Genomic DNA, 72,089 nt, shown 5'->3' on the forward strand with positions numbered 1-72,089 from the left:
GGGAGACTGGTCTGAAATACGGGATACTCCCATGAAAATGGAAGAGTTGGCAGGTATTGCTTACCAGTTTAATAATGATTTGATCCGCTATAGTTAGAAATCAGACTGTTGTAAGCTTCTAAGTGTAAGGGCTTATTATGCGGTTCTGTCGCCATCTTGTGGATAGAAAGCGTCAATCGTCTTGGGTCTACACTATGGTGGTCGACGAGCTCTCTCAGAAATTGCAAATATTTTAAAATAGGCACTATTCTTGCAAATAAACTGGATAGTTGCAATCTTAAAAACTACATTCTCGACTAAAAAGCCTCAAAAGTACATTTTGTTGTCTAACAGCAGTAATATTTGTCAAACTGTAGTGTCTCTGCTTGTTGCTGGCTGTATGTGGGCGGAGTAATACGCAAAAGGTATGGAGGCTGTATGGGTGCGGATATTACTTAAATATATCATGGCTATCAGCCAATCAGATACGAGAACCAGACAGAACTGTTGTATAAATATATATATATACTTATATTTTTATATAAACATATGCCTCTTATGTTTATATTGGCATGGTAGAATTTATTGGCATCCATGTAAATATGTGAAAACCTCTTACATATATTACTATTACATAACATTATTATTTACTTGAACATAATGCTTTGAATGGAATATGGTCAATACTCACATTCCTCATCTTATATTTAAACCCTTTCTCTCTACGTAATTGCATCCATCTGTGTGTTTGACATACATTTAAATAAGATCTTGTTAAATCCGTTATGTTGCTTCTGTTTCAAGTAAATATCAAGTTAAGCTCCACATGGCAGGTTTTTTCCAAGAACCAGTCAAGGATGTTCAGGGTGCTTGAGCTAAAAAAAAAAAAAAAAAAACCCAGCATTAAATCAGAAAAAAAACAGGAGTGATACATTTATATTTTAGTGGAAATATCCCGTCCGTTGTGTGATGGATTTTATTTATTTATTTTTTCGCTCAGTCTCTGGTGTGCTTTTATTTGATGTAGGAACAGACTGGTGACTAATGATCTTACTGAAATCCCCTATATTGAAGAGATTAACTTTACACATCTGTGATACCAGATACACACAGTGGAAAGTGTCTGTATTTTTAAATAAATTGTGTATGATCGTGACTTCACACAATTTATTTTACACTATCATTTCAGAGCTCCCAGGGTGTGTTAAAATCCTGTGGGGTTTTGACTGGGGATCAGAAGTCTGTTCGGAGACCAGCACTATATAAGTCTAGCAGGACATCAAGCAGATGGCTGAAAGATTACAGTGAAACGTCAGGTGGGACAAACTCTAAGCATCAGCACAAAGATACAGCAGTTTGAAGAAGACAACATTCAAGGATAACCACTGCAGCAGCAATGCATCTAAAATAATTCGCAACTGAGAAGAATTTCAATAATCACTTTACGGCTGACTCCGGTAAGGCACATGATTTCATACTTCTATATTCTGTGAAAATTATGGCTATTACGGTTCAGTTAGTTAATGTATTCACTAACACGAGCAAACAATTTACAATATAATGAATACAATATCTATTTTAAGAATTCAGATGCAAAAAACTGTAAGTACCATCTCGAATTTCATTTATGTTTATGTTCAGTTATTTCATGTTAAAATTTAATCACGTTACTGTATCACGACATAGAAGCCTGAGAAAAATGCTAGTTTTAGAAGAAGGTTAGTAGAGGTTTTTGCATCTGATCTTTTTATTTATCTTTACCTAAAAAGGATGTTCACTGTTTGTTCAAACTACTTATTTAAAATGAGCTGAAACAACACAATTGTTTTATGTTCTGAAAAACTCAATTGTTTTATGTTCAATCCACTTAAATTTGTAAAAAATAATAAGTTAATTTAATACCTTCATATTGTCCAAACATAAATAACTTGTGTGGAACCTGCATTTTTATTGTGTTTGTTAGTCAGTATTATCAGTGCATTAACTAATGTTAACAAGCACAACCTTAGATTTTAATAATGCATTATAGTCAATGTTGAACTATATCTTAAATAAATCCTGTACATGGATTGTTCACTCTTAGTTTCCTGTTAGTATGAAATGAACTATATATAATATAAGTGTGACTGAATTATGTTTAATATAGTGGCACTTTAGACTGCATGTTCTGTGATCTAAAGAGGACATGTGATTCAGAACGGATGGATACAGTATATGTAAAACATTTTATTTATGCATGAGCAAGATCAGCTATAACTTTTATGCCTAACATGTTAAATATATATTTAAAATCTGTATTTTTTTAAATTGGGTCCTACTTAGCAGTTAAGTCAAGCATTAAATGTATTAAAAGCCAATTTAAAGTTAATAATCTAAAATCACTGATTAAAAAGGATCAATATGATATTAGTTTCTCTTAAGTCTTTTTTTGGACCTAAAATTGGACTAAACTTTTAACCTTTTCAGACTCCAGATATCATTTCTGATTTGTTTTAATATTGAATGCAGGACACTACACATTTCATTTAATGTAAGTGAGGATAACAAAATAAAGTAAACTATGATATATAATCAAAATATTATATATAGTGGACTGAAACCAACAGGAAGTAAAGAAGCTGCTGAAGTGAGTCTGGGAAAATATTGAATTTCTGGTTGACAGCAGTGACTGCAGGCTATTGAGACTATTGGTGAATCAACAAAGTATTGATAGTTGTGTAAATATTGTCATATAATTTTGCTTTGCTCATATCCATTACGAAAACATTGCTGTATCATTCTAGCAAAGTTATCTGACTTTATCAACGTGAATTTGTTTAGACACTGTTAAACTATGAGTTCTTGTCATGCTTTAAACTCACTAATGTGAGAAATGTTGAAGATGTCAGATTAGGTTTTGGTTTGACTGAGTGTGTATTTAATATTAAATGTATTATTGTTATTAAATGTATATATACTGCTATGGAAAAAAATAAGAGAGGAAAATTTTTTTTGAGTGAAATTTATATATATATTTGTTTTTGTAAACATTTATTCAAAAATCTAAAATACAATTATTGTCATTTAGTGCGGTGGTTCTAAAACTTTTTTGTCAAGTACCACCTCAGAAAAAATGGTCTCTCCAAATACCACCATAATGATGAGGCAGATGAATTCTTATTATTAGGAATATTTGTTGTTGTCAGCCTCTTTAAATATTATAAATAGTTTAAACACTGTACTGTGCTTAGATAAAGGTCAACATTTAAATTGTGCTTTTAAAGGTAGGCTACTTCTTAAAGTAAAAAGAAAAACTGCTGTACTTAAATGTAAAGTATTAACAAATAGTAACCTATTTATCAAAACCTGGAATGTTGCCTGAACCTCAATAGATATAGGCTATACGTGATCATATAAACCATTTTTAATCAATTTTGAATTATGTGGCATGTAGACATTCACTATTTGTATATCTTTGAAATTAAAACATTAACTTTTTTTTTTAAATAAATTATTTGGAATTACATTTTTAAATTAGAAATTAGATCTGCTTACTGCGCGTCCTTTACAGTACAAGTGTCTGAATAATGAGTGATTACATGCATAAACACTGATGACCAATTCATACATGCACTGTGTTAACCACACTGAGACTAACTTTAATCAGGCTATATAGCTTCAAGCTTCAAGCAAGGCAAAGTTGCTTGAGTTTATGTTCTGTGTTCCGGCATCCCGCGACATTTAAATCACATCCAGATTAATTAACCTAAATCTAAGGTAACAAATTAATCGAAAGACGTGCTTCTTTACAAAACAAATAACTTTATATATTGAAAACGCGCATTGTTTTACACAACTATGAACACATATAATACATTTGTGATCATTATTTTGTGTGCATTATTATTAATTTTTCTTTCATTATTCAGTATTCCTCTGCGTACCACTAGAAGTACCAACACAGTCTCACGGCAATTCGTAACTTTTTGATTTAGTGGCTAGTTCGTATGAATTTGTACAATCTAATTCGTACTATTTAGTACGATTTGCTCATCCCCCAATGACAGTTGGGTTTAGGGGTGGGGTTAGGTGCCATGCCTCCTTTTTAAAACCGTACAATTTCATATGACTGAACAATTTAGTGAATTAGCCACTAAATTGGCAAAACGTAAAATACGTACGTTTTCTCGTGAGATCAGGCTGGTAGTACATGTACCACAGTTTCAGAAACACTGAAATAGTGCATTTATTATTATTGTTGTTGTTGTTGTTGCTGCTATTATTATTATAGCACATTTCTTTTGTTGTTTTATGTAAAAAGTTAAATAAAAAAAATAAAAACCAGTAGTTGACCGAGTTAAACAAAATTTTTTTCACATGTTATGTTGTACATGACCAAAACTGAGAAATATTTCCATAGCTGAAAATGTTATACAATCATTTATTTTATTATTATCAATTTCACAATTGTTATTTTTAAAAGTACATTAAATCCTGCTTTTTTTTCATCATTCAGGCACCATTTTTGGCACTAACAAAATGGCTTGGCTCCACACGCTGGCATTAGCACTGTCTCTTCTCCAGCAAGCTGTCACGTCCCATGACTCTAACTCAACAACACAACTCTTAAGCCACAACAACCTGAGCAATCAGGCACTTGATGAGCTTCTGAAAACTCTACGCACATCACATCACACAGGACTGATTGTGGAAAGAGTGGACAACAGATTGTCTAAAGATTTGCTTTTACCCCTTTTGCCCGACTTTAGCATAAACGAGGGCTCTGGGGAGGGAAGTGGACTTCAGCAAAGCCTTGAGATTATAATGCCCTCTACTGGTCCACTGGAAATGGACATGTTAATTCCAGACAGACCAGAGAAACAAGATTTGGAGAAGCAAGAATCAGGTGCTCACCCTTCCCCTCCAGTTGCAGAAAAACTAACTCAACATATTGATGATGAGGAGGAGGATATAATTTTAGAAGGCAATAACAGTGCTCCTGATCAAGCCACGCCTACAGTGACTACACACACCTACATAAATAACAATGAGAGAATGGACAAAGACCAAGCATTGTTGACGACCACCAAACCAACAACAGGAACAAATACTACAAGGAACTTTACTGCTAATTTAGATTTGCAGACATATGATACAAAAGTACAGAGGAACAATAATGAAGATATGAAGACTTTGCAGGATACAAAGTATGTTGCATCCACACAGAATTTACAGAGCTCTATAACAAAGCCTGAAACCTCAGGAAACAATGGCACTGTTGTGATGCAGCCTTACACCATCCAAGAGCCCCTTCAGAATCTCTTAGTGGGAAAGGAACGTTATGTCACCAACCACCCGCCTGCTGCCACACCCACATTACAGGCTGGTTAGTGTTCATCAGCGATGTGCTAAAGTTTTGAAATAACTTTAAATAATTTGCAATCCCTTATGAAATAGAAGAGCAAGAATACGTAGCATATCGATTTTGTCATAGGCCTTAGTTAATTTAGGGCATTTAAACAGCTTTTATTTAAAAAAATGACATTATGACACTAATGACACTAATGTATTTTAAGATTGATCACTGCAAGTTATTTTAGGTTTACACTGCTCAAACATGCAGTTTATTCTTAGAATATCTCTGAAACTGGGACAGTATATAATATTATGTGAAAAATATATTTAATAAGTCAGTCAATCAAAAGAGTAAAAACGAAAGTATAGAGTAAAAAAAGAGTATATTTAGAAGACGTAATCATACTTTTAAGTAAATGTCAATGGGGTATATGCACACAGACTTTTAATTTCAACCAGCCAGCCTCAGCGCTTCCGGTGAACTATCCTTTTATTATAAAATATAAAATTGGCAAGTTTAAGGTCTGATTTCTTTAAAAATCTGGGATTTTTACTGCCTGATAGATATACGATATGAAGTGGGTCTCAGACCTGACAAGAAGCACTGTATTAAAATAAATTTCCTCCCGCCATGTTTTTAAAATATGACAGTTTATTTTACTCTAGTATTTTCAATGGAGTTTCTGGGCTCGTTGATCCTGATGGAGCTTCCGGTCATGGCTGTTCATATCATTTTACACTTGAACAACTAAATTACTGCACAAGTATCTGAATGTACCAACATCGATGCTGTAAAAGGAACCTTATGAAATTGAAAATAGACACATTAAGCTTTCACCAGAAGTTTATCATTGGCTGAAAAGCACTAGCTGTGCATATACACTGTAAAAAAATCCATAATTTTACGGTTTATTTTCAGCAGCTGGGGTGCCTGTAAATAAACGTAAAATAAGGCTATTAAATTACAGAAATGTACCGTAAAATAACAAACCTTAAATTACAGAAATTTCCTTGCATTTAAATTTCTGGTAAATTTATGTCTGGTCTTCAACCTCTGTTATTTTACAGTACATTTCTGTAATTTAATAGCCATGATTTAATTTCTTTTAATTAAAAATTAAGTAAAATTACGTTGTTTTTTTTTTTTGTTTTTTTTTAGTGTAGCCTATTAACAAGTACAGGCTGAATATACTAAAAGTTTTCTGTCAGTATAAGTCATGTAAGACAAGGATTGCATATAAATATATTTAATTTATTAGTTTAAAAGACGTATAATAATACACTTGAATAAATGACTTTTTCGTAAAGAAAGAACATTTTAGAGTAGTACATAAAAAGTAGACTGATAGTACATTTTCTTTCTTTTTCGTTTGTTTGTTTGTTTATTTAAAATAAGTACACTTAAACAAACTTCTTTTTCCTAAAGATTAATGAGAAAAAACAAACAAACAAACGAACAAGAAAGTCAGCAGGGAAAGAAACTGATTATACTTTTCGAATTTCAGGTAAGGACACGCATGAGGAGACTACATCTGGTTTACCTGTGGGGTCATCATCTACAGCTTCATCTCTTTTGCAAACAAGAAACATAGCCGTAGATAGAGATGACCCCAAAAACAAAGGTAATCATAAATAGTCAGTTTAAATCTTTCATAACTTTTGTATTACTCATATTAAGTGTTCTAACCAAAATCCTCTCCATTTTAGATGTTGAAAAATGGTTTAGAAGTTTGTTTGGATTGCTATCAGAAAAAGACTTGTCTGGATACATAGGCACATGCATACTAGGCCCATGTGTAGTCTCCACCAGTGGGAATGTGACCCGGCTACAGTGGGAGGACTTGAAACGGACATTATCCTTTGCTTGGGAGCTCCATGTGTTTGGTTCAGCTGTGCTATTTCTGTTGATGGCGGTTGCTGCAACTTTCGGATTGATCGGCGGATTTAAAATGCTCCATCCCTTTCGCCAGGCCTTTACCCTTGCAAATGCTCTTCTACTGCTAGCTGGTTTTCTTCGATTTGCCCAGCTCATAATTGACCCATACGGTACCAGAAACATTCTGCCTAGACCTACCCTCACTGCTTTGTATAACCTACCTGTTCCGTTATTGCTCTGGGCCCAGGCCACGTTGGCTCTTCTTGCTCAGAGAGAAGAAACATCTTCTCATCGACTCTCGGCGACTGGGGGACTGGCAGCACTTCACTGTACCTCGCTCCTGTTAGCTGACCTCCTAACTAAAACTTTGTCTCCATCATTGCCGTTAATGCTCCAGACGCTTACTGTCTGCTGGGGGCTACCACTTTGTTTAGGAATTTTCTTCCAGTCTCTAAAGAAACTCTGCACTTCCCACAGGACCCCATTTCCAGGGTGGAGTGCCCCCAAGCGCTTAGAAAACAGCGTTAGGCGTGTACTGTTGCTCTGCACTATCCTCGGAGTCCTCTCCTGTGTTCTGCAAACCTACAGTTTCCTCTGGCTGTATGGGTTACTTGGTGATTGGCGCAGATTTGGATGGGGCTGGTGGCTCGGGCAACTCTCAGCACGACTGTTTGAGTTGGCCTGGAGCTTTTCTCTTCTACTGCTGGGATCTCGAGTGTTCTGGAAACCACAAGCAAGTAAGCAGACAGTTAAGAGAATGAAGAAGGGGAAAAGGGGGTCAAGTTGGAACAGGCTGTTGGACAGGTTACCAATGGGGCCTTGGAGAAGACCAGATAGAAGCTGGGCTAAACTGTTGCCAAATAACTGGAAAGGTCGTAAGCAGTTTAGTGCAGATGTCAGCCAGTCAGCGATCCAAAACCCTGCAACTCCAACAACCTCAGTCATGTCTGGGTATGACAATTCTGAAGTTATTGGCGGAGGAGTCATGTACAGCAGCAGTTACGACTATCATGCCTCTCCACTGTGGACAAATGGTATAGAATGGCAAGACCATGAGTGCTTTCTCTCACTTATTGAATTTGACCTTCACCCTCCTTCTCCTGTCAACCTCCATCACAGCATTGATAGTGCCCTCCATCATGCTCACTTGCTTGGTGTAGGTACTATTTTCACACCTTCAGCAGCCACCTGGACTCAGAACGAGGGGTTAGGTGGACCATGTTGCGATGATGTTGACTCACCCACCACCACACCTAACAAAGCCTATAGGTGGGCTTTAGATGCTGGCTCAAGTCCTAATTCTCCAGAACATCTTGGGACTACATTACAGCAGGCTCAAGTGTCTGTGATTGAACCCGTGGCTTCTTTTACTCCAGAGACCATTAGAAAAGTGTGGGAGAGAGATACAGCCATCCCGAGGGTCACTGTAGATGACTGCACCAGCATAGCAAGTGGAGATGACATCACTAGTCTTTGAGCTACTAACAAGTTTAGCACTTTAGCACTTTCCACCTGCAAAATAGCAGAATTTTAAACAGACACAGGAATCTTTCTACTTAAGTAATTTGAGACCTATATTTTTTATTAACTAGATTGTAATGGATAAGGTAAAAAGGAGGGGGTGTTCATATTTTAGACCCCAGTTAAAAATAATGACATTTTGCTCATTGTCATGGCATTAGTCATACATCAAGAACATGGACAAAAACCTCTTAAGACTAAAAGTACCTCCTAACTTGACGATTTAGGAAAAATTCTTATGTCTTATGTCCAAAAATAATGTCCATACTTACTCCCAGGACCATTTATATCAAAGTTGATATTTAGCCACACCATGTTGGTGTTTTGTAACATAAAATTTTTACAAAATGGGTTGTTAGCCTGACTCTCAACCGCAAACCTGGAGGACCAGAAGATACACACATACACTGCGGACAATTTAGCTTAACCAATTCACCTAAAGAGCATGTCCTTTGACTTGTGGGGTAAACCGGAGCACCCAGAAGAAACCCACACAAACACAGGAAGAACAGGCAAACTCCAAACAGAAATGCCACTTGACCCAGCCGGGGCTCAAACCAGTGACCTTCCTGCTGTGAGGCAATAATGACCAAAAAACCAAATAATAATTTTTGCTGTAAGGGTTTTTTACTTGAAACCTATAAGGGTAACTGGTGTAGATATTTGGGTATGCACACATCAACAAAGCATCATTTTTGTGACACTGTACAACAATAACTATTCTTATGTTACTGTGAGGGCTAAGTTTAGCATTATGTTAGACGTTAATAAAATGTAATGAGTAATTTAAAACCTATCGAAAATACTTAGTAAAAGTTTGTTTCAGCAGCTTTGTGAACAGAAAAAAACTCTTAGCTAAAAACTTTCGCTCTTTAGCAGATATTTTAAAGACTTGAACAATGTTTCTTTACTCTTGATATCAGCAATATGTTCTCCTGCACCTACTGAAAAGCTGAATAATAAAACACCAACTATTAAACTTACCATAATTTATTTCTTAATAGTCAAAAACAGTTCTTAATGATAAAATATACATTATATTTTTAAAAACCTAGTAATAAGCAAATTTAATCTCGCTCTCGCTCTCTCTCTCTCTCCCTCGCTCTCTCTCTCTCTCTCTCTCTCTCTCTCTCTCTCTCTCTGTTTGTATGTACATTATTGATCTGTTATATCAACTTACTCCTGTTTGTCCTAAGAAGCCTGTGAAATCCTGTTTTTTACAATCTGTACTACAATAAATAAAAGTGAATATTACAATTTATTATAACTTACTGAGTCTTTTTATTGAAGGAACTGATGCCTGTGTCACAGTCACTGCTTAGAATAAGACAGTTTTAAGGCAGTTAGTTTCAATATGACATATACTGTAAGTAAATTTTATAAATGTGCCTAAAGTATTATTGGTGTCCACACTGAGACAAAACAAAAATAATGATATATTTTAAGATCGACTGGTGCAAGTTTCTCCCATTTAAAACATCTCACATTTACATTTTAGTCTGGTACTATTCTTAAGCCTTGACTGTGGAAAATGCCTTTGCTTTAATGCAAAGTTAGTGTCCTGCACCTCTCTGGTATGATCGTCTCACTTGGTATCAAAGCAGATGATGTTCTTGTTAAGGGTAAGTTGCTTGAAATCTTTGTATTAACCAAGTTGAAGATTTTTTTTTGACTTGTGACTGAATCATGAATGCCTCTGCCTCTGACATCCTCCATGTGCTCAGTTACCCTGGATAATGTTGGTGGCTCAATCGTGTTGACTGCATCATTTACAGGAAGCTGCTAGGAGAATCAAGTAAGCATTGTAATTTAATTTCTAGTGTATTAAAAGAAATGGTCATCCAGTTGATTGTTGACCTCTTCCTCCAGGATACTGAGTGGAACTTGAGTTTGATGTTTGGGGACCGAGAAGTGATTCTTTCCTGCCTAATGGTATCAGCACCAACCATTCCTCCAGCTCCCCCTACTGCACCCATTCCACAAGGGTATCCAGTTTTCCACTATGAAGTGATCTGGTGGAATTCTTATTTAAACCAGGCTACTCCCACTGTGCCACCCACTACAATTGCTGCTCCTGTAGTTCCAAAATTTCCCATGTTTTACCCTTCCTACTCTAAAGGTTTCCCTTCACTACAAGCACCCCAACCATTTTGCTACACTACAGCACCAATAAAGCCTCAGTCCTGGTACCCCGTGGCACCGTACGCCCTGGGACCACCAAATTGTCAGTCGTGGTACCCTTCTGCACCACCAAAGCCTTAGTTCTGGGACCCTGCGGTACCACCAAAGTTTCAGTCTTGGTACCCTGGGGCACCACCAAAGCCTCAGTCCTAGTACTTTGTGGCACCATCAAAGCCTCAATTCTAGTACCCTGCAGCACCACCAAAACTTCAGACCTGATACCCTGCGGCACCACCAAAGCCTCAGTCCTGGTTTAAAACCCCCTTCTGGCTATAGTTCCCTCAAAAGTTCATCTCCAATCCCCATAGTATTAATTCTGCTTGGAAAGATTTTTTCTACATGTCTGGTACCTTGTCTTCAGTTTCACTTTAAGCCTAATAAAATGTGAACTGTTTTTCAGGCTGCTTATGGTGGTGGTTATGCTTTGGTTAAGCAATACCACATGAGGTGTTTTATTATTATTATTATTATTATTATTATTATTAGGGACCGAGCACCGAAACGGTGCGTAGGCCCTATTGGAATTGCTCCGTTTTTTATTATTATTATTAGGGACCGAGCACCGAACGGTGCAAGGCCCTATTGGAATTGCTCCGTTTATTAGGGACCGAGCACCGAAACGGTGCGTAGGCCCTATTGGAATTGCTCCGTTTTTTATTATTATTATTAGGGACCGAGCACCGAACGGTGCAAGGCCCTATTGGAATTGCTCCGTTTATTAGGGACCGAGCACCGAACGGTGCAAGGCCCTATTGGAATTGCTCCGTTTATTATTATTATTATTCTTCTCTCCAATGAATCGCGATTTTGAGGGGCTAAACAAGCCCGAAAACTCACGCAACTTTGCACACGCCTCAGAAGTGGCGAAAATTTACCTTTTTTATGGTCTTCTGAAGTGGGCGTGGCAAAATGACTCGACAGCGCCACCTAGAAAAATTAAACGGACAAGCCCCCGATCCACGAATCACGCACATGCACAAAAATTGGCACACACCTCAAACATGCCAAAACATACAAAAAAGTCTCTTGGAGCCATATCTCAAACCCAACAGGAAGTTGGATATTTTTGACTTCCTGCGACGAAAAAGTGGCGTTTTTGCCATTTCCAGGCGTTGTATTTTAACGAACTCCTCCTAGGGATTTTATCCGATCGACACCAAAATTGGGTTTTGTCATCTAAAGGCCTTGGCGATGTTAAATTGCGAAGCTTTAGAGTTTTCATCGATGGGCGTGTCCGTGGCGGCCTCGCAAACTTTGACGATTCGCCACAAAACAGGAAGTCGTTATAACTCAGTCATGCATTATCCGATCCGCCTCAAAATTCACACGTTTGATAAGAGTCCTGACCTGAACAAGTTTACATGCCAATATCCAGATACAGTTATAGCGCCACCTGCTGGCCACAGGAAATGACATGTTTTACATCGTAACAAACTCCTCCCACAAATTTTTTTGTATCAGCACCAAATTTGGGTTGTGTTATCTGAAAGCCCTAGCGATGATATATTGTGAAGATCTAGAGTTTTCGCAGAGGGGCGTGTCCGTGGCGGCATGACAAACCTCAACGCTTCGCCATGGAACAGGAAGTCCTTATAACTCAAGCACACAATGTCCGATCTGCCTGAAACTTAACATGGTGGATAAAAGTCCTCTCCTGAACACATCCTCATAACAATAATGAAGTGGGCGTGGCAAAATGACTCGACAGCGCCACCTATAAAAATTAAACGGAAGAGCCCCTGATCTACGAATCACGCACATGCACGAAAATTGGCACACACCTTAAACAAGCCAAAACATACGAAAAAGTCTCTTGGAGCCATAACTCAAACCCAACAGGAAGTTGGATATTTTTGACTTCCTGCGACGAAAAAGTGGCGTTTTTGCCATTTCCAGGCGTTGTATTTTAACGAACTCCTCCTAGGGATTTTATCCGATCGACACCAAAATTGGGTTTTGTCATCTAAAGGCCTTGGCGATGTTAAATTGCGAAGCTTTAGAGTTTTCATCGATGGGCGTGTCCGTGGCGGCCTCGCAAACTTTGACGATTCGCCACAAAACAGGAAGTCGTTATAACTCAGTCATGCATTATCCGATCCGCCTCAAAATTCACACGTTTGATAAGAGTCCTGACCTGAACAAGTTTACATGCCAATATCCAGATACAGTTATAGCGCCACCTGCTGGCCACAGGAAATGACATGTTTTACATCGTAACAAACTCCTCCCACAAATTTTTTTGTATCAGCACCAAATTTGGGTTGTGTTATCTGAAAGCCCTAGCGATGATATATTGTGAAGATCTAGAGTTTTCGCAGAGGGGCGTGTCCGTGGCGGCATGACAAACCTCAACGCTTCGCCATGGAACAGGAAGTCCTTATAACTCAAGCACACAATGTCCGATCTGCCTGAAACTTAACATGGTGGATAAAAGTCCTCTCCTGAACACATCCTCATAACAATAATGAAGTGGGCGTGGCAAAATGACTCGACAGCGCCACCTATAAAAATTAAACGGAAGAGCCCCTGATCTACGAATCACGCACATGCACGAAAATTGGCACACACCTTAAACAAGCCAAAACATACGAAAAAGTCTCTTGGAGCCATAACTCAAACCCAACAGGAAGTCGGATATTTTTAACTTCCTGCGGCAAATAAGTGGCATTTTTGCCATTTCCAGGCTTTGTATCTTAACGAACTCCTCCTAGGGATTTTATGCTATCGACACCAAAATTGGGTTTTGTCATCTAAAGGCCTTGGCGATGTTAAATTGCGAAGCTTTAGAGGTTTTGTCGATGGGCGTGTCCGTGGCGGCCTCACAAACTTTAACGATTCGCCACAAAACCGGAAGTCATTATAACTCAGGCATGCATTATACGATCTGCCTCAAAATTCACATGTTTAATAAGAGTCCAGACCAGAACAAGTTTACATGCCGATATCCAGATACAGTTATAGCGCCACCTGCTGACCACAGAAAATGTCATGATTTACAAAGTAATAAACTCATCCCACAAATGTTTTCATATCAGCACCAAATTTGGTTGGTTGTGTATCTGAAAGCTCAAGCGATGATATATTGTGAAGATCTAGAGTTTTCGTAGAGGGGCGTGTATGTGGTGGCATGACAAACCTCAACGCTTCGCCATGAAAAAGGAAGTGCTTATAACTCAGGCACACAATGTCTGATCTGCCTGAAACTTCACATGGTTGATTAAATTCCTCTCCTGAAGACATCTAAATGCCAATATTGAGTCAGTCATAGCGCCACCTAGTGACAGAAGGTAGTTTTGCTTATAACTCAGCCACACAATGTCCAATCAGCCTGAAACTTCACAGGGTTGATAAAAGTCCTCTCCTGAAGACATCTACGTGCCAATATTGAGTCACAGTCAAAGCGCCACCTGCTGGCAACAGGTAGTTTGGCTTATAACTCAGCCACACAATGTCCGATCTGCCTGAAACTTCACATGGTTGATTAAATTCCATTACTGAAGGCATCTACATGCCAATCTTAAGTCACAGTTATAGCGCCACCTGCTGGCAGTTGGTAGTTTGCATTATAACTCAACCACACAAAGTCCGATCTGCCTGAAAGTTCACATGGTTGATAAAAGTCCTCTCCTGAACACATCTCCATAACAACATTGAGTCTGTCGTAGCGCCACCTGCTGACAAAAGGCAGTTTGGCTTATAACTCAGCTAAACAATGTTCGATCTGCCTGAAACTTCACATGGTTGATAAGATTCCTCTCCTGGTGACATCTACATGCCAATCTTGAGTCACAGTCATAGCGCCACCTGCTGAGAGGAGGAGGTTTGGCATAAATCAGTGATTTTCTCAGATTTTTTAAATATATCAGCTTAAATTATTACTGTTCGCTGTTCTCTGTCATCCTGAGGCCACCGGGCGGCGGTGAGCCCGGGTGCGAGGTCCCTATCATCGCTGCTTGCAGCTTTAATTATTATTATTATTCTTCTCTCCAATGAATCGCGATTTTGAGGGGCTAAACAAGCCCGAAAACTCACGCAACTTTGCACACGCCTTAGAAGTGGCGAAAATTTACGTTTTTTATGGTCTTCGGAAGTGGGCGTGGCAAAATGACTCGACAGCGCCACCTGGAAAAATTAAACAGACAAGCCCCCGATCCACGAATCACGCACATGCACGAAAATTGGCACACACCTCAAACATGCCAAAACATACAAAAAAGTCTCTTGGAGCCATATCTCAAACCCAACAGGAAGTTGGATATTTTTGACTTCCTGCGACGAAAAAGTGGCGTTTTTGCCATTTCCAGGCGTTGTATTTTAACGAACTCCTCCTAGGGATTTTATGCTATCGACACCAAAATTGGGTTTTGTCATCTAAAGGCCTTGTCGATGTTAAATTGCGAAGCTTTAGAGTTTTCGTCGATGGGCGTGTCTGTGGCGGCCTCGCAAACTTTGACGATTCGCCACAAAACAGGAAGTCGTTATAACTAAGGCATGCATTATCAGATCTGCCTCAAAATTCACACGTTTGATAAAAGTCCTGACCTGAACAAGTTTACATGCCAATATCCAAATACAGTTATAGCGCCACCTGCTGGCCACAGGAAATGACATGTTTTACATCGTAACAAACTCCTCCCACAAATTTTTTTTGTATCAGCACCAAATTTGGGTTGTGTTATCTAAAAGCCCTAGCGATGATATATTGTGAAGATCTAGAGTTTTTGCAGAGGGGCGTGTCCGTGGCGGCATGACAAACCTCAACGCTTCGCCAAGGAACAGGAAGTCCTTATAACTCAAGCACACAATGTCCGATCTGCCTGAAACTTCACATGGTGGATAAAAGTCCTCTCCTGAACACATCCTCATAACAATAATGAAGCGGGCGTGGCAAAATGACTCGACAGCGCCACCTATAAAAATTAAATGGACGAGCCCCTAATCTACGAATCACGCACATGCACGAAAATTGGCACACACCTCAAACATGCCAAAACATACGAAAAAGTCTCTTGGAGCCATATCTCAAACCCAACAGGAAGTCGGATATTTTTAACTTCCTGCGGCAAATAAGTGGCATTTTTGCCATTTCCAGGCTTTGTATCTTAACGAACTCCTCCAAGGGATTTTATGCTATCGACACCAAAATTGGGTTTTGTCATCTAAAGGCCTTGGCGATGTTAAATTGCGAAGCTTTAGAGGTTTTGTCGATGGGCGTGTCCGTGGCGGCCTCACAAACTTTAACGATTCGCCACAAAACCGGAAGTCATTATAACTCAGGCATGCATTATCCGATCTGCCTCAAAATTTACATGTTTAATAAGAGTCCAGACCAGAACAAGTTTACATGCCGATATCCAGATACAGTTATAGCGCCACCTGCTGACCACAGGAAATGTCATGATTTACAAAGTAATAAACTCATCCCACAAATGTTTTCATATCAGCACCAAATTTGGTTGGTTGTGTATCTGAAAGCTCAAGCGATGATATATTGTGAAGATCTAGAGTTTTTGCAGAGGGGCGTGTCCGTGGCGGCATGACAAACCTCAACGCTTCGCCATGAAAAAGGAAGTCCTTATAACTCAACCACACAATGTCTGATCTGCCTGAAACTTCACACGGTTGATTAAATTCCTCTCCTGAAGACATCTAAATGCCAATATTGAGTCAGTCATAGCGCCACCTAGTGACAGAAGGTAGTTTTGCTTATAACTCAGCCACACAATGTCCAATCAGCCTGAAACTTCACAGGGTTGATAAAAGTCCTCTCCTGAAGACATCTACATGCCAATATTGAGTCACAGTCATAGCGCCACCTGCTGGCAACAGGTAGTTTGGCTTTTAACTCAGCCACACAATGTCCGATCTGCCTGAAACTTCACATGGTTGATAAAAGTCTTCTCCTGAAGACATCTACATGACAATACTGTCACAGTCATAGCGCCACCTGCTGACAGGAGGAAGTTTGGCATAAATCTGTGGATTTCTCAGGTTTTTTTATATTTATCGGCTTAAATTGTTATTGTTCACTGTTCTCTGTCGTCCTGAGGCCACCGGGCGGCGGTGAGCCCGGGTGCGAGGTCCCTATCATCGCTGCTTGCAGCTTTAATTATTATTATTATTATTCCGCCCCCTATCGGGGCACTTTTGAGGGTCTAAACATGCCCGAAAACTCACAAAAATTTGCACACACACCAAACGCGGTGTAAATAGCAGGTTGATATGGGTCTCGGAAGTGGGCGTGGCAAAATGACTCGACAGCGCCACCTAGAAAAATTAAACGGACGAGCCCCCGATACACGAATCACGCACATGCACGAAAATTGGCACACACCTCAAACATGCCAAACCATACGAAAAAGTCTCTTGGAGCCATATCTCAAACCCAACAGGAAGTCGGATATTTTTAACTTCCTGCGGCGAAAAAGTGGCGTTTTTGCCATTTCCAGGCGTTGTATTTTAACGAACTCCTCCTAGGGATTTTATCCGATCGACACCAAAATTGGGTTTTGTCTTCTAAAGGCCTTGGTGATATTAAATTGCGAAGCTTTAGAGTTTTCGTCGATGGGCGTGTCCTTGGCGGCCTCGCAAACTTTGATGATTCGCCACAAAACAGGAAGTCGTTATAACTCAGGCATGCATTATCCGATCTGCCTCAAAATTCACACGCTTGATAAGCGTCCTGACCTGAACACGTTTACATGCCGATATCCAGATACAGTTATAGCGCCACCTGCTGGCCACAGGAAATGACATGATTTACGGAGTAATAAACTCCTCCCACAAATTTTTTTCGTATCAGCACCAAAATTGGGTGGTGTTATCTGAAAGCTCTACCGATGATATATTGTGAAGATCTAGAGTTTTCGCAGAGGGGCGTGTCCGTGGCGGTATGACAAACTTCAACGCTTCGCCATGGAACAGGAAGTCCTTATAACTCAACCACACAATGTCCGATCTGCCTGAAACTTCACATGGTTGATAAACGTCATCTCTTGAACACATCCACATAACAATATTGAAGTGGGCGTGGCAAAATGACTCGACAGCGCCACCTAGAAAAATTAAACGGACGAGCCCCCGAGCTACGAATCACGCACATGCACGAAAATTGGCACACACCTTAAACATGCCAAAACATACGAAAAAGTCTCTTGGAGCCATATCTCAAACCCAACAGGAAGTCAGATATTATTAACTTCCTGCGGCGAAAAAGTGGCATTTTTGCCATTTCCAGGCGTTGTAATTTATCGAACTCCTCCTAGGGATTTTATCCGATCGACACCAAAATTGGGTTTTATCATCTAAAGGCCTTGGCGATGTTAAATTGCGAAGCTTTAGAGTTTTTGTCGATGGGCGTGTCCGTGGCGGCCTCGCAAACTTTGATGATTCGCCACAAAACAGTAAGTCGTTATAACTCAGGCATGCATTATCAGATCTGCCTCAAAATTCATACATTTAATAACAGTCCTGACCTGAACAGGTTTACGTGCCGATATCCAGTTACAGTTATAGCGCCACCTGCTGGCCACAGGAAATTACATGTTTGACACTATAACAAACTCCTACCACAAACTTTCCCGTATCAGCCCCAAAATAGAGTGGTGTCATCTGAAAGCTCTAGCGATGATATATTGTGAAGATCTAGAGTTTTCGCCGAGGGGCGTGTCCGTGGCGCCATGACAAACCTCAACGCTTCGCCATGGAACAGGAAGTCCTTATAACTCTACCACATAATGTCCGATCTGCCTGAAACTTCACATGATTGATAAAAGTCCTCGCTTGAACACATCTACATAACAATATTGAGTCAGTCATAGCGCCATCTGCTGGCAGAATGTAGTTTGGCTTGTAACTCGGCCACACAATGTCCGATCTGTCTAAAATGTCACATGGTTGATGAAAGTCCTCTCCTGAGCACATCTACATAATAATATTGAGTTTTTAATACCGCCACCTGCTGGCAGAATGTAAATTGTCTTATAACACAATCTCCACACAATCTCTGATCTGCCTGAAACTTCACATGTTTTATAAAAGTCCACTCCTGAACACATCCACATAACAATATTGAGTCAGTCATAACGCCACCTGCTGGCAAAAGGTAGTTTGGCTTATAACTCAGCCACAAAATGTCCCATGTGCTTGAAACTTCACATGGTTGATTAAATTCCTCTCCTGAAGACATCTACATGCCAATCTTGAGTCACAGGTATAGCGCCACCTGCTGACAGGAGTAAGTTTGGCATAATTCTGTATTTTTCTTAGGTTTTTTATATATATATCGGCTTATATTATTATTGTTCGCTGTTCTCTGTCATCGTAAGGTCACCGGGCGGCGGTAAGCCCGGGTGCGAGGTCCCTATCATCGCTGCTTGCAGCTTTAATTAGGGACCGAGCACCGAAACGGTGCGTAGGCCCTATTGGAATTGCTCCGTTTATTATTATTATTATTATTATTATTAGGGACCGAGCACCGAAACGGTGCGTAGGCCCTATTGGAATTGCTCCGTTTTTTATTATTATTATTATTATTATTATTATTCCGCCCCCTATCGGGGCACTTTTGAGGGTCTAAACATGCCCGAAAACTCACAAAAATTTGCACACACACCAAACGCGGTGTAAATAGCAGGTTGATATGGGTCTCGGAAGTGGGCGTGGCAAAATGACTCGACAGCGCCACCTAGAAAAATTAAACGGACGAGCCCCCGATACACGAATCACGCACATGCACGAAAATTGGCACACACCTCAAACATGCCAAACCATACGAAAAAGTCTCTTGGAGCCATATCTCAAACCCAACAGGAAGTCGGATATTTTTAACTTCCTGCGGCGAAAAAGTGGCGTTTTTGCCATTTCCAGGCGTTGTATTTTAACGAACTCCTCCTAGGGATTTTATCCGATCGACACCAAAATTGGGTTTTGTCTTCTAAAGGCCTTGGTGATATTAAATTGCGAAGCTTTAGAGTTTTCGTCGATGGGCGTGTCCTTGGCGGCCTCGCAAACTTTGATGATTCGCCACAAAACAGGAAGTCGTTATAACTCAGGCATGCATTATCCGATCTGCCTCAAAATTCACACGCTTGATAAGCGTCCTGACCTGAACACGTTTACATGCCGATATCCAGATACAGTTATAGCGCCACCTGCTGGCCACAGGAAATGACATGATTTACGGAGTAATAAACTCCTCCCACAAATTTTTTTCGTATCAGCACCAAAATTGGGTGGTGTTATCTGAAAGCTCTACCGATGATATATTGTGAAGATCTAGAGTTTTCGCAGAGGGGCGTGTCCGTGGCGGTATGACAAACTTCAACGCTTCGCCATGGAACAGGAAGTCCTTATAACTCAACCACACAATGTCCGATCTGCCTGAAACTTCACATGGTTGATAAACGTCATCTCTTGAACACATCCACATAACAATATTGAAGTGGGCGTGGCAAAATGACTCGACAGCGCCACCTAGAAAAATTAAACGGACGAGCCCCCGAGCTACGAATCACGCACATGCACGAAAATTGGCACACACCTTAAACATGCCAAAACATACGAAAAAGTCTCTTGGAGCCATATCTCAAACCCAACAGGAAGTCAGATATTATTAACTTCCTGCGGCGAAAAAGTGGCATTTTTGCCATTTCCAGGCGTTGTAATTTATCGAACTCCTCCTAGGGATTTTATCCGATCGACACCAAAATTGGGTTTTATCATCTAAAGGCCTTGGCGATGTTAAATTGCGAAGCTTTAGAGTTTTTGTCGATGGGCGTGTCCGTGGCGGCCTCGCAAACTTTGATGATTCGCCACAAAACAGTAAGTCGTTATAACTCAGGCATGCATTATCAGATCTGCCTCAAAATTCATACATTTAATAACAGTCCTGACCTGAACAGGTTTACGTGCCGATATCCAGTTACAGTTATAGCGCCACCTGCTGGCCACAGGAAATTACATGTTTGACACTATAACAAACTCCTACCACAAACTTTCCCGTATCAGCCCCAAAATAGAGTGGTGTCATCTGAAAGCTCTAGCGATGATATATTGTGAAGATCTAGAGTTTTCGCCGAGGGGCGTGTCCGTGGCGCCATGACAAACCTCAACGCTTCGCCATGGAACAGGAAGTCCTTATAACTCTACCACATAATGTCCGATCTGCCTGAAACTTCACATGATTGATAAAAGTCCTCGCTTGAACACATCTACATAACAATATTGAGTCAGTCATAGCGCCATCTGCTGGCAGAATGTAGTTTGGCTTGTAACTCGGCCACACAATGTCCGATCTGTCTAAAATGTCACATGGTTGATGAAAGTCCTCTCCTGAGCACATCTACATAATAATATTGAGTTTTTAATACCGCCACCTGCTGGCAGAATGTAAATTGTCTTATAACACAATCTCCACACAATCTCTGATCTGCCTGAAACTTCACATGTTTTATAAAAGTCCACTCCTGAACACATCCACATAACAATATTGAGTCAGTCATAACGCCACCTGCTGGCAAAAGGTAGTTTGGCTTATAACTCAGCCACAAAATGTCCCATGTGCTTGAAACTTCACATGGTTGATTAAATTCCTCTCCTGAAGACATCTACATGCCAATCTTGAGTCACAGGTATAGCGCCACCTGCTGACAGGAGTAAGTTTGGCATAATTCTGTATTTTTCTTAGGTTTTTTATATATATATCGGCTTATATTATTATTGTTCGCTGTTCTCTGTCATCGTAAGGTCACCGGGCGGCGGTAAGCCCGGGTGCGAGGTCCCTATCATCGCTGCTTGCAGCTTTAATTAGGGACCGAGCACCGAAACGGTGCGTAGGCCCTATTGGAATTGCTCCGTTTATTATTATTATTATTATTATTCTTCTCTCCAATGAATCGCGATTTAGAGGGGCTAAACATGCCCGAAAACTCACGCAACTTTGCACACGCCTCAGAAGTGGCGAAAATTTACGTTTGTTATGGGCTTCGGAAGTGGGCGTGGCAAAATGACTCCACAGCGCCACCTAGAAAAATTAAACGGACGAGCCCCCGATCCACGAATCACGCACATGCACGAAAATTGGCACACACCTCAAACATGCCAAAACATACGAAAAAGTCTCTTGGAGCCATATCTCAAACCCAACAGGAAGTTGGATATTTTTAACTTCCTGCGGCGAAAAAGTGGCGTTTTTGCCATTTCCAGGCGTTGTATTTTAACGAACTCCTCCTAGGGATTTTATCCGATCGACACCAAAATTGGGTTTTGTCATCTAAAGGCCTTGGCGATGTTAAATTGCGAAGCTTTAGAGTTTTCGTCGATGGGCGTGTCCGTGACGGCCTCGCAAACTTTGACGATTCGCCACAAAAGAGGAAGTAGTTATAACTCAGGCATGCATTATCAGATCTGCCTCAAAATTCACACGCTTGATAAGAGTCCTGACCTGAACACGTTTAAATGCCGCTATCCAGATACAGTTACAGCGCCACCTGCTGGCCACAGAAAATGACATGATTTACGGAGTTATAAACTCCTCCCACAAATTTTATCATATCAGCACCAAAATTGAGTGGTGTTATCTGAAAGCTCTGGTGATGATATATTGTGAAGATCTAGAGTTTTCGGAGAGGGGCGTGTCTGTGGCGGCATGACAAACCTCAATGCTTCGCCATGGAACAGGAAGTCCTTATAACTCAACCACACAAAGTCCGATCTGCCTGAAACTTCACATAGTTGATAAAAGTCCTCTCCTGAACACATCCCCATAACAATATTGAAGTGGGCGTGGCAAAATGACTCGACAGCGCCACCTATAAAAATTAAACGGAAGAGCCCCTGATCTACGAATCATGCACATGCACGAAAATTGGCACACACCTCAAACACGTCAAAACATACAAAAAAGTCTCTTGGAGCCATATCTCAAACCCAACAGGAAGTCGGATATTTTTAACTTCCTGCAGCAAATAAGTGGTATTTTTGCCATTTCCAGGCGTTGTATCTTAACGAACTCCTCCTAGGGATTTTATCCGATCGACACCAAAATTGGGTTTTGTCATCTAAAGGCCTTGGTGATGTTAAATTGCGAAGCTTTAGAGTTTTTGTCGATGGGCGTGTCTGTGGCGGCCTCGCAAACTTTGATTCGCCACAAAACCGGAAGTCATTATATCTCATGCATGCATTATCCGATCTGCCTCAAAATTCACATGTTTAATAAGAGTCCAGACCAGAACACGTTTACATGCCAATATCCAGATACAGTTACAGCGCCACCTGCTGGCCACAGAAAATGACATGATTTACACTGTAATAAACTCCTTCCACAAACTTTATCGTATCAGCGCCAAATTTGAGGGGTGTCATTTGAAAGCTCTATCAGTGATATATTGTGAAGATCTAGAGATTTCACAAAGGGGCGTGTCCGTGGCGGCATTACAAATCTCAACTCTTCGCCGTGGAACAGGATGGCTTTATAACTCAAACACACAATTTCCGATCTGCCTGAAACTTCACATGGTTGATAAAAGTCCTCTCCTGAACATAACTACATGCCAATATTGAGTCACAGTCTTAGCGCCACCTGCTGGCAGAAGGAATTTTGGCTTATAAGTTAACCACACAATGTCTGATCTGCATAAAACTACACATGGTTGATTAAATTCCTCTTCTGAAGATATTTAAATGCCAATACTGAATCTGTCATAGTGCCACCTGCTGGCAGAAGGTAGTTTGGCTTATAACTCAGCCAGACAATGTCTGAACAGCTTGAAACTTCACATGGTTAATTAAAATCCACTCCTAAAGACATCTAAAAAAACAGTATTGAGTCACAGTCATAGCGCCACCTGCTGGCAACCAGAAGTTTGGCTTATAACTCAGACAAACAATATTTGATCTGCCTGAAAATTTACATGGTTGATAAGATTCTTTTACTGAAGGCATCTACATAACAATCTTGAGTCACAGTTATAGCGCCACCTGCTGACAGGAGGAAGTTCGGCATAAATCTGTGATTTTCTCAGGTTCTTTATATATATCGGCTTAAATTAAGGTTGTTCGCTGTTCTCTGTCATCCTGAGGCCACCGGGCGGCGGTGAGCCCGGGTGCGAGGTCCCTATCATCGCTGCTTGCAGCTTTAATTATTATTATTATTCTTCTCTCCAATGAATCGCGTTTTTGAGGGGCTAAACATGCCCGAAAACTCACGCAACTTTGCACACGCCTCAGAAGTGGCGAAAATTTACGTTTTTTATGTGCTTCGGAAGTGGGCGTGGCAAAATGACTCGACAGCGCCACCTAGAAAAATTAAACGGACGAGCCCCCGATCCACGAATCACGCACATGCACGAAAATTGGCACACACCTCAAACATGCCAAAACATACGAAAAAGTCTCTTGGAGCCATATCTCAAACCCAACAGGAAGTTGGATATTTTTGACTTCCTGCAGCGAAAAAGTGGCGTTTTTGCCATTTCCAGGCGTTGTATTTTAACGAACTCCTCCTAGGGATTTTATCCGATCGACACCAAAATTGGCTTTTGTCATCTAAAGGCCTTGGCGATGTTAAATTGCGAAGCTTTAGAGTTTTCGTCGATGGGCGTGTCCGTGGCGGCCTCGCAAAGTTTGACGATTCGCCACAAAACAGGAAGTCGTTATAACTCAGGCATGCATTATCAGATCTGCCTCAAAATTCACACGTTTGATAAGCGTCCTGACCTGAACACGTTTACATGCCAATATCCAGATACAGTTACAGCGCCACCTGCTGGCCACAGGAAATGACAAGTTTTACAGAGTAACAAACTCCTCCCACAAATTTTATCGCATCAGCACCAAAATTGGGTAGTGTTATCTAAAAGCTCTAGCGATGATATATTGTGAAGATCTAGAGTTTTCGGAGAGGGGCGTGTCCGTGGCGGCATGACAAACCTCAACGCTTCGCCATTGACCAGGAAGGCTTTATAACTCAACCACACAATGTCCGATCTGCCTGAAACTTCACATGGTTGATAAAAGTCCTCTCCTGAACACATCCACATAACAATATTGAAGTGGGCGTGGCAAATAGACTCGACAGCGCCACCTACCAAAATTAATCGGACGAGCCCCTGATATACGTATCACACACATAAACGAAAATTGGCACACACCTCAAACATGCCAAAACATACGAAAAAGTCTCTTGGAGCCATATCTCAAACTCAACAGGAAGTCAGATATTTTTAACTTCCTGCTGTAAAAAAGTGCGTTTTTGCCATTTCCAGGCGTAGTATTTTAACGAACTCCTCCTAGGGATTTTATCCGATAAACACCAAAATTTGGTTTTGTCATCTAAAGGCCTTGGCAATGTTAAATTGCGAAGATCTAGAGTTTTCGGTGAGGGGCGTGTCCGTGGCGGCATGACAAACCTCAACGCTTCGCCATTGACCAGGAAGTCCTTATAACTCAACCACACAATGTCCGATCTGCCTGAAACTTCACATTGTTGATAAAAGTCCTCTCCTAAACACATCCACATAACAATATTGAGTCAGTTATAGCGCCACCTGCTGGCAACCGGAAGTTTGGCTTATAACTCAGCCACACAATGTTTGACCTGCCTGAAAATTCACATGGTTTATTAAAATCCGCTCCTGAAGACATCTACAAGCCAATAATGAGTCACAGTCATAGCGCCACCTGCTGGCAATAGGAAGTTACTTATAACTCAGCCAAACAATGTTCGATCCGCCTGAAAAAATTACATGGTTGAAAAAATTTATCTCCTGAAGGCATCTACATGCCAATATTGACTCACAGTCTTAGCACAACCTGCTGACAGGAGGAAGTTTGGCATAAATCTGTGATTTTCTCAGGTTTTTTACATATACATTGGCTTAAATTAATATTGTTCGCTGTTCTCTGTCATCCTGAGGCCACCGGTCAGCGGTGAGCCCGGGTGCGAGGTCCCTATCATCGCTGCTTGCAGCTTTAATTATTATTATTATTATTATTCCGCCCCCTATCGGGGCACTTTTGAGGGTCTAAACATGCCCGAAAACTCATGAAAATTTGCACACACACCAAACGCGGTGTAAATAGCAGGTTGATATGGGTCTCGGAAGTGGGCGTGGCAAAATGACTCGACAGCGCCACCTAGAAAAATTAAACGGACGAGCCCCCGATACACAAATCACGCACATGCACGAAAATTGGCACACACCTCAAACATGCCAAACCATACGAAAAAGTCTCTTGGAGCCATATCTCAAACCCAACAGGAAGTCGAATATTTTTAACTTCCTGCGGCGAAAAAGTGGCGTTTTTGCCATTTTCAGGCGTTGTATTTTAACGAACTCCTCCTAGGGATTTTATCCGATCGACACCAAAATTGGGTTTTGTCATCTAAAGGCCTTGGCGATGTTAAATTGCGAAGCTTTAGAGTTTTCGTCGATGGGCGTGTCCGTGGCGCCCTCGCAAACTTTGATGATTCGCCACAAAACAGGAAGTCGTTATAACTCAGGCATGCATTATCAGATCTGCCTCAAAATTCACACGCTTGATAAGAGTCCTGACCTGAACACGTTTACATGCCAATATCCAGATATAGTTATAGCGCCACCTGCTGGCCACAGGAAATGACATGATTTACGGAGTAATAAACTCCTCCCACAAATTTTTTCGTATCAGCACCAAAATTGAGTGGTGTTATCTGAAAGCTCTAGCGATAATATATTGTGAAGATCTAGAGTTTTCGGAGAGGGGCGTGTCCGTGGCGGTATGACAAACCTCAACGCTTCGCCATGGAACAGGAAGTCCTTATAACTCAACCACACAGTGTCCGATCTGCCTGAAACTTCACATGGTTGATAAACGTCATCTCTTGAATACATCCACATAACAATAATGAAGTGGGCGTGGCAAAATGACTCGACAGCGCCACCTAGAAAAATTAAATGGACGAGCCCCCAAGCTACGAATCACGCACATGCACGAAAATTGGCACACACCTTAAACATGCCAAAACATACAAAAAAGTCTCTTGGAGCCATATCTCAAACCTAACAGGAAGTCGGATATTTTTAACTTCCTGCGGCGAAAAAGTGGCGTTTTTGCCATTTCCAGGCGTTGTACTTTAACGAACTCCTCCTAGGGATTTTATCCGATCGACACCAAAATTGGGTTTTATCATCTAATGGCCTTGGCGATGTTAAATTGCGAAGCTTTAGAGTTTTTGTCGATGGGCGTGTCTGTGGCGGCCTCGCAAACTTTGATGATTCGCCACAAAACAGGAAGTCTTTATAACTCAGGCATGCATTATCCGATCTGCCTCAAAATTCACACATTTAATAACAGTCCTGACCCGAACATGTTTACATGCTGATATCCAGTTACAGTTATAGCGCCACCTGCTGGCCACAGGAAATGACATGTTTGACACTATAACAAACTCCTACCACAAACTTTCCCGTATCAGCACCAAAATAGAGTGGTGTCATCTGAAAGCTCTAGCGATGATATATTGTGAAGATCTAGAGTTTTTGCAGAGGGGCGTGTCTGTGGCGGCATGACAAACCTCAACGCTTCGCCATGGAACAGGAAGTCCTTATAACTCAACCACACAATGTCCGATCTACCTGAAACTTCACATGATTGATAAAAGTCCTCTCCTGAACACATCCACATAACAATATTGAGTCAGTAATAGCGCCATCTGCTGGCAGAAGGTAGTTTGGCTTGTAACTTGGCCACACAATGTCCGATCTGCCTGAAACTTCACAAGGTTGATGAAAGTCCTCCCCTGAGCACATCTACATAATAAATCTACATAATAATATTGAGTCATAGTCATAGCGCCACCTGCTGGCAGAAGAAATTTTGGCTTGTAACTCGGCCACACAATGTCCAATCTGTCTAAAATGTCACATGGTTGATGAAAGTCCTCTCCTGAGCACATCTACATAATAATATTGAGTTTTTAATAGCGCCACCTGCTGGCAGAATGTAAATTGTCTTATAACACAATCTCCACACAATCTCTGATCTGCCTGAAACTTCACATGTTTGATAAAAGTCCACTCCTGAACACATCCCCATAACAATATTGAGTCAGTCATAACGCCACCTGCTGGCAGAAGGTGGTTTGGCTTATAACTCAGCCACACAATGTCCCATGTGCCTGAAACTTCACATGGTTGATTAAATTCCTCTCCTGAAGACATCTACATGCCAATCTTGAGTCACAGGTATAGCGCCACCTGCTGACAGGAGGAAGTTTGGCTTAAATCTGTATTTTTCTTAGGTTTTTTATATATATATCGGCTTATATTATTATTGTTCGCTGTTCTCTGTCATCGTAAGGTCACCGGGCGGCGGTGAGCCCGGGTGCGAGGTCCCTATCATCGCTGCTTGCAGCTTTAATTATTATTATTATTATTATTATTATTATTATTATTATTATTATTATTATTATTATTTTAAGCCCAATTAAGTAGTTTTGGAGACTTTTTTGACAATTTACTTTTTTATCAATTAATTAATTGCAATTTATACCATTCAACTTCCTTTAAGAATAATTAGCTTCACTTTTATTGTACACTTGACTGTACAGTGTCTACTTGTAGGCCTATTAAATATTGAAATCACCCTGCCATCTTTCATGAACAGAGCTTTGTTTTACTGTGAGTGCTCTCTTAAAATTAATCACAATGTCTCCAAAGCATGTGATTTAAACCCCCTGTTGTGTACCAGACAACTCAAAGTCGGATTTCTTTTTACCAACTACTTGGATATGACATCTAGATTGGCGCTAGAAGTAAGATATCTAACCTGTGAAGAGTGAAGAACCTTGACTTTAGTTAAATGTCGTCACCATAGAATTATATGTTTCTATCATTAAATTTTTGTCAAACTTGAGTTGTACACATATTCTTTTTAAATGACAACTTGTTTACATTATGGGATGCTAATTATAAGTTTTCTAAATTTTAGACTTTTTATAAAAAAAATAATAAAAATAAAAATGTTAAACACTTACTGTTTGATATATGGAATGCAAAATCTTTGAAGATCAATATCTCAAAATCATTCAGAACGCAGATAGAACCATGTAATTCCAGGGCGGTGATTTGTCATTTGACGTAAATGGTGAAAAGTTCTTCATAAGTGAGATTAGAATAATTAATACATGAATTATAAAATATTCACATCTCACTTGTGGTGTGCAATAAACTGGAAGGCATTAAGTTGAAAGTGTGACATTTCGCTGCTGAAATTCTGACCTTTGTCTGCAGTCCAGCCATACAGTACTTCTGGTTACCTTTTTCTCTAAGGTCCATGTCAGGATGAAGGTGAAGGGTAAGCATCTGTGCAAAGCCAGACTGAGCTGGTAATCAGCATCATTGTATTGACACGATCTGATTAAATTATTTTTTCTGTGGGATACTTAAATAGTAAGCATATTTGCATTAGTATTAACAATATCTGAGGGGAGAGCTGACTAATTGCTAATATATGAAGTGCTTCTGCAAGGTGTAAACTTTCATTATTATATCCTTCTCATTTTATCAACTGTTTCAGAAATATTACATTTAAAATCAAATTCAGACTCCTGTTGCTCTATTGTATGCAATTAGGTTTATCCAATTCTAACATCACATGTTGTCTTTTTTTTCCCCCCAACAATTTTTCTTCCAACAGTTATTGGAGTATATTGAAAATTGTTCTTTATTCTCATTATCTCACTTACTTTGCCAGCTATGTACTATTTTCAGGTTCTGCGTAAATAGTATCATTGCGCCGGCTGCAGATCATTGCATTAATTCTTCATTTACATTACATTTATCTACAAACTATTGATCATGCAATTGATATCTTCCAGTCTATTAAAATAGCAAAAAATCTAAATTCACATATTTGCACCCTATTTTCTTCATATATTTGTAACTTAACAGTCTTAGCTTTCTTCTTTAAAAAAAAAAAAACATTTATTTTTTTTTACTAAAACTCTTAATCCACGATTGCATTTCAACTACAGCGTTCTGCACACTTTCTTATACAGACAAAAAATTTCTACTTGTTTTCTAATTGCTTATACAACATTATTAAAACATTATTTATTATTATGTTGAAAGCATTAGGGCTGCATTTACTGCCTTGTATTATTTTTAGTTGTGTATATATATACATTTATATATATATATATATATATATATATATATATATATATATATATATATATATATATATATATATATATATATATGCTTTCATCAATAAAAAAAAAACTTAATCCAATTTTAATATGTATATTCTGTTTATACCTTACACACCATATTATGCTCTGTTTCTTTCTCTGTATTAAAAAAGTAAAATAATAATGATATAGATGGCTGAATCCAGAACATGATTCAATTTGGCTGCTATCGTTTATTTAATTAGTTCACACAGTTTATGTGTTAATACAATTGGTCTGTATCTTGCCAATAAGCTTTTCCAGACTTTACATTTGGAATAATTGTGTCATGCATAATCATACATAAACAAACAGAGGGAGGCTATCCAGATTTAAACACTGTATTAAAACAGATATAACTAATGACTTATCAGATAAATATCTAATCATTTTAGTACACATTTTGTCTTCACCAGTCGAATGTGCTATTCCGAATTCAGCCCTTGCATTAACTCTCAGGTGAACGAGGCACAGGTGAAAACAACAGGCTGATTGATGAACAGATGTGATTGGTCTGTCAGTGTCAAAAGTGACTACAAAAGTCCAGTGTGTCTCATTAACCTTCATAATCTTTAGAGTTAAAGATATATTAGGGAAGTGTGAAAAAAAAAAATAAATAAATAAATAAATAAATAAATAAATAAATAAATAAAAAAATAAAAAAAAAACAACACACAAAAGTTTTAAGGTTTCACTGGGGAACTACAGTAGACTTACCATGCCTTGGCCAAAGGGCATTTTACTTTTTGTGATGGCTGTGATGTCATTCAGTTCTTCAATTGCTGGTCCAGAGGCCTTTTCTGAAACTGGTAATAATGGAGCAGTATCTGGAGGCACAATCCATTATGGCAAACTTTTAATTGGTGGTCAAAGTGTTGAACCTGATAATAAAAAAGACAAATCCAGACCTGCTTCAGCTGAGCAAACAATTGAGGATGGTAAGTATTTTTAATCAGGGCCTACTCTATTTTTAAATATGGTGAATAACATCACTTTAATTGTGTTTTAAGAATGGTTCCGGCTGGCAAGAGCTAAACTGGAACGACTGGGTCCTTCTCTACAGTGTGGAAATGATTCAATGACATTAAATATTAAAGGGCACCGAACACCACACTTTCTGGTTGAGAGAGGCAAGTTGTGTGAATGGGGTTTTGTATGTTTGTTTTCACCCCTCAGTCTTAATAATTGAATTCCCCTGCATCAGGAGAGGGGTCACCAGTGTCTTTGTCTGAGATGCCAGCCAGCTGTGGGTTCTCACTGAAGCGGGTACGCAGGGATGTTTCTCTTGTTGCTCCATACACTGGCTGTAACGTCAGACAACAGGTTAGTGTGAATATTAAATCTGACAGGTTTGTCTCCAATCATACCTTGAATAACCTCATCCACCTCTAATAGGGTGGCAGTTATGTTCTGCCACTCATTATAATGGGGGCTCCAGTGCAAATGTCCTGCCCTGTGAGTCCTCGCCTTCCTGTGGTGTCCTGCACCTCCTCTGGTATGATCGTCTCTTTTGGTGTCAGAGGAGATGATGTTCTTGTGAAAGGTAAGCTGCTTTTTTTCTGTTTCTCTAAAGTTGATTTTATTTATTTACCCTTTGTTCTGCTTTAGTTTCTGGATCATGGATGCCTCTGTCTCTGACATCCTCCATTTGCTCATTTACCCTGGATCATGTTGGTGGCTCAACGGTGTTGACTGCACCATTTACAGGAAGCTGTTGGGATAGTCAGGTAAGTGTGGGCAGTGAAATTATAGTTAAATTGAGAGTTCTGTGCAGTTGACGTTGCCCTCGTTTTCAGGACACAGACTGGAACTTGACTTTGCTGTTGGGAGACCGAGAAGTGGTTCTTTCCTGCCCAAAGGCAACAGACACACCGACTGTTCCCCCAACACCATTTCCACAAGGGTATCCATATTTCCCATTTGGATACCCCTGGTGGTACCCTTGGAACCAGGCTCCTCCAGCTGCACCACCTACAACTCCTGCTCCAGTTAGAGCCCCTGTTTACAATCCATATCCAATGTATTACCCTTATTACTATGGAGGTTTCCCTCACAGACGAAGGCACCATCATCGGCACTGGTACCCTGAATCTCGAGAGTCCTGGTTCCCAATGTTGCCTCCTTATGAACTTGCACAATTCCAACCGCCTCCTCCACCAACCACAGCTGCCCCCCAGATTCAACAGTATCCAGTTTTTCCAATGCCACTCAACCCGGTGTACACTGGTTTTAAAAACCCCTTCTGGCCTCAGTTACCTCAGTCAGTCTCTAATCCTCAAAGTGTCAATTCTCCTTGGAACATCTGGGCTCGCAAACAAAGATGAACATAGTGGTGCTCTGCTGTGAGTTACTCTGTAGTAAAAGTCATGCTAGCCTAATAAAGCCTTTCTTTTTAAACCAAATTTGTTTATTGGCTTTCCCTTTTAGACTGGTTCTTTGTCTTCTGAATTCATTTGTAGAAACTCGAGTTATGCGTTGCATTTTGAGTTATGGAGGTGTGTGGGTTTTATGCCCCCCCAACTCAAAGCTGACTTTGTATTCGAAACTTTTTTTTAACTCTTAATTTGTGTAAAATGAGTGAACACATGCTATCCCAAAACCAGAAAAGCTGTCAATGTTTAAGTTAAAATTATCATTTTTTATTTTTTATTATTTATTTTTTTATTAATTATTTTTGATCAGTTTCAACAATCCAGATTTTCCAATGCACTTAGACCTTGTGTACAATTGTTTCAAAACCCCCTTCTTGCCCCAGTAAGCTACATTTATATTTGGTATTATATTTGAATGTTAAGTTTCTCTGCTTTGGCATAGACTGTTTTAAGTTCAATTTTAACCCTATGAGGAAATTCTAATGTTTTCCTGGCTTTTGATTTGTATTGTTGCTGCCTCAATGTATCATGAGGTTTTGTCACATGTTAAGCACTGCTCAAGTGGTTAAGCTAAACCATTCGATCTCTATATAATGTGAATCAACTCTTACTTTTGAAAGTGGGAAGTGTAAAATATATCTGCCTCTGGTGATCTGAAAGAGACAAATTGGTGATTAATAGAATTTTAACACCTTCAACTTACGCTGCACAACCTCATTTGAGAACTTTTGCCCATATCATTATTGTACACTTCTCTGACTATATACATAGTCGTAGTCCTTTCCAAATATATGCAAGTCTACTTATATTTTGCCTGTGTATAAAAGTAATTAAACTCAGATGCCATCTTTCATGAACCACTTTTTTTTTCTCTCATTTTAATATGTAATAGGCTCCAAGAAATTAGATTCTTAAACTCTTGACTATAAGTCTTAGACTATTTTAAACCATGCAAATAAAGTATTATTTATTATTTATTTATTTATTATTATTAATCTGATTCAATGGGGTTATTTATTTTTTGTGGAATTCATCTAAATATGTTGTGTCCTTTTACAGGACAGAATTTTAAACATTATGTGAGCATACATGTTTGAAGCATTCCTTATACTTTTACATTTTGTTTTGGTTGGCAAATAAGCTTTAGTTGCATATACCAAAACCTAGATTTTGAAGTGTCACTGACTACGTTTTCATGGACAACGATAATTAAATTTTAATGCAATTAAGACAATACTCGGATTAAGAGTTAACCATGTAAACAGTGTTTTTTGCAGTACAGACATGTTAACACCTTAATTGAATTATTACCTCCATGTAGGGCTTTTCGCAGCGTTTTGCGACAAGATAGTCTACACACACACACACGCACACACACAAGCGGCTGTTTGACACTCTTTGGACCTACCCAGTCAGTGCAGACCACAGACACCTGCATCGTGAAATGTGGAGGTTTTTTTCTTCCATTCAGCATACGGCATGATCTTCCATTAAAACAGAACTCTTCCAGCAGTTCATAGTTGCATAGTTGCAAAGGGCCATGAAACCATCTCAGCAGGGTGTTTTCACACAGTTTGAAAAAAGTCAGAAAAGTGGGTCCCACTGTTTAGGTAGGAGTGTCGAGTGGCGAAATAGTGAAGGGTTTGCATGAAAAGGGGAATTTCAGTTTGAGCATGCGTTGATTTTCACAGAGCCAAAACAAGTAGGCAAATGTTTCAGCATTTAAGCATGCCCTCCGTGACATATATTGGAAGCGGGGAACAGCTGGAAGAGTGTAGTTTTAATGGAATGGATGATATCGCTAGAAGTATAGGAGGGAAAAAAACTCCGCATTCCTGGTACCTCAGATGCACTCGGTAGGTGCAGAGAATATTATCAATAAGCCGTTTGTGTATAGACTATCCCGTCACAAAATGAGGCAAAAATCCTACACGACAGTAATAGTTTGATTAAGGTGTCTACATATTTACACTCGGAGAGCAGCATTTACAGCGGATCTTTCATAATATTTTAGTGATATTACCGTCCTGTAAACTTAGTAACTAAATCATTTTGACTAAGGTCTGTCTTTAAAAACTGAGAGTACTGCTGACGACCTCTGAATAGACATAATCAATGAATACTAATCACACACTTACCAAATCTGTAGAGACAGGACAATCAACACCAACTGGAACCGCATCTTTTTTTAAAAGCAGACAAGTGACAAATTCGGATTTCCCCATATCTAGATGCGAAAAGCTCTTGTGTAAAAAATGTTTCTTACAAATGTAGTTTTTCACATGTTAGCAGACCACTGAAATTCACACGTGAGTTCAGCTGCGCTCTCATAGCGGGGAATTGAAAACGAATCCGTTGCAGCACATTTATAAACGCAACACTGACGACCCATGTATCCAAACATTTCTTCTTCCACTTGCTTTAATTACGGTTGGCAACAGAATGTGGCGTCTCTCTTTCATCTGAACATATTGATGATGTTGCATCTCATTCACAATAGAGTGTGCTGATTGGTTCAAATCAAGTCAGAATTCACAATACTTAAATTCTTTTATACAGAAATTTGTAATTTTTTTTCTAAAATGCTCCATCTGCATATAAAGACTTTGCAATCACTGGTCCAACGGTATTAAACTGAACGTCGCAAGGTTGTGCGTCAAGTTTCGCAGATCTCTGCATTGGAAATGTCAAGCTTGGTGAACTCTGACCAGCAAAATCACATCACTTGACTGCGTGAGACCAATCGGAGATCAAAACAAGACATGAATTTAAAATATGAAGCACTTGCTTGCTTTTTAAAATGTCTAATCCCGCCCCTTTTCGCAGCGCTGAACGACAGAATTTTACTAACTCTAGCGTGACCGCAGCTTTACACATTTTGGCTACATTCGAAACCGCCTTCTCAATGAGTAGGTCCTCAATTTCAACAGGTACCTACTCAACAAGGACTAAAAAAGTAGGTACTCAACAGCCAAATCTCGTTAAATATGAATGGGCACAAACCCGCACAAACACAGGAAGAATATGCAAACTCCAAGCAGAAATGCCACCTGACCCAGCCGGGGCTCGAACCAGTGAACTTCCTGCTGTGAGGCGATAATGACCAAAAAACCAATTGACCAAATAATAATTTTTGCTGTAAGGGTAACAGTAAACCTATAAGGGTAACTGGTGTAGATATTTGGGTATGCACACATCAACAAAGCATCATTTTTGTGACACTGTACAACAATAACTATTCTTATGTTACTGTGAGGGCTAAGTTTAGCATTGTGTTAGACGTTAATCAAATGTAATGAGTAATTTAAAACCTATCGAAAATACTTAGTAAAAGTTTGTTTCAGCAGCTTTGTGAACAGAAAAAAACTCTTAGCTAAAAACTTTCGCTCTTTAGCAGATATTTTAACGACTTAAACAATGTTTCTTTACTCTTGAAATCAGCAATATGTTCTCCTGCACCTACTGAAAAGCTGAATAATAAAACACCAACTATTAAACTTACCATAATTTATTTCTTAATAGTCAAAAACAGTTCTTAATGATAAAATATACATTATATTTTTAAAAACCTAGTAATAAGCAAATTTAATCTCCCTTTCGCTCTCTCTCTCTCTCTCTCTCTCTCTCTCCCTCTGTTTGTATGTACATTATTGATCTGTTATATCAACTTACTCCTGTTTGTCTTAAGAAGCCTGTGAATCCTGTTTTACAATCTGTACTACAATAAATAAAAGTCAATATTACAATTTATTCTAACTTACTGAGTCCTTTTATTGAAGGAACTGATGCTTGTGTCACAGTCACTGCTTAGAATATGACATATACTGTAAGTAACTTTTATATTGAGACAAAACAAAAATAATGATATATTTTAAGATCGACTGGTGCAAGTTTCTCCCATTTAAAACATCTCACATTTACATTTTAGTCTGGTACTATTCTTAAGCCTTGACTGTGGAAAATGCCTTTGCTTTAATGCAAAGTTAGTGTCCTGCACCTCTCTGGTATGATCGTCTCACTTGGTATCAAAGCAGATGATGTTCTTGTTAAGGGTAAGTTGCTTGAAATCTTTGTATTAACCAAGTTGAAGATTTTTTTTTGACTTGTGACTGAATCATGAATGCCTCTGCCTCTGACATCCTCCATGTGCTCATTTACCCTGGATAATGTTGGTGGCTCAATCGTGTTGACTGCATCATTTACAGGAAGCTGCTAGGAGAATCAAGTAAGCATTGTAATTTAATTTCTAGTGTATTAAAAGAAATGGTCATCCAGTTGATTGTTGACCTCTTCCCCCAGGATACTGAGTGGAACTTGAGTTTGATGTTTGGGGACCGAGAAGTGATTCTTTCCTGCCTAATGGTATCAGCACCAACCATTCCTCCAGCTCCCCCTACTGCACCCATTCCACAAGGGTATCCAGTTTTCCACTATGAAGTGATCTGGTGGAATTCTTATTTAAACCAGGCTACTCCCACTGTGCCACCCACTACAATTGCTGCTCCTGTAGTTCCAAAATTTCCCATGTTTTACCCTACCTACTTTAAAGGTTTCACTTCACTACAAGCACCCCAACCATTTTGGTACCCTGCAGCACCAGTAAAGCCTCAGTCCTGGTAACCTGTGGCACAATACGTCCTGGGACCACAGAATTGTCATTCGGGGTACCCTGTGGTACCGCCAAAGCCTCACTTCTGGTACCCTGCAGCACCACCAAAGCCTCAGTCCTGGTACTCTGTGGCACCACCAAAGCCTTACTTTTTGTACCCTGCGGCACCACCAAAGCTTTAGTCCTGATACCCTGCGGCACCACCAAAGCCCCAGTCCTGAAACCCTACAGCACCAGTAAAGCCTCAATCCTGGTACCCTCCAACACCACCACATTATCAAATCTTGAGTCTTGGTACTCAAGATTTCCTTCTAGTTATGAATTTCCACAATATCAATCCACTGCACCTTCAACAATATCCAGTTCATTTAATGTCTTTTACTGTTGATGTACCTGTCCATGTCTGGTGTCGTTGGACTGCAATTGACATTTTACAACACATGATTCATAGAGCAAGATCATAACTCGCACCGCTTACATTCTTTAATTCCCTGCATTAAATGCCTCTCCGCATGCTTTGGGCGGACACTCAAATTTGCATACGTGCAGCCTCGAGACAAAGGAAGGTTTCGCGCTCAAACTTTGATCTAAAATCAGTGGTCAAGAATGCTAAACGGGTTGTCACGTGACCCGCAGGTATAACCAAGCTGCACCCCCAACATCTGAAGAGAGTAGTACGAACAAAGAACTCAATAACTCTTGGCCCCTTTGAGGGGCAAGCGGCTCTTCTGGCCGCTGGACTTTCCAGCCACGTTTTTCTTTTCTTTCCGGCAAAGTAAACTCAGTTAAAGTTAGCGATCGTGTTCGTCCGTACTGTATTACAAACTCAACGCATCAAGAAGGACATCAAAGGAGTTTTCATCCCGACGGAAGAGAGACTCGCATAAGAAGAGAGACCCCAAACATTAAAGTCCAGGTATTTTTAGTTATGCGATTAAGCTGTGCCCCTTTTATCAAAAAGTTGTTTTTTTTATAATCTTGGTGATCCTTAATGGTGTGTGTGGAACTGAAACCAGATTTTGTCACTCTTTATCTGAAATCTATATTTCCGCGCTTTGCTATCTCTCTCTGTTTGTTTCATGTTTTATAGACCCGTATAGCCTATCTCCACGTGGTTTACCTTTGTTCTATGTTTAATGTATGTTCGTGCGTTTGTTCGTTATCTGTCTGACTAGTCAATAAATCCCATTATAATCAAATGAATAGTATTGTTTGCCTCACAAGGAAAAGTCACTGAAACACAGATCCCCCTTGCCTCGCTGTTATAAGTTGATTAAAACTTATGAATGATTATTCTACTTCACAAGAAGTAGCAACAACTCCCTTTTCTAAATGAATTGATCATTACCGTGTCCGCTCGGAAGAGCGGCGGCTCTGCTTGTGTTAGTTTGGTCAAATTAACAATAATATGATCCAGAATATTAATGATTAATAATAATTCGTTATTGTTGATAATTAATATTCATAATCTGAGAGTCCGCTCAGTCGATGGGGCAGGATCATATACAATCATATGTTTGTTTGACCAAATTGACTAAAGCTTTAGCCGGAATATTAATAATTAAGAATAAACCGTTATTGTTGATTAATAATATTCATAAAATGAGCTAAATTCTGTTACAACATGTCTGGTACCTTGTCTTCAGTTTCACTTTAAGCCTAATAAAATGTGAACTGTTTTTCAGGCTGCTTATGGTGGTGGTCATGCTTTTGTTAAGCAATACCACATGAGGTGTTTTATTATTATTATTATTATTATTATTATTTCAAGCCCAATTAAGTAGTTTTGGAGACTTTTTCTTGGTCAATTTACTTTTTTGTATCAATTAAATAATTGCAATTTATACCACTCAACTTCCTTTAAGAATAATTAGGGATGCTAATTAATAGTTGTTTACATTTTAGACTTTTTATTAAAAAAATGTTAAACACTTACTGTTTGATATATGGAATGCAAAATCTTTGAAGATCAATATCTCAAAATCATTCAGAACGCAGATAGAACCATGTAATTCCAGGGCGGTGATTTGTCATTTGACGTAAATGGTGAAAAGTTCTTCAAACGCAACACTGACGACCCGTGTATCCAAACATTTCTTCTTCCACTTGCTTTAATTACGGTTGACAACACAACGTGGTGTCTCTCTGTCATCTGAAAATTGTAGTAGGTAAAAGTGTTTAAAGCTATGTTATGCATATTGATGAAGTTGCATCTCATTCACAATAGAGTGTGTTGATTGGTTCAAATCAAGTCAGAATTCACAATACTTAAATTCTTTTATACAGAAATTTGTAATTTTTTTTCTAAAATGCTCCATCTGCATATAAAGACTTTGCAATCACTGGTCCAACGGTATTAAATTGAAGGTCGCAAGGTTGTGCGTCAAGTTTCGCTGATCTCTGCATTGGAAAGTTCAAGCTTGGTGAACTCTGACCAGCAAAATCACATCACTTGACTGCGTGAGACCAATCGGAGATCAAAACATGACATGAATTTGAAATATGAAGCACTTGCTTGCTTTTTAAAATGTCTAATCCCGCCCCTTTTCGCAGTGCTGAACGACAGAATTTTACAAACTCAAACTCTAGCGAGGTACTCAATTTCAACAGGTACCTGCTTAACAAAGAACTAAAAGAGTAGGTACTCACACAGCTAAATTTTGTTAAATATGAATGGGATCGTACATCATCTGCCATGTTTACGTTGTCATGTGACTGACGTTGCAAGCCCAACCACCTTAAAGAAATTGCACTTTTTTTAAACACTTATTTTTGGCCTTTTTGCCTTTATTAGATAGGACAGAATTGAGACAGGAGGCAAAGTTGGAGAGAGAGGGGGGGTAGGGTAGAGAAATGTCCTCAAGCCAGGATTCAAACTCAAGACTTCCTGATGTGTTACTGCACCATATGTCAGCGTGCTTACCACAAGGCTATTTTTTTTTCTTTTAAAAAGCTAACATGAGTCCAGGGTTCCCCTTAGAATCTGGTTTAAAGAATGTAATTCTCCACTACTTGAAAAACAGTCTAGACTGATTAAATGGGTAGCATTTGACCCTGACTTTAAACCAGCTAAAATCAATGGGAGGTTTCAAGCTTGGTATAGGCTCGGCATCACTACATTTAGCTTGATTTCCTCAAATGGGGAATTAGATAGCTTCCAGAAAATCTCAGATATGTATGGTCTCGACAAATGTGATTTCTTTAGGTACTTGCAAACCAGAGACTATTTTAATAGCGAGATTAGATGCTCAGAGAACCATCCCCCCAATTTAATTGACTTAGTTATTGACATCTACAAGAACAAAGACAATAGAAGACTTGTTTCAAAATTGTATTCTGCCATCCGATCGACCAAGGAAGAATCAACAAATTACATCAGACTAAAATGGGAGAGAGAATCCAACCTAGTTATCTCAGAGGAAGATTGGTTGAATATCTGCTTAGTACAGGCCACCTCTTCCAATTCTGGTATGTGGAGAGATTTTTGCTGGAAGAATCTTACCAGATACTTTATAACCCCCAAATTAACATACATGTAAACACAGGAGAAGGACAGGGGGCAGTGTTGGAGGAAATGTGGAGAAGACTTGGCAAACCACTTTCACATATTTTGGAGTTGCCCAGCCATATTGGAAGGACGTAAAGCAAGTAATACGTAATATTTTTGGTGATGATGTGGATCTTTCTTTTACAACAATTTATCTGGGAAATATTCCAGCCAACCTAACGGTAAAAGACAAGTACTTATTAAAAATACTCCTAGCAACCAGTAATAAAACTGTGACTCGAAAGTGGCTACAATTGGAACCCCCTACAAAATCTGAATGGTTGGATATCATATGTTCAAAATATGGAGAGGATGACTTTTTCTCTAAAACTACAAATGGATAAATACATGCAATATTGGGAGAAATGGATTGTACTTATGCCTTAACAGAGTGTAATCTGATTTATATATGTATTTGTTTATGTGACCTGTAAGGAAATATGTGACCTGTCAACCGTTCATTTAAGTTCTGGTGTTTTATTGTATTCTTTACTTAATTTTATTTCTTTATTTTTTTAATCTACTTTTTGTATTTTTACCCCCTTGTTTTATTTGTATTTATTTTTTCTTCTCTCCTTAAAAGAAATAAAAATAAAGTACATAAAAAAAGCTAACATGAATTTGTTGTTGTCTTTATTGTTTGTCTAACATTTTTTTATCCACAAGTAACCTGCTTAAATCCCGTTTGTTTGATTATTCAAAGCAAATATTTTTAACCTTCTCCTTGTGCATTTGTGTGCATATAATCTCATACAATGCAAGAAACCTATTACATTTACATCCTTTTTGTTAATTGTGAAAGATATAACCATGTCTTTCAGACCCAGTATAAATTATAAGTTCTTCTTTAATTGTTAATGATAATTATAACAATCCCATAATAATAATATAACAACAACAGAAAGAAGCACCTCACATCAGTGACATGACAACTCAACCCAATAGTTTTTAAGTTTTTCTTATATACATCAGAATATATATTATATATATACATATATATATGAAAAGTTCTGATGCAAAAACCAGTGCCATCTGAAATGTTCTCCTAAAATGAGCTTTTTTCTCAGCCCCCAATATTTTTGTAGTTATTTTACTTTAAAGGCAATGCAAAGAACCTTTTTTTTTTTTTTGCCATAAACGTGGATACTGAACATACACACCGGAGCTTGCAAAATTTTAAAACAGATGGCATTTAAAGGTTTTTGCATCTGAACCCTTCAAATATACCAGAAGATATGGAAAAGATTTTTTGTAATATTTTATTATATTGGCATCAATAATGTGTTGTGTTGCTTACTGTAGGCCATCCAAGGGTGATGTTCATGTTTGTGTACAGAAGTGCTTCAGCCTGCTCATGAATTTGAAAATTTGAAACAGGGAATTAAGATTTTAATTTATTTTTTACCTTAAAATAATTATCTATTGTTATTTCAATAATAAAGGGCATCTGTATAAATCAATCAAATCATATACACATTAAACAAAATACAAATTAAAATTTGTTTCATATGCCACAGCTACGCATTAGTAGCCACTAGACAAATGTAGCCAATGTGAGTACATCTTAATTTCCAGTCAAAATATGAAATAATGTATCCATTATTGAAAAATTATTATTTCATTTATTGACCATAAACGGAAACATTAATTTATGATTAAAAGAATGAATAAAAATAACCACAAATAAGTCATCAACACATTAAACAAAGCTTTTTTAAAACTATCATGTATTAGAGACAGAACTGCATGCTGCATCTCCACACAGCTGAGCCAGTTCTGCAGATGATCAGCTGGTCTTCATCTGTGTTTGCCATCATCATCAGCATCATCATCATCATCATCACTGCTGTAGTCAGACTAAAACACGGTTGAGACATGAAGCTGTCCATGCCTGAGAAACTGATTCTAAAGATAATGAAACAACAGCAACATCTGTCAGGGTCTCGTCCACATCATTACATCATCTCCAACATCATCTCCAGCACACTGCTGTGGTTCTTCAGATAATACAAAACACAAGTAATTTTAACAGCACAATTTCATTTTGTGGTCAAAAATAAATAAATTAATAAATATAAATTCCTCATTTTATCACCTATACAAATGAACAGATAAATGAACAGATTTATTAATATTACATGTAATATATAGCCAATGTAAACAGGGTCGACAACAGTAAATTCTACATTAGCACAAACACATCACTCACTCTGGTGTCTGTTTAATTTTGTAATGCTGATCTGCAACACTTCTCATATATTTATGTCAGACATTTAATAATCGTCTATTTGATTATGTAAATTCACCTTTGAAACGTAAAGTTTGAGCTACAGTAATGTTAGCTCAAACAATGCCATTCAACTCAAGAAAGCGTCTTTTTGCTTTCTAATAACATACATTTCAGCAGTAGGCATCTGGAAATTTCCTACACTTTTATGATTACTGAAGTTTTAAACCCACATCATTCTTCACATACTGTTTTCTCCTATTTTGTTGTAGGTGATTATGCACTTATAGCAGCAAATTAAGTATACGAAGGCCAAATCTTGCGAGGATTAAGGTCATTTTCACCTACCCTTTTTTAAACATTGGGGATTCCAACATACTCAATCGCTCGCCTGCTGCTGTTTCCATACCTAATAGTAGGGTGGTTTTAAACACAGCCTCTGTCTTTACCAGCAGAATAAGCCATTCCAAATTCAGCTCTTGCATTAACTCTCAGGTGAACGAGGCACAGGTGAAAACAACAAGCTGATTGATGAACAGATGTGATTGGTCTATCTGTATAAGTGAGTGATTCAAAAGTGACTATAAAAAGTCTAGTGTGTCTCAATAAAGTCTACAACTTTTATAGTTCAGAATCTTTAAGGATATTGTGAAAAAAAAATAGTTTTTAGGCTTCACTGGGGAACTACAGTAGACTTACCATGCCTTGGCCAAAGGGCATTTTACTTTTTGTGATGGCTGTGATGTCATTCAGTTCTTCAATTGCTGGTCCAGAGGCCTTTTCTGAAACTGGTGTAAATGGAGCAGTATCTGGAGGCACAATCCATTTTGGCAAACTTTTAATTGGTGGTCAAAGTGTTGAACCTGATAATAAAAAAGACAAATCCAGACCTGCTTCAGCTGAGCAAACAATTGAGGATGGTAAGTATTATTTTTAATCAGGGCCTACTCTACTTTTAAATAGGGTGAATAACATCACTTTAATTGTGTTTTAAGAACGGTTTCGACTGGCAAGAGCTAAACTGCAACGACTGGGTCCTTCTCTACAGTGTGGAAATGATTCAATGACCTTAAATATTAAAGGACACAGAACACCACACTTTCTGGTTGAGAGAGGCAAGTTGTGTGAATGGGGTTGTGTGTTTGTTTCCACTCCTCAATCTAAATTCTTGAATTCCCCTGCATCAGGAGAGGGGTCACCAGTGTCTTTGTCTGAGATGCCAGCCAGCTGTGGGTTCTCACTGAAGCGGGTACGCAGGGATGTTTCTCTTGTTGCTCCATACACTGGCTGTAACGTCAGACAACAGGTTAGTGTGAATGTTAAATCTGACAGGTTCGTCTCCAATCATACCTTGAATAACCTAATCCACCTCTAATAGGGTGGTAGTTATGTTCTGCCACTCATTATAATGGGGGCTCCAGTGCAAATGTCCTGCCCTGTGAGTCCTCGCCTTCCTGTGGTGTCCTGCATCTTCTCTGGTATGATCGTCTCATTTGGTGTCAGAGGAGATGATGTTCTTGTGAAAGGTAAGCTGCTTTCATTCTTTTTCTTTAAAGTTGGTTTATTTATTTACCCTTTGTTCTGCTTTAGTTTCTGGATCATGGATGCCTCTGTCTCTGACATCCTCCATTTGCTCATTTACCCTGGATCATGTTGGTGGCTCAACGGTGTTGACTGCACCTTTTACAGGAAGCTGTTGGGATAGTCAGGTAAGTGTGGACCGTTAAATTATCGCTAAATTGAGCAAAAGTTTTGTGCAGTTGACTTTTTCCCTCGTTTTCAGGACACAGACTGGAACTTGACTTTGCTGTTGGGAGACCGAGAAGTGGTTCTTTCCTGCCCAAAGGCAACAGACACACCGACTGTTCCCCCAACACCATTTCCACAAGGGTATCCATATTTCCCATTTGGATACCCCTGGTGGTACCCTTGGAACCAGGCTCCTCCTGCTGCACCCCCTACAACTCCAGCTCCAGTTAGAGCCCCTTTTTACAATCCATATCCAATGTATTACCCTTATTACTATGGAGGTTTCCCTCACCGACGAAGGCACCATCACCGGCACCATCATCGGCACTGGTACCCTGAGTCTCAAGAGTCCTGGTTCCCAATGTTGCCTCCTTATGAACTTGCACAATTCCAACCTCCTCCACCACCCACCACAGCTGCCCCCCAGATTCAACAGTATCCAGTTTTTCCAATGCCATTTAACCCGGTGTACACTGGTTTTAAAAACCCCTTCTGGCCTCGGGTACCTCAGTCTGTCTCAAATACTCAAAGTCTTAATTCTCCTTGGAACATCTGGGCTCGCAAACAGAAGAGATGAACATAGAGGTGCTCTACTGCGAGAGTTTAACTGTAGCAAGTCATGCTAGCCTAATAAAGCCTTTTAAAACTAAATTTTGTTTCTTGGCTTTCCTGTTTAGACTGGTTTTCTGAATTCATTTGTAGAAACTTGACTGACACGTTGCATTTGGAATTAAGGGTTTTTTATTTTTGTCTTTGGTGTTCTAAGCTTTTAAGTTCTATTTCTATTAATCTATTTTTGTATCAGTTTCAACAATCTAGATTATTCAATGCTCTTTGACTGTGTATGATTGTTTCAAAACCCCCTTTTTTCTTTTTTTCTTTTTTCTTTTTTTTCTTCTGTCTAGAAAACCAAAGAGAATAAGTTCCTCTGATTTGACCTAGACGGTTTCAGATCAATTTTAATCAGAAAATTCTAATATTTTCCTGGCTTTTGATTGCATTGTTACTGCCTCAAAGTATCTTGAGGTTTTGCAACGTGTCAAGCACTGCTTGAGTAGTTAAGCTAAAACATTTGATCCATATAATGCAAGTCAACTAAAATCAATTAAATTCTTAAACTCTTGACTATTAGTCTTAGACTATTTTAAACCATGCAAATAAAGTATTTATTAATCTGATTCAAGGGTTTATTTTTTTTTTTATCTAAAACCTAGATTTTGAAGTGTCACTGACTACGTTTACATGGACTACAATAATTACATTTTAATGCAATTAAGACAATACTCTGATTAAGAGTTAACCATGTAAACAGTGAGTTTTGATTAATCCGATTAAGGTCATAATCGAACTAAAGAAAAATAGAATTAAGACGTATGGAGTATGCCGAATTTAGTTGCATTATTGATTTGCAGTACAGACATGTAAACCCTTTAATTGAATTATAACCTTCATGTAGGGCTTTTTTTCAGCGTTTTGTGACAAGATAGTCTGTGCACACAAACGTACACACAAGCGGCTGTTTGACACTCTTTGGACCTACCCAGTCAGTGCAGACCACAGACACCTGCATTGTGAAATGTGGAGGTTTGTTTCTTCCATTTAGCATGCGGTATGAACTGCCATTAAAACAGATCTCTTCCAGCAGTTCATAGCTGCATCCAATATCTCCAGTCACGAAGGGCGTGCATGAAATGTTAGTGAATGAAAGTGAAAGTGCCAAATCGCTGTTAATCAACAAATAAAAAATGAAACAGCCAAAATTACTTGAAACTCTGGAGGAAATGCGAATAGTAATCGAATGACGATAATCGAATTATCTGCTATAACATGTAAAAGAGGATCATAAAATTAACACTCAAAAAATAACTCATGTAAACACCTTACTCTTATTATTCTCGTAATTAGATTAGAGCAAATTATTTAATTACTGGTTTCCATGTAAACATAGTCTGTGTTAAAGGGCCATGAAACCATCTCAGCATGGTGTTTTCACAGTTTGAAAAAAGTCAGAAAAGTAGGTCCAGCTGTTTAGGTAGTGGTGTAGAATGGTGAAACAGTGAAGGATTTGCATGCTTTGATTTTCACAGAGCCAAAACAACACAAAGACATACGGGAGATAGACAGACTATGTTTACATGGACATCAGAAATCAAATTATTTGCCAAATTATTATTTGTCAACTTTAACTGCAGTTTGACACTTCTATTCAGGAACATTTTAAGCATGCCCTCCGTGACATATATTGGAAGCGGGGAACAGCTGGAAGAGTGTAGTTTTAATGGAATGGATGATATCGCTAGAAGTATGGGAGGGAAAAAAACTCTGCATTCCTGGTACCTCAGATGCACTCGGTAGGTGCAGTGAATATTATCAATAAGCCGTTTGTGTATAGACTATCCCGTCACAAAATGAGGCAAAAATGCTACACGACAGTAATAGTTTGATTAAGGTGTTTACATGTTTACACTCGGAGAGCAGCATTTACAGCGGATCTTTCATAATATTTTAGTGATATTAACGTCCTGTAAACTTAGTAACTAAATAATTTTGACTAAGGTCTGTCTTTAAAAACTGAGAGTACTGCTGACGACCTCTGAATAGACATAATCAATGAATACTAATCACACACTTACCAAATCTGTAGAGACAGGACAATAAACACCAACTGGAACCGCATCTTTTTTTTAAAAAAGCAGACAAGTGGCATATTCGGATTTCCCCATATCTAGATGCGAAAAGCTCTTTGGTAAAAACTGTTTCTTACAAATGTAGTTTTTCACATGTTAGCAGACCACTGAAATTCACACGTGAGTTCAGCTGCGCTCTCATAGCGGGGAATTGAAAACGAATCCGTTGCAGCACATTTATAAACGCAACACTGACGACCCGTGTATCCAAACATTTCTTCTTCCACTTGCTTTAATTACGGTTGACAACACAATGTGGTGTCTCTCTTTCATCTGAAAATTCTAGTAGGTAAAAGTGTTTAAAGCTATGTTATGCATATTGATGAAGTTGCATACTCATTCACAATAGAGTGTGCTGATTGGTTCAAATCAAGTCAGAATTCACAATACTTAAATTCTTTTATATACAGAAATTTGTAATTTTTTTTCTAAAATGCTCCATCTGCATATAAAGACTTTGCAATCACTGGTCCAACGGTATTAAATTGAAGGTCGCAAGGTTGTGCGTCAAGTTTCGCTGATCTCTGCATTGGAAAGTTCAAGCTTGGTGAACTCTGACCAGCAAAATCACACCACTTGACTGCGTGAGACCAATCGGAGATCAAAACATGACATGAATTTAAAATATGAAGCACTTGCTTGCTTTTTAAAATGTCTAATCCCGCCCCTTTTCGCAGTGCTGAACGACAGAATTTTACAAACTCAAACTCTAGCGAGGTACTCAATTTCAACAGGTACCTGCTTAACAAGGACTAAAAGAGTAGGTACTCACACAGCTAAATTTTGTTAAATATGAATGGGATCGTACATCATCTGCCATGTTTACGTTGTCATGTGACTGACGTTGCAAGCTCAACCACCTTAAAGAAATTGCACTTTTTTTAAACACTTATTTTTGGCCTTTTTGCCTTTATTAGATAGGATATAATTGAGACAGGAGGCAAAGTTGGAGAGAGAGGGGGGGTAGGGTAGAGAAATGTCCTCAAGCCAGGATTCAAACTCAAGACTTCCTGATGTGTTACTGCACCATATGTCAGCGTGCTTACCACAAGGCTATTTTTTTTTCTTTTAAAAAGCTAACATGAGTCCAAAGTTCCCCTTAGAATCTGGTTTAAAGAATGTAATTCTCCACTACTTGAAAAACAGTCTAGACTGATTAAATGGGTAGCATTTGACCCTGACTTTAAACCAGCTAAAATCAATGGGAGGTTTCAAGCTTGGTATAGGCTCGGCATCACTACATTTAGCTTGATTTCCTCAAATGGGGAATTAGATAGCTTCCAGAAAATCTCAGATATGTATGGTCTGGACAAATGTGATTTCTTTAGGTACTTGCAAACCAGAACCTATTTTAATAGCGAGATTAGATGCTCAGAGAACCATCCCCCCAATTTAATTGACTTAGTTATTGACATCTACAAGAACAAAGACAATAGAAGACTTGTTTCAAAATTGTATTCTGCCATCCGATCGACCAAGGAAGAATCAACAAATTACATCAGACTAAAATGGGAGAGAGAATCCAACCTAGTTATCTCAGAGGAAGATTGGTTGAATATCTGCTTAGTACAGGCCACCTCTTCCAATTCTGGTATGTGGAGAGATTTTTGCTGGAAGAATCTTACCAGATACTTTATAACCCCCAAATTAACATACATGTAAACACAGGAGAAGGACAGGGGGCAGTGCTGGAGGAAATGTGGAGAAGACTTGGCAAACCACTTTCACATATTTTGGAGTTGCCCAGCCATATTGGAAGGACGTAAAGCAAGTAATACGTAATATTTTTGGTGATGATGTGGATCTTTCTTTTACAACAATTTATCTGGGAAATATTCCAGCCAACCTAACGGTAAAAGACAAGTACTTATTAAAAATACACCTAACAACCAGTAATAAAACTGTGACTCGAAAGTGGATACAATTGGAACCCCCTACAAAATCTGAATGGTTGGATATCATATGTTCAAAATATGGAGAGGATGACTTTTTCTCTAAAACTACAAATAGATAAATACCTGCAATATTGGGAGAAATGGATTGTACTTATGCCTTTACAGAGTGTAATCTGATTTATATATGTATTTGTTTATGTGACCTGTAAGGAAATATGTGACCTGTCAACCGTTCATTTAAGTTCTGGTGTTTTATTGTATTCTTTACTTAATTTTATTTATTTATTTTTTTAACCTACTTTTTGTATTTTTACCCCCTTGTTTTATTTGTATTTATTTTTTCTTCTCTCCTTAAAATAAATAAAAATAAAGTACATAAAAAAAGCTAACATGAATTTGTTGTTGTCTTTATTGTTTGTCTAACATTTTTTTATCCACAAGTAACCTGCTTAAATCCCGTTTGTTTGATTATTCAAAGCAAATATATTTAACCTTCTCCTTGTGCATTTGTGTGCATATAATCTCATACAATGCAAGAAACCTATTACATTTACATCCTTTTTGTTAATTGTGAAAGATATAACCATGTCTTTCAGACCCAGTATAAATTATAAGTTCTTCTTTAATTGTTAACGATAATTGTAACAATCCCATAATAATAATATAACAACAACAGAAAGAAGCACCTCACATCAGTGACATGACAACTCAACCCAATAGTTTTTAAGTTTTTCTTATATACATCAGAATATATATTATATATATACATATATATATGAAAAGTTCTGATGCAAAAACCAGTGCCATCTGAAATGTTCTCCTAAAATGAGCTTTTTTCTCAGCCCCCAATATTTTTGTAGTTATTTTACTTTAAAGGCAATGCAAAGAACCTTTTTTTTTTTTTTGCCATAAACGTGGATACTGAACATACACACCGGAGCTTGCAAAATTTTAAAACAGATGGCATTTAAAGGTTTTTGCATCTGAACCCTTCAAATATACCAGAAGATATGGAAAAGATTTTTTGTAATATTTTATTATATTGGCATCAATAATGTGTTGTGTTGCTTACTGTAGGCCATCCAAGGGTGATGTTCATGTTTGTGTACAGAAGTGCTTCAGCCTGCTCATGACCAAAATTTGAAACAGGGAATTAAGATTTTAATTTATTTTTTTACCTTAAAATAATTATCTATTGTTATTTCAATAATAAAGGGCATCTGTATAAATCAATCAAATCATATACACATTAAACAAAATACAAATTAAAATTTGTTTCATATGCCACAGCTACGCATTAGTAGCCACTAGACAAATGTAGCCAATGTGAGTACATCTTAATTTCCAGTCAAAATATGAAATAATGTATCCATTATTGAAAAATTATTATTTCATTTATTGACCATAAACGGAAACATTAATTTATGATTAAAATAATGAATAAAAATAACCACAAATAAGTCATCAACACATTAAACAAAGCTTTTTTAAAACTATCATGTATTAGAGACAGAACTGCATGCTGCATCTCCACACAGCTGAGCCAGTTCTGCAGATGATCAGCTGGTCTTCATCTGTGTTTGCCATCATCATCAGCATCATCATCATCATCATCACTGCTGTAGTCAGACTAAAACACGGTTGAGACATGAAGCTGTCCATGCCTGAGAAACTGATTCTAAAGATAATGAAACAACAGCAACATCTGTCAGGGTCTCGTCCACATCATTACATCATCTCCAACATCATCTCCAGCACACTGCTGTGGTTCTTCAGATAATACAAAACACAAGTAATTTTAACAGCACAATTTCATTTTGTGGTCAAAAATAAATAAATTAATAAATATAAATTCCTCATTTTATCACCTATACAAATGAACAGATAAATGAACAGATTTATTAATATTACATGTAATATATAGCCAATGTAAACAGGGTCGACAACAGTAAATTCTACATTAGCACAAACACATCACTCACTCTGGTGTCTGTTTAATTTTGTAATGCTGATCTGAAACACTTCTCATATATTTATGTCAGACATTTAATAATCCTCTATTTGATTATGTAAATTCACCTTTGAAACGTAACGTTATATGCTCACTGAAGTACCCACATAATTATGTTTTAGAGCAAAATTAAACAAACATTAACATTACTATAATGCATCTTTACTCTTTCAGCAACTCAACAGTTCACTGTACAGTAATGTTTGCTCAAACAATGCCATTCAACTCAAGAAAGCGTCTTTTTGCTTTCTAATAACATACATTTCAGCAGTAGGCATCTGGAAATTTCTTGCCTACACTTTTATGATTACTGAAGTTTTAAACCCACATCATTCTTCACATACTGTTTTCTCCTATTATGTTGTAGGTGATTATACACTTATATCAGCAAATTAAGTATACGAAGGCCAAATCTTGCGAGGATTGAGGTCATTTTCACCTACCCTTTTTTATACATTGGGGATTCCAACATACTTAATCGCTCGCCTGCTGCTGTTTCCATACCTAATGGGCTATATGCACGCATTACTTCCGCGTTTTGTCTAAGGCCGCGGTCCAGCTTCCGGTCTGGGTGATTTAAAGCGGAGGTGAACAGTATTATGACAGAGTCGTCAATATTTACTCGCTGTTTGCGAGTAAATTATGGTCAACGATGTGCAAATGATTGTCCGGATGTGCTCTACAACACCGCAGAGCAAAGCTTGAGAAGGGTTTCAAGTTGTATGCATCTTCCTACCTGTGCAATTATGAAGGTAAGTTCAGCTAGCCTGAAGGCTAACTTTAGCGTTAATACTCTTACGATCCGTCCATCTGCAGCTTTATCACGTAAGTAAAAATAATCATATGTGTACGTAATTCTGTCTCAAAGTGTCAGGTAAAAACAGGGCAGGAATAAGATCTCAGTGAGAGCTTATTACTACCGATAGATCTATGAAGAAATCGGAGTCTCCTCACCAGCTGAGAGTAGGACAGCATCCATGTGAAGTTCTGTCCCATTCATATTTTTACTGTTCTAAAGTGACCACCACTGTTCAGTTCGGATAATTACAGAAACACAGATGCTGTCTTAGCTTGTAAGCATGATTATTGAGCAAGATATATTAGGAATAAAATAATACAATGCCGTTCCATCCACAACAGACAAATAGCACTGTCACTGCTGAGATTTATTGCTGAAACAGTGGAGATGACAGATGCAGTGTAACAGTGTAGATAGCATGCTTTCTGTTTAGTCGATAACATTGTAATTAAATGGGAGGGTGACCCAAAACAATAAGGTGTCATTAGTTAATTTCACATCAACAATTTGTCTACTTCAATATTTATTAGTTTTTTACATTAATGAACAAATGCTTATTCATTGTGCTTGTTAACTCACGATGTAATAGCTAATGTTAACAAGCATGACTTTGGATTTTTATTCATTAGTAAATTAGGTTAACAATGTTAAATATAAAATAGTTATTTAAATAGTAAGCAAATACATTAATTAATGAAACCTTATTTTAAAGTGTGACTAAAGGGAGCTACTTTTAAATAATTTAAATTAATGATTTACTGTGTAGTTTAATCTGATGATATTGCTGCAGATGCCTTTAAAAAGAAGATATTTTGAAGAAAGCTGAAAACCTGTAACCATTGACTTCCATAGTATGAAAAAGAACTACTATGAATATCAGTGGTTGCAAGTTTCCAGCTTTCTTCAAAGTATTTTTGTTTGTGTTAAACATCAGAAAGAAACTCAAACAGGTTTGGAACAAGTGAAGGATGAGGAAATAGAATTTTCAGTTTTGAGTGAACTGCCTTTAATGACTCTCTTTAAAAACCTATTAATATTCTTGTTTCTGTTTTCTAGGTAACATTATGAGATTCAGAGCTAGAAAATTTTATGTGTTACTTCTCCATCCTGGAGTGGACATCCGTCAGAAGATCCATGCCATCGTCTGCTAGTTAATAGCTCCTGCTCTTGTGTGGCTGAGAGTGGGATATGCAAACATTTGGTTGCTTTGCTTTTCCAGACAGCCCATTACTCTGAAATGTGTAATGTTTGTTGTCACATGAACAATTGTTTGGAATGGATCAATTATGTGTTAAGTTCCATGAAACAGATGGGCGTTTATTTATTTATTTAATACGTATAACCCCAAATACCTCTCTATGCACAAGTTACAGAAGAAGCACCTGATTCAAGAAAACAACTGATTCAATGTCATTTTTTCTGTTCATCTGAATAAAATATTTTTTTCAAAATGTTACATTTTTTTGACAATTTTTATTTCAAATTACATACAGTGAATTATATTTTATATGTACAGTGAATAAAATAAAGGTCTTTATTCTGAATTTAAAAAATGCACTTCGAAAGTAGCTTAAGAAATGTTTATGTATATTAATGTTCATTTTTTTTTTTACTTCAAAGGCAATGAAAGTAAACTATTATTTGCCATAAAAGCTCCTTTCTTTAAATGTCTGCATCCGGTTGGCACTCGAGCCTCGATCAGTTTTCTAGACTGAAATTGTCAGCTACACTCTTGTTTTTTTGTTTCTGTAAAATTCTCACGTTTAATATCAACAACCCACCTCTTCTGCACGACTTTGTCTTTTGGAAACGTGTGGAAACTAAGGTAAGAGTTCAATTTTTGACGCTGTGCATTGCTGAACACAGCAGTGGTATCTACAAGTACTGTTCTCATGTCTTTGAAATGACACTTTTAAACGTTTAGATGTCATATTTATGTAGCTGACATAAACATATATAAGTGGGCTATAATGGCATAAAACATTAAGTCAACTGTCCAAAACATTACTCGTTTTTATCAGTAGCGCTCCTGTTGTAGCACTGTACTGTACGATCGGCGGAAGTAGGCTCGGGGTCTTAAATTTTACCGGAAATGCGTCACGCGCCGCCGTGCATAGAGCCCATAGTAGGGTGGTTTCAAACAAAGCCTCTGTCTTCTTCTTCTTCTTTTTGTGTGTTTTATGGCGGTTGGCAACCAGCTTTTGGTGCATTACCGCCACCATCTGGATTGGAGTGTGGATCCGGAATTAACTAAACCATGGCTGTTTCTCAATTCCAAGAACGCAGAGAATGGACTTGCGTTCTTGTAGAGTGCGGTCTTGCCAGGTGTCCTCGGAAGAACGATCTCAGGAGACCGCGAGGGCAGAGAACGCGTCCTTTGAGAAATGGGATGCTGCGTTCTTCCTGATGGTCATGTGACCTTCACGCGTTTTAAATGGAAATTATTTAAACATTACAGCCTTCATACAACGATTTATTGTTTCCCCCCTCTTCAAAATATATACTTTGCATAAAAACATTATAAATATACTCTGCACAATATAAATAAAACAAATTTTAATACGAATTTCATCAAACAAACCCCCTTAATGTGTTTATTCCTTTATTAAGATGTTCATGTTAATGTTTACTTTCACCGTTTCATTTAGGGAAACTCCTGAGGTAAATAAGTAATATATCTGAACTTTAATAATAAATCTAAAGCTGCGTCCCAAATCGCATACTTATGCACTATTCTACGCCATTTTGTAGTATAAATATTGTAAGTAGTGTTTTCACACTGAAAACTCTTAAAATAATAAGTGCACTTTAATTACCCGGATGATGCACTCATTCAGCCGCTAAAATGAAGTGTGGAATGATGGACACTTCACGCACTCAACGACCGCAGGTTTGCTTACGTAGCGGAAGGGGCGGAGCTATCGGACGCACATGTTGGATAACTTTATTTATTTTGGATGGAGAGAGCAAAATTCTCCTACAAGAGTGATTATATCGCCTCCCGATGGTGAATGCGGCAATACTCACGATAGGTATTATTTGATAATTCGGTCATTTATTTCACTGATTTGGCAACTGTCAAACGTCATCAGGGAAACGGTTTGAATTTCCGTTTAGTAAAAAAACATTAGTGTGCCATTTGGGACAACACTACATACATGTACTATCCTGTTGAGTGTGTAAGTGCATAAGTACATAGTGCATGAGTGCATAGTGTATAGTGTGCCATTTGGGACGCAGCTTAAATAAAATGCTGCGCTTCCCACCTCCAGTCGCAATGACTTCTGGGACTTCCAGAGCGAGCTCGCTGCTGAAGTCTGCATCGGTGCGTCCTCGATATCAAGAACACATCCGGGAAGTTTTAAGCGTCCTCCGTACTTGCGGTCTTGAGTATTGGAACTGAACTTAGGCAGCTGATGATGACGTTGCACGAGAACACGAGGACGCAAGACCGCTGAAGAACGCATATTGAGAAACAGCCCATGTATTATGGTTAAACAAAGCCCCACCAAAATAAACAAACAAAAAAAACACACACAAAAAAATTTTTCTTTTTCCTATACATATAAATAAATTACTAAATAAATCCCAACTTACTAATGTCCCAAACTTTGATATTTCTTTCTCTATAATACCTCTATATGATATAGATAACTATTCATCTAAATACTAAATTCTATTAATCAACCCTGTGTCTTTCAAATAGTTATAAACATATCTAAAACATACATCACCCGTGCTCAACTTTAGTATGTTCTTTATGTTAGGTTCCACTTGTTTTTCCTGTAACTGTGTGAATAATATATTTCTTTCTGTCTGATATATTGGGCAGTGCATTAATACATGTTCAAAGCCTCTGTCTTTACCAGCAGAATAAGCCATTCCAAATTCAGCTCTTGCATTAACTCTCAGGTGAACGAGGCACAGGTGAAAACAACAAGCTGATTGATGAACAGATGTGATTGGTCTATCTGTATAAGTGAGTGATTCAAAAGTGACTATAAAAAGTCTAGTGTGTCTCAATAAAGTCTACAACTTTTATAGTTCAGAATCTTTAAGGATATTGTGAAAAAAAATAGTTTTTAGGCTTCACTGGGGAACTACAGTAGACTTACCATGCCTTGGCCAAAGGGCATTTTACTTTTTGTGATGGCTGTGATGTCATTCAGTTCTTCAATTGCTGGTCCAGAGGCCTTTTCTGAAACTGGTGTAAATGGAGCAGTATCTGGAGGCACAATCCATTATGGCAAACTTTTAATTGGTGGTCAAAGTGTTGAACCTGATAATAAAAAAGACAAATCCAGACCTGCTTCAGCTGAGCAAACAATTGAGGATGGTAAGTATTATTTTTAATCAGGGCCTACTCTACTTTTTAAATATGGTAAATAACATCACTTTAATTGTGTTTTAAGAACGGTTTCGACTGGCAAGAGCTAAACTGCAACGACTGGGTCCTTCTCTACAGTGTGGAAATGATTCAATGACATTAAATATTAAAGGGCACCGAACACCACACTTTCTGGTTGAGAGAGGCAAGTTGTGTGAATGGGGTTTTGTATGTTTGTTTTCACCCCTCAGTCTTAATAATTGAATTCCCCTGCATCAGGAGAGGGGTCACCAGTGTCTTTGTCTGAGATGCCAGCCAGTTGTGGGTTCTCACTGAAGCGGGCACGCAGGGATGTTTCTCTTGTTGCTCCATACACTGGCTGTAACGTCAGACAACAGGTTAGTGTGAATATTAAATCTGACAGGTGTACCATAGTTCTGCTAATATCTAGCAGCCTTGAATAACCTCATCCACCTCTAATAGGGTGGTAGTTATGTTCTGCCACTCATTATAATGGGGGCTCCAGTGCAAATGTCCTGCCCTGTGAGTCCTCGCCTTCCTGTGGTGTCCTGCATCTCCTCTGGTATGATCGTCTCATTTGGTGTCAGAGGAGATGATGTTCTTGTGAAAGGTAAGCTGCTTTCATTTGATTTCTTTTAAAGTTTTATTATTTACCCCTAACACTTGTTCTGCTTTAGTTTCTGGATCATGGATGCCTCTGTCTCTGACGTCCTCCATGTGCTCATTTACTCTGGATAATGTTGGTGGCTCAATGGTGTTGACTGCACCATATACAGGAACTTGTTGGGATAGTCAGGTAAGTGTGGGCAGTGAAATTGTAGTTAAATTGAGAGTTCTGTGCAGTTGACCGTTGCCCTTGTTTTCAGGACACCGATTGGAACTTGACTTTGCTGTTGGGAGACCGAGAAGTGGTTCTTTCCTGCCCAAAGGCAACAGACACACCGACTGTTCCCCCAACACCATTTCCACAAGGGTATCCGTATTTTCCATTTGGATATCCCTGGTGGTACCCTTTGAACCAGGCTCCTCCTGCTGCACCCCCTACAACTCCTGCTCCAGTTAGAGCCCCTGTTTACTATCCCTATCCGATGTGGTATCCTTGGAACCAGGCTCCTCCTGCTGCACCCCCTACAACTCCTGCTCCAGTTAGAGCCCCCGTTTACTATCCATATCCGATGTATTACCCTTATTACTATGGAGGTTTCCCTCACCGACGAAGGCACCATCATCGGCACCATCATCGGCACCCTAAGTCTCAAGACTTCTGGTACCCTGATTCTCAAGAGTCCTGGTACCCTGAGTCTCAAGAGTCCGGGTACCCAATGTTGCCTCCTTATGAATTTCCACAATTCCAACCACCACCCACCACAGCTGCCCCCCAGGTTCAACAGTATCCAGTTTTTCCAATGCCATTTAACCCGGTGAAGACTGGTTTTAAAAACCCCTTCTGGCCTCCGGTACCTCAGTCTGTCTCTAATCCTCAAAGTCTCAATTCTCCTTGGTCCATCCTGTCTCGCAAACAGAAAAGATGAACAAGTGATCTGATGCTGCAAGAGTCAAACTTTTTGTCAGTCATGTGAGCCAAATAAAGCCTCTTGAGACCAACTTTGTTTCCTGGCTTTCCCTTAAACAGTTTAACTTGTATGTTGATTTAATTTGGGGTTATGGGGGTTTTATTTTTCTATGAAATGACTCAAAGGCAATTCTATTTTTGATTTTTAGCAGTAAGCCTTAATCTGAGACCCTAATAATGTGCAAATATTTAGTAGCTGGAAGAAACTTTTAGGCAGGGTGCAAGTGGGTCCTGATGTGGAAACTCTGTTCACTTGTTGAAAGTCGAAAGCAGTCTTGTATAAATGTCAGCAAGTTGGTCATCTCAAACAGAGTCCTGAAAATGCTCTGAGGAAATGCATTCTATCCGAAAACCAGTAAAGTTGTGAATCCCCAAGTCAAAATTGTGACTTTTCTGTACTTGTATTGTTTTTTTATTTTTAAATCCAGGGTTTGCTGGATGCTAAGCATGGCTACGGTGGTTAAGCAAGACCATGGAATGTGAACCTTTTGTGAGATATCCGTGCCTTGCTGATCTGAAAGAAGAATTAGTGCTTTTTAAATAGAGATTTAGCACTTATAATTTGTTGCATCGCCTCATTCATAAACATTTTACCTTGTCCTTCATTGTACACTTGTCTGTGTACATGTAGTCCTTTCCAAATCTGTGTAAGTCTACTTTTAAATTTTACCTGTGTATAAAATAATTAATTAAACTCTGATCCTTTTTATTTATTTTTTTGTGTGTGTGTGTGCATGCAACATTATAGACCTCAAAATTAGCTTCTCAACCTCTTGACTATTAATCTTAATTAAATCTGATTCAAGGGGTTATTTTTTTTTTTTTTTTGTGGAATTCATCTAAATATGTTGTGTACTTTTGAGACAGCTTTTTGAACATTTGTGAGCATACTAGTTTGGAGAAATCCTTTTGTGTTTTGTTTGGTAAACAAGCTTTACTTGCATATAACAAACCATAGGGTAAATTGTGAAGTGTTCATTGTCATATGCTTAATATATGATAAAGCAATTTTAGGAATATTACATTTAAGACAAAATTCAGAGTCTGATATAATGATTAATTAAAAAGCCCCTATAATACATTAAAAAGGGTCATATTTTTGTTTTAAGGGTTTCCAACAACAGGCTGATATGCATGCAAGGTCAAAAAACACTTTCATAGTCATTTAAGCATTTATTTTTGCCTAATTATCCCAGCAACTCCCATATGATTCATTCAGCGATTCATTTGTTCCTAAACCCTCCTTACCGCGAAGCTAATCTGTGCTGATTAGTCTGATGACCCAGTCTGTTGCGATTGGTCGACAGCGTTCAGCGCGAGACAAGGTGAAATGCTCACCATGTCTTATCAACAATATTGAAGTAGGCAGAGTGTATGTGTGAGCATATTTGCCAACACTCGTGATTTTCCTGGGAGTCTCCTGTATTTCAGAACCATCATCCTCCACCCTCCTGTTCCCAGTCCTCAGCATATTGGTATGGTCTGTGAAACCCCCGTGTTGCCGATATTGATATCTGATCACAGTGGTGGCCCGAAACGGGCTTCGTAGTAGTTACTAACACCACAGTACTCAGTTCTCAAGTGTTATTCGGACATCTTAATCTCTAACCTAACCCCCCAGGGTGCTATTCCATAAACCAAGCTTACAGAAAAAGCCAGGCTTATTTTGGTAAGTCAGGTTTATTAATTGTGGATTCGGTTTCATGAATCAAATTTACAACAGTTCAAACTTAGTTACCCTGGCAACTTATGCTGGGAAACTAGCCTGGTCTGGGGCAGGCTAACTCTCAGGCTAAGTCTTAAGTTCAAGCTTAAAGTAATGTTAACATTATTGAATAATAGGAACCATTTTTTATTATTCTTTGTCTCTTTTCTTTTAATCAAACAATTATTTGTATTGGTCATGTAAGGGTCATATATGAACTGAACTTTTAATGTTGTGGGTGAGTGCTGTGCATACTAATTAGTAGGGATGTAACGGTATCAGAATTTCACAGTACGGTAATACCTCGGTATGAATGTCACGGTACGGTATTTATTGAATCATTTACAGGAAAAAACAAAACTTATGAAAATACTCCAAAAAAGTGCCAAAAGTGTCAATGACATACAAATTAGTCATCTGTCTGTAAGCTTTGAAACAGGAACTTCAATTTTAAAAACAAAAAATATTAAACCATGTAAAAAAATTAAATTTCAATTTAGTAGTGTTGAAAACTCATCACATTCAACATTTAATGACTCACTTACTTAGATAGAGATGGGTTTAAAGGAAAATTATCATATAAATATAATCTGGTAAAAGCTGGTATCTGTGGGTATTAACAATGTCCCCTGCAACAGAAAAAAACCCCTCTCATTTGGGACTGAGGTTTCTGGGACAAGAGAGATATGACTTGGCCCAGGTTGACAGCAGTGGGTAACGTTGTGCATTGTCTTTCCCCGCTCGTCCTGATTTTGCCAAGTGCTAGTTGTCCTGAGACCAACATATTTTATGATGACCCAGGGACATCATCACTATCAGCCAATCAAACGTTATTACGTCATCATTATGAGCCTCCTGCAGAGTCCGCCAAAAACGCAAATTCAAAAAAGAAAACACACACACACACACCCACGCACAGGCAACTGCCATTTTCACCAGTGAAGAGAACAGGTGAAGAGGACAAGTGAAGAGGTGAGATCACCGGTTTTCTTTTATAAGTTTACAGAAGCATTAATGATTGTAAAATTCATATGTGTTTATGGATTTGTCCTTTTTTTCCAGCGAGGTAAACGAGCAACGTTTAACTTTTGTTTGCATTAAGTTAGCCTAATTAAGCCTGATTTATACTTCAGCGTCAAACACCGGCGTATGCTACGGCGCTGACGCATAGCCCTTCGCCGTGGCCATCGCCGTCACTGACGTGCACCTCTCAAAAAATGTAACTACACGTCGCAACGACGCGTAGCATAAGCTCTGTGATTGGTCGGCTTGGTAGCGCTGACGAGTCTGGGCGGGACCGAGAGGCGCGCGAATGGCGCGACGCCGCGCGAGCGATTGTTTACAAGTGTGGAGTCCCGTGAAGGAGCTCCGGATGGAAAGTTTTGTTATGTGTTTACCTCATAGTTAAAGTTGTTGCACGTCCGCCGGTTCCTGCCTCAAAATGAGCGAGTTTGAGCCACTTGTACATCCCGGAAGTGTTCAGGAAATGCAAAAAAGTAGCGAAGAAACTTGACACAGAGGAACATTTACACCTCACTGCCAACTAGCGTTTCGGAAGTGTTAATGCAGACCGGCAGAGACAGCGCGCAGAAGTATAAATGCACAGCCACGCGCGTTGCCTGCGCCGTGGGTTACGCCGGTCTTTTGACGCAGAAGTATAAATCAGGCTTTAGCCGTCCCTACCTAACGTTAGATTAGCGTGCTGCTCTTCCGCTACTGTGATTTACTTTCTGGTATTAATTAAAACAAGCTAACAATATTGTTTTGAATATTTAAATCTAGCAAACGTTATTAAACGCGACAAAACTTACCCTCTTGCTAATTTAGCGACCTTTTTTTCTAATAATTCGGTTTTTAGCATGTATTATGTCAATTTCATTTAAAGACACGCCAGAAATGTGGACCAACACAGCACTAACGTTAGTTTAAACACAAGACAGTAGGTTATTTGAGGCGTTAACTACTGTGAATCACTGCAAAAATTCAACTAACGTTAGTGATTTAATTTAATAGTTTTTTCTGTTAAATATGTTAACCTCAGGTCATCATCACTGATTTATTAATATTATTAATATGTTAATCTCAGGTCATCATCACTGATTTATTAATATAATAATACGTTAACCTCAGACCATCATCACTTATTTATTATTATTATTATTAATACTTTAACCACAGGTCATCATCACTCATTTATTGATATTATTAATAAGTTAATCTCAGGTCATCATCACTAATTTATTAATATTATTAATACGTTGCAGGTCATCATCACTGATTGAATAATTAATATTAATATTTTAACCTCAGGTCATCATCACTGATTTATTTATATTATTAATATGTTAACCTCAGGTCATCATCACTGATTTATTTATATTATTAATATGTTAACTTCAGGTCATCATCACTGATTTATTATTATTAGTAATTTGTTAACCCCAGGTTATCATCGCTGATTTATTAATATCATTAATACAATAACCCCAGGTCATCATCACTGATTTATTAATTTTAATAATACGTTAACCTCAGGTCATCATTTATTTATTAATAATATTAATATGTTAACCTCAGGTCATCATTGATTTATTAATATGTTAACCTCAAGTCATCATAGCTGATTTATTAATATTATTAAAACTTTAACCTCAGGTCATAATCACTGATTTATTAATAGTATTAATACGTTAATCACAGGTCACAATCACTGATTTATGTATATAATTAATATGTTGACCTCAGGTCATCACTGATTTATTAATATTATTAACATGTTAACCTCATGTCATCACTGATTTATTAATATAATTAACATGTTAACCTCATGGCCTTAACTGATTTATTAATATTATTAATATGTTAACCTCAGGTCATCATCACGAATTCATTAATATTATTAGTATGTTAACCTCAGGTCATCATCACTGATTTATTAATATTATTAATGTGTTAACCTCAGGTCATCATCACTGATTTATTATTTATAAATTGTTAACCTCAGGTCATCATCACGGATTTATTAATATGTTAACCTCAGGTCATCATCACTGATTTATTAATATTAATAATACGTTAACCAGAGGTCTTAATCACTGATTTTTTTATATTATTAATACGTTAACCTCAGGTCGGCAATTTATTATTATTAATATGTTAACCTCAGGTCATCATCACTGATTTATTAATATTATTAATACATTAACCTCAGGTCATCATCACTGACTGATTAATTAATATTATTATGTTAACCTCAGGTCATCATTGATTTATTAATATTATTAATATGTTAACCTCAGGTCATCATCACTGATTTATTTATATTATTAATACGTTAACCTCAGGTCATCATCACTGACTGATTTATTAATATTATTAATACATTAACCTCAGGTCATCACTGACTGATTAATTAATATTAATATGTTAACCTCAGGTCGTCATCACTGATTTATTAATATTATTAATACATTAACCTCAGGTCATCACTGACTGATTAATTAATATTAATATGTTAACCTCAGGTCATCATTGATTTATTAATATTATTAATATGTTAACCTCAGGTCATCATTGATTTATTAATATGTTAACCTCAAGTCATCATAGCTGATTTATTAATATTATTAACACTTTAACCTCAGGTCATAATCACTGATTTATTAATATTATTAATACGTTATTCACAGGTCACAATCACTGATTTATTAATATTATTGATACTTTAACCTCATGTCATCATCACTGATTTATTAATATTATTAATACGTTAACCTAAGGTTATCATCGCTGATTTATTAATATTATTAATATGTTAACCTCAGGTCATCATTGATTTATTAATATTATTAATATGTTAACCTCAGGTCGTCGATTTATTCATATTATTTATATGTTAACCACAGGTCATCATCACTGATTTATGTATATTATTAATATGTTGACCTCAGGTCATCACTGATTTATTAATATTATTAACATGTTAACCTCATGTCATCACTGATTTATTAATATAATTAACATGTTAACCTCATGGCCTTAACTGATTTATTAATATTATTAATATGTTAACCTCAGGTCATCATCACGGATTCATTAATATTATTAGTATGTTAACCTCAGGTCATCATAGCTGATTTATTAATATTATTAATGTGTTAACCTCAGGTCATCATCACTGATTTATTATTTATAAATTGTTAACCTCAGGTCATCATCACGGATTTATTAATATTATTAATATGTTAACCTCAGGTCATCATCAGTGATTTATTAATATTAATAATATGTTAACCAGAGGTCTTAATCACTGATTTTATTATATTATTAATACGTTAACCTCAGGTAATCAATTTAATAATATTTTTAATATGTTAACCTCAGGTCATCATCACTGATTTATTAATATTATTAATACATTAACCTCAGGTAATTATCACTGACTGATTAATTAATATTATTATGTTAACCTCAGGTCAACATTGATTTATTAATATTATTAATATATTAACCTCAGGTCGTCATCACTAATTTATTAATATTATTAATACATTAACCTCAGGTCATCATCACTGACTGATTAATTAATATTAATATGTTAACCTTAGGTCATCATTGATTTATTAATATTATTAATATGTTAACCTCAGGTCGTCATCACTGATTTATTAATATTATTAATACATTAACCTCAGGTCATCATCACTGACTGATTAATTAATATTAATATGTTAACCTCAGGTCATCATTGATTTATTAATACTATTAATATGTTAACCTCGGGTCATCATCACTGATTTATTAATATTATTAATACGTTAACCAGAGGTCTTAATCACTGATTTATTAATATTATTAATACGTTAACCTCAGGTCGTCAATTTATTAGTATTATTAATATGTTAACTTCAGGTCATCATCACTGATTTATTAATATTATTACTACATTAACCTCAGGTCATCATCACTGACTGATTAATTAATATTATTATGTTAACCTCAGGTCATCATTGATTTATTAATATTATTAATATGTTAACTTCAGGTCATTATCACTGATTTATTAATATTATTAATACGTTAACCTCAGGTCGTCAATTTATTAATATTATTAATATGTTAACCTCAGGTCATCATCACTGATTTATTAATATTATTAATACATTAACCTCAGGTCATCATCACTGACTGATTAATTAATATTAATATGTTAACCTCAGGTCATCATTGATTTATTAATATTATTAATATGTTAACCTCAGGTCATTATCACTGATTTATTAATATTATTAATATGTTAACCACAGGTCATCAGCACTGATTTATTTATATTATTAATATGTTGACCTCAGGTCATCACTGATTTATTAATATAATTAACATGTTAACCTCAGGTCATCATCGCTGATTTATTAATATTAATAATATGCTAACCTCAGGTCATCATCACTGATTTATTAATATACAGGTCATCATCTCTGATTTATTAATAATGCGTTAACCTTAGGTCATCATCACTGATTTATCAATATTATTAATATGCTAACCTCAGGTCATCATCACTGATTTATTAATATTAATAATATGCTAACCTCAGGTCATCATCACTGATTTATTAATATTAATAATATGCTAACCTCAGGTCATCATCACTGATTTATTAATAATACGTTAACCTCAGGTGATAATTGTTAATATTGTGGATTTTTACTTTATATTAGCAAATTCGAGTCAGAATTGGTATTTGCTAGATGTTGATTTCATGCATAAATTGTTTTTTTCTAGAGAAGGTAAATAAAAGTAAACAACAAAATGCATTCTTTGGAGAGCAAACATTTGTAATATTTTGTATTTGTTTTCTCTATCTTAAAGTTTAAAGTATTTATTTTTTAGGTGTTTTGTGGTTGAAAAAGACCAGGCTGAAATCAATGCCATCCGTAAGGTGTTCAACGAGTCAGACAGTCTCCTTTGTTGGTACCATGTAACGCAAGTAAGTACTAAGTTTAGATACTGCTTTTGTTTTTCCTCGTTTTATAGATTCATATTCTATTTTTATCAACTGTCATATTAATATATTTTTTTATGTAAATCTCTAACAGGATTACCATTCACATTTTTTCATCTTCAGGGCCCGGTTTTTCAAAAGGTTTAATCCGCATCAAATTGATCTGGATGTAGTAATCCTGTTTTTGCGATCCGTGATCACGTAATCCAGCTTATTTTTTGAGCCAGTTTTTCAAAGCAACATCTGATTGGATCAATCTGATCCGGATAGGAACTTTTCAGGATCACTAAATCTGGATTACCAGTGCTCAATCACAATGTAGATAAATAGATAGGCCTGTGTAAAGAGCAACAAGTAGAATAGCCAGTGTGGTGTAGATATAACTTTATTTTTATTTAAAATGAAAACTAAGAAAATTTAATAAATAATAAAATAATAATAATAAATAATAAAAACAAGAAAAACCCCACCCCATCCTCTTCCAGCAGTCCGCTCATCTGAGACCTACAACACTGTACATTGAGGATATTTATAATAAGTTTCAAATATAGATTTAGATAAAAAAAAAAGACTTAATGTCAAAAACTCCACAATAATTTCAGACTTCCTCATCTGATGTGGAGAGAGCAGCTTGTCTGAGCGTAGCCTTTAGGAGGCGGATCTGAAGTCTGGCCTTGGTTTGCTGCAGTTTGGAGTCAGTTGTTCCTCTGCCAGATGAAGCTGTGCTTCTGCCCTTTCAGTCTCTTTTTGCAATTGTTGAAAGAGATTTCTAAAATCAGTCATTGCCATTCTTTGCACTTTTTTTTTTGGTTATTCTGTAATCATTGCATGCATCACTAATAAATATTCTAAAAACAAAAATATTTTCAATTGTGATGAATATAGATATCAATTATTGACAATAAAATGTATTGTTTTTGGTAAATTTTGACAGCTGTTTGGGGGATTATTTTATGAGGCCAAGCTATTTCTACTTTGCTGTAGGCCTATACTGAAAGGCTGAATACGTTAAAGCCAATAATCACTACAGCCTGATGGATGAACAAATAAAATTAAAACCTTATGAATCAATAGTATATCTCGTAAGATAATGTGTGATCCAAAAATAGTATTATTTAATAAAATTTTTAAGTTTTTATTACATTTTGGGCATGAAATCCACACTAAATCCATCTTTCTGGTGGGATCAGTTTAATCCAGGTTTTTTGGATCAAAGTGATCCAGATCCTACAAAAAAGGTCTGAAAAACCCAAAGTAAAGGTTTGATCCGGATCAAAACCAAGATTAGATTACGTGATCTAATCCGATTAGGTAATCCGTTTTTTCCTTTGAAAAACCCATTTTCAAGATTTGATCCAATCCCTTATCCAAAATCCTAGTGGATTACTTTTGAAAAACCGGGCCCAGTTGCTAATGAATCAGTGGATTGAGCTTAAGCTTATTTCACATTGCAACATGTCACACAACATACTGTAATATTACATGACATTATCTGGGTATTATTGTGCGTTTATGTCAGTCATCGATGCACTTAAGCAAAAAAAAAAAAAGTAGCAATAAGCAATAACATATATTGTTTTTACTTTGATTTGAGTACCCCTTAACTTGAAGCTTATAATGCTTGATCCTAATTTCGAATGTGTCATGGAAGTTCTGACCATATTAAATATGTTGTGTTACGTTTTTCCACCATTTATTACACACAGGCAATAACTTGTTGGCTGTCAATATCTGAATCTGGTGTGAGTGGACCTGAAAAGGCAGATTCAAGAGCGCACATCATACAGTTTATGTCAGAGATGAAATGCTGTTCAAAGGTGTGTTGCTATTTGTTTTATAGTGCTTTCACACCTACACTTCTGTTTCAGAACCTGTCTCGTTTGGCCAGTTAGCGCGGTTCGTTTGGCAAATGTGAACAATGCAATTGCGCTCTATTCCACGCCAAAGTAATTGCTCCGAGACCACCTGAGTGAGGTAGTCTCGGCTCGATAGAAACGAACCCTGGAGCGGTTCGATTACAGTGAGAAAGCGATGCGATCCGAGCGTGGTTATATCACAGTGTTTTATGGATATGTAATAGGCATACGGCTATATGAAGAGAGAATTATGAGTAGGGTGGGAAGTTTCACGGGTCTCCGGATGCCCGAAAACAAGTGATGACCTCCCGGTAATCTCGCGTCTCCCTCCCGGTCCTCAAATAGGCATCGTTGCGCACCCTTCTCACCCCTCCCCACTGCATCTCTCCTCAGACACGTCGCGCGTGCGCGCCTTGTCAACCACCACCAAACCACCACCTCCCCCTGACAGCTGAGCGGAACGCTGCAAAATAAACCCTGACACTCTGACCAATGTGAGGAGAGTTTACTCGCACGTGACTCGTATTAGCTCTTTTGGTCCGATTAGAAACTTTGCAGTGTGAAAGTGAACCGCTCCAAGAGCAAAGAGCAACAATGTAACATTTGTAATCTCTTTTTCGGAACAACTGAATCGATTCACAGGTGTGAAAGCACCCTTATAGTACAATTGAATGTTCTAATGTGTCATTCTACTTTGGTAACAAGCTTGTAACTTGCATTTTTAATATGTGAAAAAATAATGTTAATGACAGCTAATATAAAATGGTAACCCACATACAGTATGAAGAGTTCAGATGCAAAAGCCTCTAAGTCAGGTCTCAAACTGCCGACCCTCAAACCATTTGCGGTCCTGCTTCCTCCTCCATCCGGCCCACAACTGACATCAAAAATATAATGATATTCGGCCCATCAAAACATATATTTTTGAATCGCTATCATTGTTGTGCTATCACATACTTCTGGTTTTGACTCCCCACCTACTGGACATTTAAAGTTACATTTTAAGTGACAGGGTTACTTTCGATTTCTCTCAGTGTGCGGTCAAGAGTAACACATGCAGATTATTTCCGGGGCTGATTTAAACATTGAAAATTATGTCCGTAAGCGCTCTATTTTTGTAAATTTTCAAGGGTCATTTAATTATACTCAGTTTTATACCCCCTGTACTTTGTTGTACAAACACCTTTTTATGGCTTACACATGTTTGTGTAAATATGATAGTTTTGCTAATATTCGATTCAAATGGTCTTATGAATAGATTTTCCACATATACATATTAAGATTTGGATAAATGTGTATTAGTAAAATTTGACTGTTGGCTTTATTAAACATGTTAAAGTAAATATGAATATGTACATCCTTATCCCCTCTTTATTTTATTTTTACCAAAAAGAATGATATTGAGAAGAACGATTGCCAGCAACGTCAATAAAGTTACCCAAACTACATTCTACTGTCGTACGCTGAAAATTAGCATATTTTCCAGCCTTTATTGTTTATGCTGTTATTTAACTTTAAAGGCAATGAAAAAAACACACCTTACCACAAAAGTTCAATTACAGAACCTACACACAGGAGCTGTAGAAAAAATTCTAATTTTAAGAGAAATTTTCAGATAACACTTGCATCTGGCCTCTTCTTACTCACACACAATTACTCTCCTTCAAAAATGAATTTATGCTGCTTATCAACTGTGTTCAGATATAAACTAGGCTAGGTGTGCAGAGTTTCATAGATTAACTTTACATATTTTACACACATTTGTAAGCATTCTATTTATATTAACAACCTTAATTAATAATTGATACCTTTTTAGGTCAGTTTAAAGTGCATTTCACAGCATGAGCTACATTTTTTTTTTTTTTAAATAAAGATATATTTTAATTCTGTTCTGAATAACATTTCAGATCATAGATCTTACATAGTCCAAAAGGAATTGATTAAATTTATTATAATTTGATTAAATGTGAAACTATGATGCCTTTTTATAATTTATGATAACTTTGCAACTTTTCTTTTTTGTTATAAACATGGATTGTTTGGTGGGTCTGTTTTAGTTACTGCAAATAGTATTATGTTATGTTGGTTTATCCAGTCATAGACCTACAGTGATTTAGACAGTATAAGAACAATAAAGATTCTCAGTAGATTTACCGCACACACTGGGGTATATATATCTGTGTGAAGGATTATTTAATGACCTAAAAATCTACAGCAGTTTTTATGCTAACAACATGAAACATGATTTTCCTTGTCAATTTTTACAGGCACAAGAATTTAAGGAAAAGGCTGAAATGTTTCACTGCCAGTTTAGGAACTTCAAATATGTCTGCAAGTACTTCAGGAACAACTTGGAGACAATTGGTCATCTGTGGTCTAACTTTGGAAGATGCTATAAACAGAGACTCTGACACAAACAGGGAGACTGGTCTGAAATACATGATACCCCCATGAAAAACGGAAGTGTTGGCAGGTGTGCTTACCAGTTTAATATTTGATCTGCTATAGTTAGAAATCAGACTGTTATATCTTTTAAGCGTAACGCCTGTTTCACACCGTAAGCGTCAGCGGTGCGTGTTTTTTTGGCGTCCATGTTAACAGATTAGAGCTTTCATACGTCGCTGAAGCAGCAGTGCAGCGATAGTTTCGGCGCTGGGTCTATTTTTGACGCGCTGCTCACGCTCAATTAAAGTGACAGTGCATTGATAATGACCTAAATACATTGAATGACAGTAAAAAGTAACAATTTTACTCAATAAATGCGTCAATAATATCAACTGATTTACATATAGTCAATCAAATGAACTTAAACCATTAAAAACTGCAACAAACCTTTATTTCGGGCCGAACTACAAAACCAATAGTTAAACAATTTTAGTATCAGTTTTCTTGGCGAGGGGAAGTGATTTACGGGAATTGTAGTCCATAGCATAGTGTATTGTGGGTAGTGTAGTTCGACATGCATGCTGGATGATGTGAACTCGCTGTGTGCTGTGCTGCTCAAGCAGTGGAAGAAAGCTTTATTCGGCTTTGCTTTATGTTCGCTCAAGTTATTTCACCTGGGAGCTGTTTGCACTGTGAACCTGACAACACGAAAATAAGTAAAAGAAGGGCATGCATTGATCACTTTTATCCATCTCATCCTTTGCACGAGCATGAATTAACGTGCTGTTACTCTGCCGCTGGACATCACTGAAGTGGATCATGTAAAAATATAATTATAACTATACTGTATAGATATTATAACTATAGGCTTACAACATCCTGTCAATCAAAAACCAAATGACATATCACTGGCGATTGTCTTCTGACGTACTCCTCATAGAGTTTGAGAAGCATACAGTACTGTTTGATCTATAAAATTTGTAAAATAAAGATTTGCGGGTTAAAGAAACAGCATAGGAGGAGGTTGCCGTTGGTCTTGTTGCAGATAAAATGTTTGAAAAGTGTATTTGTATATAGAGAGACATGGGTAACTAGATAGAATAGACAGCGATATGTTGATCTCTGCAGCAGCTGCCGAAGAGCTGCGCGCTGCAGACGCAGCTGGTGTAAAAGGCAAACACCTGCGTGCTGCTACTGCTCGACATACGCGCTGCTCACGCACTGCTTTTGCTTGCAGTGTGAAACAGCCGTAAGGACTTATTATGCGGTTCTGTCGCCATCTTGTGGATAGAAAATGTCAACTGTCGCCGACGAGCTGTCTCTCAGAAATTGTAAATATTTTAAAATAAGCACTATTCTTGCAAATAAACTGCATAGTTGCAATCAAAACAACTACATTCTCGACTAAAAAAAGTCTCAAAAGTATATTTTGTTGTGTCACAGCAGTAATATTTGTCAAACTGTAGTGTCTGCTGTATGTGGGCGGAGTTATACACAAAGGGTAAAAAGGTAGTACGGATGCTTATATTACTTAAATATATCACGGCTATCAGTCAATTTCGAAATCCAGACAGAACTGTTGTGTGTGTATGTATTTATGTATGTGTATATATATATATTTATATTTACTATTTAAAATAGTAAATATATTAAATATTTTATTTATAAATATTTATTTATAATAAATATTTAATAAATATATAAATATAAATAAATATTTACTATTTTCCCAAGTGTATATAACCACTACTGTAAGAAAATGTCAGAATCTGGTACATTCTTTCTGTATTATCTTTGCTTGAACTGACCCAATCTAATCCTGTTTATATGAATTGAACCTGCTCCCGACCAGGTTTGAGCTACCAGAACTGTTGCTATGACAGCGACTCTTGGATCAGTTTTGAAGAACGAAATGATCCTGGATCGTGTCAAATCTTCATTATCCAAATCCAGCTAAATGAGTAATCCATGTACGAAGAACTGACCTCATGTACGAAGAACTAAGAAGAAAACGCAAAGAAAACAAGTTTTTTATTTTATTTTGTACAGTATATCTGATATCAGTTTAGAACATAACATTTACAATAGAACAACTGTCTAAAATGAAATAAAATTCTAATTGTAAAAACGTAATCTGAGTTTTGTTTTTGTTTATCACCTTAGTTGTGTACTAAGCTTATTTCAGGCAGTCCTCTAGAAAGGAAAAGAAAACATCAAC

The 72,089-nt window shown here is 37.7% G+C and overlaps 5 protein-coding genes and 2 long non-coding RNA genes across 8 annotated transcripts; 6 read left to right on the top strand and 1 right to left on the bottom strand.

Annotated features, from left to right (window-relative positions):
- Positions 1 to 1,168: 1,168 nt before the first annotated feature.
- si:ch211-14i3.2 lies at positions 1,169 to 9,971 on the top strand. Its single transcript, XM_087273573.1, has 4 exons — positions 1,169 to 1,436; positions 4,475 to 5,344; positions 6,819 to 6,935; positions 7,021 to 9,971. The coding sequence occupies exons 2-4, from the start codon at positions 4,498 to 4,500 to the stop codon at positions 8,664 to 8,666; spliced, it is 2,610 nt and encodes an 869-aa protein (XP_087129699.1). The 5' UTR covers positions 1,169 to 1,436; positions 4,475 to 4,497; the 3' UTR covers positions 8,667 to 9,971.
- Positions 9,972 to 30,669: 20,698 nt separating this feature from the next.
- Positions 30,670 to 32,506, top strand: zgc:175135. The gene is made up of 6 exons (XM_087273663.1): positions 30,670 to 31,042; positions 31,115 to 31,234; positions 31,309 to 31,427; positions 31,500 to 31,647; positions 31,713 to 31,831; positions 31,901 to 32,506. The coding sequence occupies exons 1-6, from the start codon at positions 30,823 to 30,825 to the stop codon at positions 32,426 to 32,428; spliced, it is 1,254 nt and encodes a 417-aa protein (XP_087129789.1). The 5' UTR covers positions 30,670 to 30,822; the 3' UTR covers positions 32,429 to 32,506.
- A 995-nt stretch (positions 32,507 to 33,501) lies between these two features.
- Positions 33,502 to 47,514, bottom strand: LOC147841750 (uncharacterized). The gene is made up of 2 exons (XR_015502632.1): positions 45,819 to 47,514; positions 33,502 to 33,639 (listed from the first exon to the last, which is right to left on the bottom strand). It is a non-coding gene; the product is annotated as an uncharacterized LOC147841750 (long non-coding RNA).
- LOC100334195 (uncharacterized) lies at positions 43,474 to 45,259 on the top strand. The gene is made up of 6 exons (XM_087273660.1): positions 43,474 to 43,779; positions 43,855 to 43,974; positions 44,047 to 44,165; positions 44,238 to 44,385; positions 44,450 to 44,568; positions 44,643 to 45,259. The coding sequence occupies exons 1-6, from the start codon at positions 43,560 to 43,562 to the stop codon at positions 45,183 to 45,185; spliced, it is 1,269 nt and encodes a 422-aa protein (XP_087129786.1). The 5' UTR covers positions 43,474 to 43,559; the 3' UTR covers positions 45,186 to 45,259.
- A 4,231-nt stretch (positions 47,515 to 51,745) lies between the features above and the next one.
- Positions 51,746 to 53,456, top strand: LOC110439188 (uncharacterized). Its single transcript, XR_015502543.1, has 2 exons — positions 51,746 to 51,953; positions 53,057 to 53,456. It is a non-coding gene; the product is annotated as an uncharacterized LOC110439188 (long non-coding RNA).
- Positions 53,457 to 56,031: 2,575 nt separating this feature from the next.
- LOC147841751 (uncharacterized) lies at positions 56,032 to 57,953 on the top strand. Of its 2 annotated transcripts, XM_087273654.1 has the most exons (7): positions 56,032 to 56,336; positions 56,413 to 56,532; positions 56,607 to 56,725; positions 56,811 to 56,958; positions 57,026 to 57,144; positions 57,215 to 57,594; positions 57,637 to 57,953. In XM_087273654.1, the coding sequence occupies exons 1-7, from the start codon at positions 56,117 to 56,119 to the stop codon at positions 57,878 to 57,880; spliced, it is 1,350 nt and encodes a 449-aa protein (XP_087129780.1). In that variant the 5' UTR covers positions 56,032 to 56,116; the 3' UTR covers positions 57,881 to 57,953. The 2 variants fall into 2 exon arrangements, with proteins under 2 accessions (XP_087129780.1, XP_087129779.1); XM_087273653.1 differs by having other exon boundaries at positions 57,215 to 57,953.
- A 7,484-nt stretch (positions 57,954 to 65,437) lies between these two features.
- LOC147841752 (uncharacterized) lies at positions 65,438 to 71,256 on the top strand. Its single transcript, XM_087272929.1, has 4 exons — positions 65,438 to 65,463; positions 65,519 to 65,615; positions 67,337 to 67,447; positions 69,754 to 71,256. The coding sequence occupies exons 1-4, from the start codon at positions 65,438 to 65,440 to the stop codon at positions 69,895 to 69,897; spliced, it is 378 nt and encodes a 125-aa protein (XP_087129055.1). The 3' UTR covers positions 69,898 to 71,256.
- Positions 71,257 to 72,089: the final 833 nt, after the last annotated feature.

Source organism: Danio rerio, chromosome 11 (genome assembly GCF_052040795.2).
Source record: "Danio rerio strain M-AB ecotype USA chromosome 11, GRCz13ab, whole genome shotgun sequence".
Classification (NCBI taxonomy): Eukaryota; Metazoa; Chordata; class Actinopteri; order Cypriniformes; family Danionidae; genus Danio; species Danio rerio.

Bases quoted from the DNA above. Each gene is read 5' to 3' on its own strand.
- zgc:175135 (XM_087273663.1), top strand. From the start codon at position 30,823: ATGCCTTGGCCAAAGGGCATTTTACTTTTTGTGATGGCTGTGATGTCA. The intron at 31,043-31,114 runs GTAAGTATTTTT...TTGTGTTTTAAG, and splicing joins TGAGCAAACAATTGAGGATG to AATGGTTCCGGCTGGCAAGA. The intron at 31,648-31,712 runs GTAAGCTGCTTT...GTTCTGCTTTAG, and splicing joins AGATGATGTTCTTGTGAAAG to TTTCTGGATCATGGATGCCT.
- si:ch211-14i3.2 (XM_087273573.1), top strand. From the start codon at position 4,498: ATGGCTTGGCTCCACACGCTGGCATTAGCACTGTCTCTTCTCCAGCAA. The intron at 5,345-6,818 runs GTTAGTGTTCAT...TTCGAATTTCAG, and splicing joins CACACCCACATTACAGGCTG to GTAAGGACACGCATGAGGAG. The intron at 6,936-7,020 runs GTAATCATAAAT...TCTCCATTTTAG, and splicing joins AGATGACCCCAAAAACAAAG to ATGTTGAAAAATGGTTTAGA.
- LOC147841751 (XM_087273653.1), top strand. From the start codon at position 56,117: ATGCCTTGGCCAAAGGGCATTTTACTTTTTGTGATGGCTGTGATGTCA. The intron at 56,337-56,412 runs GTAAGTATTATT...TTGTGTTTTAAG, and splicing joins TGAGCAAACAATTGAGGATG to AACGGTTTCGACTGGCAAGA. The intron at 56,959-57,025 runs GTAAGCTGCTTT...GTTCTGCTTTAG, and splicing joins AGATGATGTTCTTGTGAAAG to TTTCTGGATCATGGATGCCT.
- LOC100334195 (XM_087273660.1), top strand. From the start codon at position 43,560: ATGCCTTGGCCAAAGGGCATTTTACTTTTTGTGATGGCTGTGATGTCA. The intron at 43,780-43,854 runs GTAAGTATTATT...TTGTGTTTTAAG, and splicing joins TGAGCAAACAATTGAGGATG to AACGGTTTCGACTGGCAAGA. The intron at 44,166-44,237 runs GTTAGTGTGAAT...CACCTCTAATAG, and splicing joins GCTGTAACGTCAGACAACAG to GGTGGTAGTTATGTTCTGCC.
- LOC147841752 (XM_087272929.1), top strand. From the start codon at position 65,438: ATGCATTCTTTGGAGAGCAAACATTT. The intron at 65,464-65,518 runs GTAATATTTTGT...TTTATTTTTTAG, and splicing joins TCTTTGGAGAGCAAACATTT to GTGTTTTGTGGTTGAAAAAG. The intron at 65,616-67,336 runs GTAAGTACTAAG...TATTACACACAG, and splicing joins GTTGGTACCATGTAACGCAA to GCAATAACTTGTTGGCTGTC.